Raw genomic sequence first — 71,861 nt, forward strand, 5'->3', positions numbered from 1 at the left:
TTATTCTCCAATGTTAAGGATTAAAACGAAGTGGGGCCCAAAGCACGTAACGGAACGTCTATAATACTGACGGAATGGGTAACATGAGACCGTTTTTAAAAGTGTGGGGGGTATTTTGAGACGTTTCAAAGCCCAGGTAGTAATATGAAACAAGTTTGAAAGCACAAGGGGCATGTACATAAATAAGCCAAAAATAATTGGACGCGTACTGAGTACTTTTTTATGAATGATAATGCATCAAAATGGCCAATTAGAAAGGTCGTTGTCCATGCAAATTAGTCAAATTAATAAATTAATTAATTACAAAGTAGAAACACGCTTTGCTAAACATTTCGAAAGTATTACCATTCAGACTCTTCTAGAAGCGAGACCTTGAATCTCAAATAACAAACTATACAAAAGTATTCTATATCAAACGTTTCTTCATTCTTCTTTATTAACAACTTTCATTATTTCAAGAAATCAGTGTGAGCAAATCAATAATAATAATTTACATCTACACTCCTTAGGTTTCAAAAACTTGCATTCGCATTTGTGTCTCCAATATGTAGCAAATATAAACTGCCCCCTTGTACAACGGTTTTTCTTCAATACTTTGATGTATCCATACATCAAAGCATCAGACATGTAATTTTCATTTTATGGAGGATTTGTTTTCTTCCATGTATGAGGTTATCGATTTGTGCATCAAAATAAGCTATGAACTTTTGAACAATCAGGTTGTTGATTTTGTTTAAAGACTTGGATTCTTGAATTTTCTTTTTACTTTTTTTTTTTTTCAATTTGAGATTTGTTTTGTTACTCGAGAACTCTAATCATGATGTCCAATTGGAGTTTTTGGGCTTGTTAATGGAGAACTGAGGTTGGCATCAAAAGAGAAAGATGAGTTTTTTAACTGAGAAACTCAGTGTTTCCAATTTCCTAGAATTGTTATTTGCACACAGGCGTTTAGGGGTTCAGCGTTTGCATTTCAAATATGCACACTACAAGGAAAAACCCTTTCGGCGACCACCATCTTTGGTCGCTAAAAGCTGATATTTCGTCGCCAAAAACCTTTAGCGACGAAATAATTTCGTCACTAGCTTTGTCGCCCAAAGCTCGTGGCTGAAAGTAAAAATGACAAAAGGCGACGAAAAATAATTTTCGTCGCCAAAATACTTTCGCGACTAATTGGTTTCGTCGCCTTAAAGTAAACAGTTGGTCGCCTATAAAGACAGGTTCCAGCGAAAATACCAAAATTTGCCGCGAACTGTGGAAGGATTGGGCGACCAAAGAGATTGGTTCGTCGCAAATAGTTTCTTGTGACTACGAGATTTGGTCGCTAAAGCTTACTTAAGGCTCGTTTGGGAGTGCTTCTTTCCGAAGTGCTTATGCTAGTAGCGCTTATGCCAGTAGCGCTTATGACTTAAGCGTTTCTACAAAGAAGCAGTTTGTCGTTTGGATGTCACATTTAAAAGTGCTTTTACACTACATAAAAGCGTTTTTGATATTTTGTTGAGTGTTTGGTTGGCACAATAAAAGCACTTTTAAAATTACTTTTAAAAAATTTAAAGAATCCCAAAATTATTATAATAAACATAGGAAATAAAAATTTACAGGATCCCAAAATAAAAACATAACTTTAAAAAGTATGAACTTCACCAAGTATAATTTTTAATCATTCTTTGAAACTAAAAAAGGAATTAACCAGACATAAGAAGATTTGCAATTCTCTCACGTTCGTCAGCCATCTCACGCCCATGTGTTAGATTTTGTTCTTCAACCATCTCTTCCCCTATAGTAACTCCCACCCCACCGGAGGGAAGTAGCTCATCATCATCATCATACGGTTGGAAGTAACTTCCCAGTATTTTAATCTCTCACAAAGCCATATATGTTTTCCATTAATGCATCTGTCTTTAAAATTTTCATTCAACTTCAATCAAAATATATGGAAAGTATATGTGCTAGGATTTGAAAGTAGTGAGCGAGGGAGTGACTGAGGCAACAAACAGACAAACTGACCATAAATTTAAGCAAAAGGGAAAACACCATAAGGGCATTTTCTAGTGCTAATTCAGAAACATTTTGTACATCTGTCTGTTTTTACTATAATGAAAAATAATTTTTGAAAAATCAAACTATCAATCACAAGCTAATGGTCAACGAAAAATTCAGGAACTTTTCAAGTTCAATTGCTGGGATTTATGAGAACACACAGAAAAGCCAATAAATTTGGAAACAACAAGAACCAACAGAATAGAAACATGAGATTTAAGCAAGACAAGTTAACAAGAATCGATGATTACCTCTCTTTCAGAATAAGCAGAAATATGCCAGATGAAAAGTCCACTAGGATTTGGAATTCCCCTGCAACATGAAGTCCAAAAAATCTAAAGAGTTGGTGTGTGCTGTGACTTCGTGGATGTGAAGGTAGAAGAAGAAGAAGAAGAAGGGTGTTGCTGAAGGGTGCTGAGGCTGAAGCTTTGCTGCCGACCAGAGCAAATTGTGTGAGAGATAGAAGATGGGTGATAGGTTTTGGCGTCTGATAGGTTTTGGAGTTTGGGCTTTTCGCGGGTAATTTTGGTTTTAATAGGAGAGAAAAAGAGAAAAAAGAAAGAAAGAAAGAAAGGGTGTTTTGGCATTTTAAAAAATTAAATATGGGTATTTTCGGCATTTTAAAAGTTTCATTAAAGGGAGCCAAGTGCTTCCCGTGTTTTTGTCCTGTAGCGCTTTTATGAAGAAGCACCTCTCAAGTGCTTCTTCCAAAACCACTCCAAGTGCTTTTGGATCTCACCCAAAGCGCTTTGGCAATTTTTGCCAAACACCATTTTTAAAAGACAGAAGCGGTTTCACCCATTTAGAAGCGCTTTTCGCTGCTCCAAAAGCACTTCCAAACGAACCCTTAGTTGGTCGCTAAAATATGTATATTTTAAGTATTTTAAATAATTTTATTTATATTCTGTTTTTTGATAACCTTTTGTTCATTAACATATTGTAATTTCGAAAAACAATAAATTTAGATAAATAGATCAATAGAAAATTACTTGAATAAAAGTTTCTCCCATTCAAAAGTAAATAAGCATACCAGTCATTCAAGTACACATAACATATCCAAAAATAGTAGACATAACATAACCGAGTGAAGAACTCTCCACTAAAAGACTGGAGGCCAAGCCCCATATATTCTTGCCCTTTGTAAACCCAAGTTCTGCAATCATTATTTCTCCACTCTATGCCCTTTGTATCCCCAAGTTTTGTAGTCATGATCTTTAACACTTGTGGTATAGGGGCTGTGATCTAATATCGAGGAATTCCCAAACACTGCCAATTGTTTGCTTGACCTTCTCAAACTCATCAATCATCTTCCTTTACAAAAGAAACAAAATAAGGAAATGTCAATGGTCAAGAAGATGCCAAAACCAAGAAATTTAAAATTTAATATATATATATATATACCAAACCTTAAATGGAACCAAGTGTAATGAGAAGAAGAGGTTCTTACCTCATATGGTCCTCTGTCCAAAACCCCAAACCAAATCCTTCCACCTCCTCAAATAAATCTGACATGGAAAAACAGGATACTACCCCAGTAAAGTAAAGACTCTTAAATGACATTGTTCTAAACACACTATAAGATAAAGAGAACTGAAGGGTAGATGGTCTGGGGTCAGAGAGTGGAAAATAACTCAAGCCATCAGAAATCTTTGGGGAAAGAGAGTGGGTATGCTTATATGAGTACATAGAGTTTACAGACCTTTTTCTCACAAAGGAAGCATCCTATATTCTATTCAATCTGTTTAGTGAACTAACAACAATAACAACAATAGTGCAGAAGTCCTTGGCAGAGCTATGCAGGTATTTTGGTTTAGGACCAGCTTTCATTTATAATATGATTCTTTCTAGTGTTAAAAATTAATAAAAAGACAAGGACAATGATATATCTAATTGCTCAAACAGAAAAATTATGTTGTGGACCAAAGGGGCAGCAGCAAAGGTAAAATGAAAACAAGCTGCAATACCCAAGCACCTTAAGACTTAATTGCACTTCCTACAAAGAAAGAACTCTAACTCACCTGCAATGCCAATGCCATATCATTTGAAAGTTAAAGCACAAAACACTACCTTATCAATCTAAATCACTATAATCGTTACTGTGATTACTAGATTGCCATCATTTTGTAATCAATCACAACCTAAACTGGAAGACCTCAGTGCCTAACAAGATTTCTTCTTCTTATTATAGTTCATCTTGCACATTTACAAACACATAAATAGGAGCAACATACTACGCTGAAATAAAGAGAAAAAGATCAACCTTGTTTATCTTCAACTACACACTGTTTAGCTAACAGTTTCAATTGGATAATGGGAACAAATTTTTAAGCAAAAATGAGGTATACCTCTTTCGTTAATGAATATAACTCCCAATTTCTTAAAAATCAGTTTAGAAATCACTCTCCTTCACTCCCTTTTCCAAATCAATATCCAAGAAATTAATATAGGTATTTGCAGTCATCAAATAAGTTCATGTGTATAACAGATTCCCAGAAACTTATTGCTTCAAATGAGAATTTGGTTTGGTTTTAAAAAGCAGAAAGCAATTCCTTATAGCTAAATCTTCTAGCCAAATCAAAATGGCTACTGCTACATCAAACCAGAGAAAAAGAGAAAATCCAAATCAAATAGGCAATGTATGTTTTTAAATAGCTCCTCAACCTGATTACCAATTCACAATCTCCATTAGACAAAAATGAGAGTAAAATTTCATCTCAGATGTTTGAAAATCAGATACAAAAGTCCAACTTCAAAATCCTAGTCATGTTAGACCCACTCTTTTCTTAGGCATTTTCCTACAAGCAGGAAACCAAAAAACATAAATGTCCAACTTCAAAATCCTAGTCATGTTAGAAAAACTCAACCAAAGGACATGCGTATAATGTATAACAGCAACCTTTAGAATACTCGCTTCTTCTCGGTTGAAATTTAAACATTGCCAAAAAGATCTTTTAAAATGGAAATGGGGGAATACAAAATTACATCAATAACATATACTTATTCACAGTATATAACCAAATATCTCTTGCAGACTAGAGACCTTATCAATTTAAGTGAATTCATTGAAGTCCTCCAATATATGAAAAGAGAAGGGAAAAAATTTATAATGCAGGGTCTTTAAAAATTAAGTTTCAAAAGAAAATGAGCCAAACAAGAAATAAATAAAATTGTGGCACAATTTTTTATTTCTAATAAAGAGATGGAAAACAAAGGATGCTAAAACCTGCCATCTACAACAATAGATTCACAGCCTAGCGTTGGTCTCTTGGTTGTCTGAAGGGGGCTTCAAGTCTTTAATAGCTACAATTATCCATAATGGAAAATTCTCAAATGGCAGTGCTAAATCAAGGTTGCTAATCTTTTATTTCTTCTCACAGTTTACATAAATGAAATATAACAAGTCCTTAAGATTTAAGTTCTCGAATGAAGGCTTAACAACGAAATCTGAAAAATGCTGAATCATTGCAAGGTCCAGCAAATAAACAAAACATCAATTACAAGACACCACCAGGCAACGCAAGCACAAGAAATCTTTATAATAAATAAAAATAAGGTAAATCTTAATATTTCCATGATTCCAAACTCGTAACTCAAAATATTTAGAGAAGTTTTCATACCTAACATAGAGGCAGCAGATGAGGAGTGGTTGAGGGGTCGTCGACCACCTCGTTACTAAGACAAAAACCAACTAAATTTTATTTTTACAGAATCAAAATCAAATAATTACAGAAAAAAGCTAAATAAAAAAATAATAAAAAAAATACATTTGAATCAGAGTTGGTATGTGGCTGAGCACATTGCAGAGAAGGATGATTTTGGGAAAGAGAGTGAGAAATAAGGGCCATGAGAAATCTGAAGGGGGATGAAGAGATAGTGGGTATATAAGTGTGTAAACACGAAAATCCTGCGACAAATGAGACAAGAACACGTGTACAAAATAATATTTGTATTGATTTATCAAGTGTGTAGGTTACAATCTCTGTGGGTATTCTTTTACAAAAATAAAAGAATTTCCTCTGATTCGATCTCCAAAGTGTTTAAAGAAAATTTGTGTTTGATACAAGGGTCGTAGAGACTTGATCTTGATCATACGGGCAGCACAAGGCTTGTTTGGTGATTGGATTTTTCTAGGGTGGAGGAACCGGCACGTATTTGTTGTGCTTGGTGGCTCTTCCGAAGTGAGATGAAGAATGCAAAGAGTTTTCTGTTTCTTCTGAGTGCTTGGGTGTGTCTAAGCCCTTTCTCCCAAGATCCTTTCTTCTGAATATGAGCTTGGTATTTATAGGCAAAGAATTGGACCTTGGTTTGGAATCCTCAATCTGAATCCCGTGATTTGTGGGATTAATTTCTTATTTGATTTAATTTGAGCTAATTGATTTAATTTAGCTCTTAATTAAGTCAAAATCCTTCATTTAGGGAAATTAACTCGTGATTTGGGAAGATGACCAAATAGGGATAATTTATTCCTTTTTGGCATATGATTTCATTTGATTGATGAAGCTCTTAGATGCTGACATGTGCATCTCCGGTTCACACTTTTGTCTACGTGAGTCATGTGCCACGTCTATTTGTGTGGGATCCACGAATTTTCCAGTTATCTTTGACTAGTCAAATTTTGAATTTTGACTATTAACTGTAAATTAGTGAATGTTTATTTCACTAAAATTTCCATGTCTACAAAGTGATTGGCCGGCATCGTTGGAAGATTTCATTGCTAGCATCTGTGGAGGACTAAGTTGAAGGCATCGACGGTGTGGAAGACGGAGAGAGTAGATACGAGAGAAGTAAATTGGGGGAAGTAACGGGTGAGGGAAATTTTTTTCATTTATATTCTCCCAGAATCAGCCACCAAGCTATTTGGTTGCGAACATGTCGAATAAGGAAACGACACAGTTTTAATACTTTATATTCTTTTTTACGGGAATTGCGACCAAAAAAATTGGTCGCCAAGTTTCAAGAAATATTGGGCGGCATCACACAAAATATTTTCGCGGCATCTCAAATTTAGAGACGACGCAAGCAACCTTAGAGATAACACAATTTGGTCGCCAAAAATTTTCAAGCTCAAAGGCGACCAATCTTGTGATTGGTCGCCAATTCCTCCCCTAGCGACCAAATCCTTTGGTCGCCATTCGGACATATTTTCTGGTCAATTCGTTGATAAATTTGACGAAATTATTGGCGACGAAATAAAAAACTTCGTCTCCCATAACCTTACTTGGCGACCAAATTTGGGTTGGTCGCAAAATATTTCGTCGCGAAAAAGGTTTTTTCTTGTAGTGGCAATTGCATGACCATGATGCAATTCTGGAGTGCCTGTACACAATTAGAATGAATATTAACATACATATAACATGTTTTTTTTTAAGAAGATTCCAAAAAGAAACATGTTACATTTTATTTCATACACTTTAAAAGTGCAAATATAGATTGAAGTAAAAATTAGGAAGTCATAATTTTATAATGGATATAGTGAGTAAAGGGTTCAATGAATTGATCCTTTAATACATGAATGGACGATTCAGATTGAAGCATGTCCATTTCATCGAATCGTTATTGTTAAATTCCAGTAAATTCCATTTATTGGTTAATTGAATATATATATATATATATATATATATATATATATATATATATATATATATATATATATATTCACTTAATGAACGGGGTATTTTACTCACTGAACGACGCAATTTTTGTTAGGTAAATTCACATTACTTTGAGTATTAAAAAAGTCACTTTTTTAATTATGAAAATAGAGGATTATTTTATGAAATTTTTTGTTACAATAAATATATTAACGATGAAGAAGCAAATCACAAAATAATTAATAGAACAAATCAAAGTTAATTCACTTTATTTTGAGTATTAAAAAAAGTCAATTATTAATACTAATCTAGTAAATTTGATTTCAGGGTTAGCGTTGAGATTTTAAGGGCCCTGTGCGAAACTTAAACTGTGACCTTCAGATAATCTTACAAGAAAATACTACAAAAATGTAGTCTACCTTCATATAATCAAATTTATAAGTTTTAATGTTTCAATTTGAGAATGTTAAATACAAATATGTTCAGTATAAAGACTAGATTTTTTCTTTTAGTACTCGTTAACTATATGAAGACTTTTTTTTTTTTTTTGGTTACATTGGGAGGAAAGAAACCCCTTGTTGTTTCGAACTTGGGTGTCAAGTAGGGGGGAAGGGGGAGGCCACCACTGTGGTACCTGCTCTCGACAACTATATGAAGACTTGTATAGAGTACAGTATAATGATCAAATATACATATATATACAGGGAGCTTCATTTGAAGGATCCCTCAAATAAGCTTATTTGAGGGACACCCTTGTAGGGCCCACTCCATATTGTTTCCAAGTGCTGTTTTTATGGTTGTTCTCCTTGGGAGGTGAATTAAGGATTTCATACCAATTCAGAGGAGTGAGATAAATATTTAAGATGTTTTATTTCTGGAAATCTGCTTTTAGAGGTTAAATTCTTGAGGTTTTGTGGATTGTTCCAAAGTTAGGTAGAATTGTGAACCTATAGGAATGTCCGGATTGAACCCGTGGGCCACTTTGTGGCTGCCCATTGAGTTCTAAAATACTCCCCACGTCGTCCCGAGCACAACGGTATGCTCGGATTAGCGTTTGGTTACCATTTGACTATCGAACGGATACTGCGCCTATTATGCGATATTCGGGTTCGATAGGTTCAGACCTTTCAACCAGTTCCATTTTCAATTATATTATTCCATGTACCTCTAGCATAGTGTAGGAACTTGTTGATCGAAAATCGGAGTCCCAGATACTCCGAATTAATGACTCTAGGGTTAGTTGAATCGATTGTCGTCCAAACGTGTGATTGGTTTAGATCCGACTGCTCGATCGAGACCAAATCCTCAAGACATGATTAGTAGACCTTGTCGGACATTTAGGAACTTCCTTAAAGGTTATGCACACACTTTAAGTCTCGGGAATTAGGATTTTGAGTTAATGTTCGTGGTTGGGTACTTTTATTGATTAAGTTCTGACATTCTTTGAAATAGGTACTCAGGCTCCACATACTCCACAGGTGGGACCCTCTCATGGTCGGGCAGCTCTGGACTTGTTGTGAGTGGAATTGCTTGCATAAATGTGATTTGATTGGAAATTGGTTTATTTTGGGTTAATGAGGTTATAGGATTTTATTATCAGGCTAGTCCCAGCTTTTACAATGTGATATGGGATTTTCAAGGATTATTATTATTATTAAAGTATATGAATTTGGGTTTCGGACTCTGGTGATTTTGAATTTGTTGACTTTGGGTATGTTATGGATTTTGGTTTTGGTGTATTAGTTTATGTGGTTATTAGATTTGATTATTAATATCTTTGAGATTTTAGGAATTGGTATATATATATATTGATGGGCTGTGGTTTTGGAATGTTAAATATAGTGTATTGGAATTTATTATCTTTGCCTTATGGGATTTTCGGAGGTTGTTATTTTTCCTAAGTATATGAATATAGTATTTTGGATATTATTGAAATCGAATGGGTTTATTCTAGTTTTGGTGTTTTTCTTGATTATGGTTTTTATGGTTTTCATAGGAATTATGGGTGTTATTTTATTATATATATATATATATATATATGTATATATATATATATGTATATATATATATATGTATATATTTATGTTATTTGGAAAATGGAATTATGGATTGCACCATTACATATACCTTCCCTTGGATACGAATGTTACCCACACGTGCGATGCATTGCCGGTGTGTAGGAGGATATCAGGCACCCTTGGCGGGGTGTGTCGTAGGCCCTTAGAGTAGCAGTCTGCGCACTTAAGACTTGTTGACTTGTTTCAGACACACGTGCGATGTGTTGCCGGCGCGTGTGCTACAGAGCAATAATCTCCCGGGTGGACTGCTCAATCCTAGTCACGTCACGGGGTTGATGCTATCCCGTGGTCTAGTCAAACAATCCACCGGTTGGATTGTTTCCCCGGTACTTAATGATGGTGTGGTGAATGTGTGTGCATGTGTATATGTATATCTATATATGTAATAACCCAGAAGAAGAAAAAAACGCAAAACTTCTTTTACTCTCTCCCTCTTTCTCTCCCCTGTCGCAAAACCCCCCCTCCCCCCCTTTCATTTTCTCCCAGCCACTCCCCCAAACCTTCATAACCACCGTTGCCGACCACTTCAACCCTTGAGACCGGACCCAAAACACTCGGCCCAGCTCCGCCATCACACCCCGACCCTACCCTGCTGCCGGTAGCTGCGAAATCAGCCGGAAATCGCGATGGAAACAGCCGGTTTTTGACATAAATTTCACTGGCGTCATTCTCCCTCCTCTAGCCACCAATCTTGACGTGTGAGGTATGCTTTCTCACCTATTTTCCATGCTCTAGCTGATGGTTGGGTAGGAATTGATCAATTTGTAGCCTAGGTAATTCGTTTTTGGAATCAAAGTTTGGCCGAATTTCGGGTTGAAATTCCGGCCACTTCCGGCCATTTTTCGGGGTAGGTCCAAGAACAAAAGTGGCTTCAATTGATGTTCTGAACCTAGGGTAGGAATCTTGGCCCTCAATTTTGAGGTTTTTTCGGCAGCCACTATTGCTTAGGATACCCATGTGTTGCCAGCTCGTGGCGGCACGTGGGCACTGTAGCAAAGGGGCATTGTGTCCCGATGTGATCCTCTAGTTGTCACGAGCGCTTAGGTGTGTTCGGATTCCAATTTGGATGTCGTTTGAACCTCGAATGGATTTTGCATATTGTGCGTTATTCGGGGTCGATATGTTCGAACCGTTGGATCGCTTCCAATTTAATATATGTTGATCTAGGCACTCTTAGGATCGTATAGGATTTCGAGGATCGTGAATCGGAGTCTCAGATATTCCGATTCAATATTTCAAAGTTTAATTAAATAATAACCGTCCGATCGGGCGATCGTGATTAATCCGACCATTCGATCGAGACCAAACTCTCAGGACATATTTCCTAAATATAATGGAATCTCTAGGAACTTTCGGATTGGAATTTTGAGGTCGTGGACCCCACGGGGTCCCGGGTTAACTTTTTGAGAATTTATCTCTTTTTGAGTCTCGGGTCTTTTCAGACCATTCTAATCATTGGGAATGCTTAAGTGGGCATAGGAATGATCTTAAACTTGGTACACGCACTTTTAGGAGTTGGGAGTCAGGGTTTCGGATTAAATATTTATGTTGAGTAATTTTATTGATTAAATATTCATATTGGTTTAAATAGGTACTCGAGCACTAGCTGACCCGCAGGAGGGACCCTCAAAAGTTCCAACTAGCTCGAACACTCAATGAGTGGATTTTTTGTTTTTATAAATGATTTGATGCAACTAAAGTTTGATTAATTGATCTTGCATGAGTTATTATGAATTTCACTTTCCAAGCATGATGGTTTAATCTCGATTATCTTTATTATATTTTGTTCATATTTAAGTTGAGCATGGCTTGGAAAGTAGGAAGGGTAATGGCAACAGGATTTAAGAATATTGAGAAATAGTTTTATAAACTTTAATCTTTTTCGGAAATATATATTTTATTTTAAACCACCCTAGGTACCTAGGAATTATAAATGTTGCCTCGAAATAAATGTTCCCTCGGATAAAAATTGTTGCCTTCGGTATAGTCTGTGCGTTTGACTTTGCCCCACGAGTCTTAGGGATATCCGGACCGTGTGGAGCGAGGAATGCGGATCATGTCGACTAAATTTCTCCAGAATCCAGCGAGATTGCGGCTCGGGTCGACTTTGTGTTACCGAGACTTGTGAGGATTTGTCACCAACGGTGAGATGAGGAATTGACGGTAATATGTGGGAATAAACGGAAATAAGGGAATTGACGATTAAATGACGGGTACACCTAGGTGGAAAGGATTTATTCTTTTATAATGTTTTCAAAAACGTCTTGATGTTTCAATTGAATGCATGACTACTAGTATGTATATATATATATATGCATGTCTTGGAAATTCTTGTACGAGTATATAAGGAATATAATCGAGATTTCTAAATGTTTTTACAGAGGGGTTAGTATGTTCTTATACTATTTTCTAAAACTTTATTTTTGTCCACTCGCATTTTTCTTAAATGTTTTGCGCCCCCAGGTAATAGACATGCACCAGAGCGCCACAACAGGGCTGTCACCACACTTCATCCATCTGTTCTGCTTTGTAGGATCACTTTGTAATTATACCATTTCATTGTAAATTTTGAATTAGAATTGCTCTGATGAATTGCCCTAGGATGTAAATCATAGCATACTGAACATTGGGATATATTTTTATATGCTTGTTTGACAGGTGGAAATTTTAGGAAATAAACTAATACAGAGGAGACTCTACCGAATTTTCGGCAGAAGTCAAACTTGTATTAAAATTTAGATTTTAATAGAAGGGCAATTTGGTCATTTGTGCCCGGCACCTGCTAGGTGTCGGGCACACACATGGTTTTGTTTCCAGGTTGAGGTTTCTTGAGCATGTGCATTGAGAGTACTCTACACAAGTATGAACATTTGAAATGAAGTCCGGAATTGAGATTGGATATTTAAAAATTATTTGGCATATTGTGTTTTTGCAATGGTATGGTTGCGGGAAAAAGGATTTTGGGTTTTGATGATTATATTTTGTATTAACGGGATATTTTTTGTGTGGGTTTGAATATACGGTTTTACAGTAAGGATTAAAAGAACAAGTTTACATCGTTTTTCAAGAATTTGAGAAGTATTAATTATATAGTTTCCCTTATCATATGTTATGACATGAACTTACTGAATTGAATTATTTTCAAGTATCGGATGGTATATATGTACGTATACAAAAGATTTTATTGCATGGCATTATTTTCTAAAACATAGGGGTTATTTATATTGAATATAATTAAAGCTTTGTTTTCGTCCACTCACATTTTTTGTTTTGCGCCCCCCAGGTTCTACATATCCGAGGTTGAGACCACCAAGTCGAGGCATCGCCGCAGTCCGCACTGTTAAAACCACTTTGCAAAACCTAAGGGAAGGTGTCGTATAGTAGTGTAGCTCGGAAGTCCGAGTGTCGTTTCCACAGAGAGCGGTGTAAAGAAAATAACAGAGATGAAAAAGAACAAGTGTGATTGAGAAGTAGATTTATGCAAGATTTGATTTAAAGAAAATTCAATTGACTAAAACACTAAGGCATTGGGGTTCCACTTTAACATAAACATGCAACTCTTAATAATTTGATCCACAAAATATTTTCCAATGTAGTTGTTCAAAATAATTACAGCTCTTTTTAATTTCCTTTAGAAGTATTCTAAGCATAACTTGTACCATTGGCAACAAATTATCAAAAAATAATCTTCGTCAAAATTCTATTAATCTTTAGTAATTCTCTTCTCTTTTAAAAGCATGAAAGTTTTTACTACACAATGAGAAAAACATGATTGAACCCATGAAATAGATTATCAAACATTCATCAATTAATTAAAAAAGAAAACTACAAATTCCATTTGAACAAAAACTATAAAATCACATTAAAGCTTAAGTTTGGATCAAACTAATGAAAATTACATACTCATATTAAAAGCTTTCCCCCTAGCCTTAGCTAGGGAGTTAGTTCCCCATAAAATAAAACTAAAACAGAAATTTAGAACTTAGAAGAATTGGAAGAAGGAGAGAGAGCTCAAGAGAAGATTGTGAGCTTGGTGTGTGGGTTTTTTTTTTTGAGCTTGAAGACTTCTCTATTTATAGGGCTAAAAGGGAGGAACATCATGATGAATTCCAACACCACCATTCCTATTCCAATACAATCCATAACTCCCACTTCATCTTGTCTAAGTTAGTGTGGTTGGAATCAATTCCATCCCATACTTCTATTGTTGAATTGTTTGCTTTCATCCCATACTTCTTAGTGGCTTTCATCCTCTTTTGGCATGGGTGTGGCACTTCATGCATTCTTTTCAATTCTTTAGCTGCTGCACCTCAAGCTTTCTTCACATGGGTTTTCAAAGGTGTTCAATTATGGTTGCCATTTTGCTGCCAACCCATGTGGGTTTTTTTTTGGTTGCTGGAAAAAACGATTCTTCTGAACCAGGCTTGGTGTAGGAAGGCCTGAGGTTTCAATATATATCCAATGGGGCTCAAATTTGGATATGTCATAATCGACACTCATTGGAACAACTTTTATGAAGAATGTATTCTCATCTGAGCAGTAGAAGTGAACGTTTTGGGCCTTGCAAGTTGACTTCCGGAAATGGACTGGAATTGGCTTCATTTCATTTCTTTCTTTTCTTTTTACTTCACATGCATGCACATTCTTTCTCCTTAATAGCTCCAACATGCACCTATATAAAATCATGATATTAGAATGTAACAATTATTGCCCAATTGATAAGAGTTTGGGTGCCACTTCAAGGAGAGATAACCAAATAGAGAATTCAAATGAATTAGCCTATCTTTCAATGAAGTGCAAATGGATTCTTAAAATGCAATGGAACATTCTGATTGGTGCAAACTTCATTAAAATAAAGTACTAACAAATATAGATTAGGGATAGAAATTGTAATAATTATGTGTTCATCACGCACTATAAGAATTCCTCATTTATCTTTCTCTACTTTCATTTTCCCCGAGTTGTAAACTTAATCTTTAGTTGCTCTGCTTACTCATTTTGAGCTTGGGTAGAAGGTGTGAAGCCCATTTGAGGGTTTGTTCTGGCACTTGTTTGCAGGTACTATAAATTGGGAAATGTTCCAGTTACAAGGGAGACTGCCAAAATTTCAATAGAAGTTGAAGCCTTTATCAGTTTAAATTAGGGCTAAAGAACGTTTCAGGAAAGTGGGTCCGACATCAGTTAGATCTGGATGGGAAGCAAGGTTCGTCACGGATTCCAAGGGGAAAGTCCAGGACGAGTCCTGTCAGACAAAGTCCAAAAAACTTCCAAATCACATCAAAAGCAGGAGATCAAATGACATGTAAGAGTAGGCTAAAGATAAGAAAAATCATAGCAAATGCAGAGCTCAAAAGAGAAGTACCAAAACACATAATGTATCAAATAGAAAACAATCCAAGGCATATTAATCAGATAACCAAAAGCATTGATTTGGTCCAAAATCTGACAAAAGTAACCATATCAAATCAAAACGAAATAGGTCAAAGCAAATAACCTACAACCTGAGCAACATAAAACCCCAATGACAACTAACCAGTAGATATGACTAGTCATAATCATACCAGACAAGGGATCAAAGCTCCAAAATGTTATAAAGCACAGATAATAGTGGCATGGGATAAAAGGATAGCATGATTATGAACCAACATTCACAAAGAGCATATCATGTGAAACTCGAGGCTTGGTACTAAAAACTTGAGTTAGAAAAAACTAGCTTATGCAAAAGCAATGTAAATGCTGCAACATGCAATCAACTCCATTAAGCTAGGATCATATTCATGATCAAAGTTCTTCGTCTACATCGATCATGGTCAAGTTCTTTGGCTTTTGGGGGCGTGAAGGTTGGGCAGCTGTGTTCATGATCAAAGTTCTGAGTCTACATTGATCTGGGAATAATAGAACAACATGATATCAGATACAAACTAAAAATTGAAGCATACACCAGTATAACACTTTGGGATAAACATCTTCGTAGGTATTTTACATCCTATAAAAAACATAAAATCTTATGTCTATGAGTTTTATAATACATTGATTTTTTTTATTATCTTTTCATCGCATCGACATCATCACTAATAGTGGACCTAATTTCATATTTGAGTTGCAATCTTGCTTAGAAGCTCTACAACCAAAGCCAAAACAATACCATTTCATATGCATATTACAAAGGACCTTGTGCAATTCTTGAATTTTGATCAGAGCTTGCGATTTGTGAATCTTGGTCGAAGATTGAGACTGCAACGAAGATTACGACTGAGATTTCTATTGCGATTTCCAGAATCCAAATAGTATTTTATGAGTTACGATTTGCGGATTGAGATGTACGATTTTTCATTTCTGATTCATAATGGAGTAGGAGCTTGGTCTAAATCCAATTAGAGTCTAAGCAATATGATCTGCGAGAATTTAGATGAAAATTTACTAATCAACTTGGTTGAGAGAGCTTCAAATAAATGCGAAGTTGACGTCTCAAAGTGACACTAATCACTAGCCGTAGGCGTGTGCCAGTTGGATTTTTTTTTTACTCAGTTTACCCGTGCGTGCGCCCCTTAACTTATATAATACTCTTTTTCCTTTTATATTTTATTTAATTAAATTTAAACATATTGTAAGTGTACTAATTTAGTCTTATTTAATAAAATATTTTCTCCTATACGGACGTCTGGATGTTATTATCGTGCGAACGTCATGTATTTTCTACTACCCCTCCTTGCTTTCCTCATTGTTTACAATGTCATCCGCACGATAATAAGGTGTAGACATCCAGATGAGAGAATAACTGTTTTGATAAAATATTTTTGGATTTAACATTTTCTTTAACTAAGGTTAATTTCAGGATTTTGAACGTTTCACTTTTAAGAGTTTTTGCCTTTATATTCACTTTTAAGAGTTTTTAGATATTCATTCAAAGATCATCTATGCAAAAGAATTACTTGAATCGGAAACAATTTGACCAATCAAGAAGATGATTGTTATTATAGTCTTTTGTGGAAGGCACCGTATTCGTTTATTTTGTTGGTCCCAATTAGATGTTGTAATGATTTTCAATCAGCATAATTTTTTACAAGGATGGTGTATGAATAAAGATGTGAAAAATATGGTTTGGATCATTGGAAAAAAAAAAATTGTAGGGGATCCTAAAAGGTGTCCTCAAATAATTATTTGAGGGATCCCTCAATAGAAGGGGAATGTATATATATGTTCTACTTCATTTACTACTATAGCAATTTTATTAAAATTGTTTCAGAAAACAAAATGCTATTAATTAATGCTATAGAAAGTACTTTGTGTAGTAGTGTACCTTCGTAGCCCTAAGGAGTTCATACTAATGCCCATGCAATACAAGAACTCATATAAATCTATTAGCCGTGTGGGGAACAATGAAGTAAGCTCTTCTTCCACTTCATGCTTTGTCTGCAAACGTTTTGATATCAAATTATTAAACATTCTTTTATATATAAATATATATAAATTTACAAAGTAATTTAAGGTGATATGCATACCGAAATTCTTTCATCGTCCTTGTCCACAAATTTATTAACATTCTCGAGTATGTCTCTTGAGTAATCAAACACTCCCAAGGCATTATTCTTATATGCACCTTCCCTTTTGGTTTTTTTTAAAAGAACTAACATAAAAGCCTTATATTTAGATTTTCCAATGATTGTGTTAATGTCAATATCATTATTCACCACATTTTGATACATATTTCTCCATGTATCTCTTCTCTCATATTGAAGATGCAACCAGGCGTCAAGAGGGAAAAAATATCTCTCATTAGATGATTGGAGCAGAGGATGATACCATAAGTCGTTAAAAGTCATCCTTCACGTATACAAGGAAGATTAATCCACAAGCAAAGATACTTTTATATAAATAATTATTATTATTTAAAAAAATAGTTAAAAGTTGATCAGATGGTTTTCTTACCCAAGGTGGTCGATCTTGCCATAGAAGTGCACTAACTCCACTATTGCAGCATTCTCCCCGAGCATTCTTGAAACCAAAGATTTGAATTCTTGTCTATAGCTTGGCAATTTAGTTTCAATACAAGGATTTGCAAGATAGGGGATCTTTGCTCTACCATGAATAATGACTATGTCACCATCGTTCAAGTTGCCAGAACGTATATCTTTCAACTCCAATTGGAATAGTAACTCAATAATATCCCTTTTGAAAAAGTAGAGTTAGTGCACTAGTAGAGGAATTCATAAACGCTGGAATTTAAAATGATGTAAACTAATGTTCTAAAATTTGTAAAATTTCTTATTTGGCTAATGGTTTTACACATGAAATTTACTATTTTATAACTTCTATTCTCTTAGAATTTTAGAAATGACAACTATTTAAAGTTGAGATTTCTGCAATTCAAATTTCATGTTTTTGTTACGTGGAATTTCTAAATTTCTATGTTTTTTTAATCCAAACACGGGAACTTATGTATGCCAATATAGAGATTCTGATTTGTGTCTCACTCCAAAGTTTATTTCCCACATCCAATCACACAGTTAGTAACATTTAGAAAGAAAGAAAAAAGTTGTAATGTAAGAAAAAAATTAAATTGTTTGCAAACTGACCGAATAATTTTGGAATACTCGTCCACAACACGACCATCCTCCCATCGCGAAGTAACGTCTGATCTTTTTAACATGTCCGCTAATGTGTAATGAGAAGCTGTTTTTCTAGCAAGACTTTCAGTGGCAACAACTTTAGCACCATTAGGTAAAGAAACAAGATTGGCAGATGAATCAGAGCTAGACAGCTTCGGGAAGGATTTTAAAAATTCTGGAATATCAACTGTAGATGAAGGAGCTGCTTCAACGAAATCATTCTCCATTTATGAATCTCTCTTTTCTCTCTTATAAGTTGTGCACACCTACAAAGTCTTATTTTATAATTTATATATTGGAGGTATAAACTTATTGAAAACAGGAAACAAATTAGAAATAGAAAAAAGAAAACAAATGCGAACAGGTTACCAGCGAGTCAGTGGTTATCGCTTTCTCTGTAATAAGGATAGTAGAATCGTTCTATGTTGTTAATGAGATAACTCTTAGTTCGTCTGTAAGGCCACTCTGATACGTAGCAATTCAAAACCATATAGTTGTAAACGAAACGAAAAGATGAGAGAGAGGTGAAGGGAGAATATAACTTTTCTCTTAATAGCATAAGAAATGAAAATTAAAAACATGAGAGAGAGAGATAGAGAGAGAGAGAGAGAGGTGAGAGGAGAATCTTAACGAGAAAGAATTACTCACTTGCCGAACGGGAACTGGAACGTGCACTACTACTGACAAGAAATAAGACGGGATGGAAGGGGGTTCTTCCGAGATCGGGTCTTGGACTATTTGGAAATTCAGAAATCTTTAGTGCAGAGAAACCGGAAAAGGATTTCTTAGTGGAGGTGGGAAACATGTGGGCCTTATCTCCTCTGACTTGAGTTGCTGGAGGTAGTTTCCTTTGTAAGCACCCCAAGAATAAACAATCATGTTAGACATAACCGTGATGTGGCGGACCGCTCTTCAATTTATGCCCTGTTTAATGGCATGATGGTTGGGGTGCACCTGGACTTTGCTAACCCAGAGCATCTCCAATAGTAGTAACAAATTGAACTTGTCAAATTAAAAATTTGTTGATGAATGTGGTAATTTAAAAAAATCTGTTTGCTACTTTAATAATATATATATATATATATATGCTCTAGTGATTCTTCAATTCAATTAATAAAGTGTGTATAAAAAAATGAAAACATGTGAAGAATGTCTATATATTTAGTATCTTAAAAGAAAAAGTGCATGTTTTTAGCATTTTCAATGTAGGTTTTGTTCTTCCAAAGTAAAATAAATGTTTTGAAAAATCAGAGCTATTGAAGAGACTGTTGAAGATGCTCTTAGGGTAGGGGCATCTACAATCATGCTCTTTATTTTTCAGTTAAAATTTAGTTGCAAGAGTCATAAATACTTTAATTCTTTCAGCTTTGGAATAAAGTGTAGACAAAAATATTCAGCATTAACAACAATCATGCCTTTCCCTTTACTTTTGTTGTTGTTGTTGTTGCCATTGCCTTGCCGTTAATTTTGCCTCTTGATGTTCCCCATTTTTTTTTAGGGTTTGCTATTGTGTATTTCCATTATGATCTTTGCTTTGTTTTTGTGTGCTATTTGATTCATGGCTCATGATAAGACATTCTATGTTGCTCGTACGGGGTCTACTTTGTTGGAACCTTATGTTCTTTTATCTGCTTATGACCCACCACAACGTAATGGTACAAATACATGGATAATTGATACTAGAGCTAGTGATCATATGACTTTTGAATCTCGCATGTTTGCTCTCTTGTCTTCTACACTCCGTCATCCCTACATCACTACTCTTTGTCTTTCCCACACCTTATCTCTCTCTCAAATGTCTTGCTTGTCCCTAACCTCAATTCCAATTTATTATCTGTTGCCAAATTTCTTCACTATCATACAATTGTTATGCTACTTTCTATCCTTATTATTGCTAGTTTCAGGATCTTAACACTCAAGAGATAATTGGCATGGTACACGAAGGGTGTGTTGTATTACTTAGCACTACAAGCTACAGCCTATTCTGATAACGTTAATCATACCTCCTGACATCGTCGCCTGGGACATTCGTCATTTGGTTACCTCAAGTATTTTTTTTTTTCTATCTTTACTTCTCCATCAAGTGGAGTTTGAGTTCAACTGTGAAACTTGTGTCTTGGCTAAAAGTCATTGTGTTGTTTATCTATTGAGTAATCATACAACTTCTTTTCCCTTAGATTTAATTCATTATGATGTTTGGGGTTCTGTTGAGGTTGCTTCGGGCACCCTTGGTGGGGTGTTTCGTAGGCCCTTGGCCGGCAGTCTGCGTGCGTATAACTTTTTATAGACGTATGAGTATTGAGGATTCTACTGTGCGGGCTGGTGAGCCTAGTCCCCCGGTTAGACGGCTCGTTCCCTAGCCACATGGTCAACTGAGGATTCTTCCATATGGTTTAGTCAAACAATTCCCGTGTTGGATTTTTTTCCCCTGGTACATGGTGATGGTGTGGGGTGTGTGTGTGTGTGTGTGTATATATATATATGTATATTTATATATGTGGGAAAATGTGTAGATCTGTTTCCGGGTTAGGGTTTCTCGAGCATGTGCATGGTGAGTGCTCTGCACAAGTGCGATCATTGTTATGATGTTTGGACAGTGTTGTTTTGCAATATACGCCTTGGATAAGGTATGGTTGTGGGAAATGGTTTTGAGTTATGAATCATGGGAAGAAAGGAATTTTTAAAATATTTAGTTATATGCCTTGTGGAAATTGAAGTTGAGAATGAATCTAAATTTAAACATTGGTTTTACTTGGACGATATATGTATATTTTCCGAATTGTGATACTCCTTTGGAATTGTGGAATCTTGTATAGTCTTAACTCATGTGTTTCGTAAGATTAATCGGACTTTCTCATGTTTGGGTAAACAGGCGCCTCGGAAAAAGGCATGTTCGTTGGGAAGGTTAGTTGTATCTGGTGTATGCTATCTTGTGGTTGCTTATGTACGTGGGACCATATTGTGAAATTATACCATATCTTGAGTATATAGATTGCAGCTTAGCTAGTTTCTAGTTGGTTATAAAAAAGTGGTAGCTACAATAGTTTTGTTTACTGTAAATTGTAACGGATAATTCACGTATACAGGTTGATAGAGAGTGACTATAGAAGTTTTGAATGTTCTGTGTGTGTGATGCTAATTATTGATATAAGAACTACGTGTGGCTTGATCCCTCACAAAGGGGTACGTAGGTAGCTTGGGGTTTAACCTAGGTGCAGCCGCAAAATAAACTGTTTGAGTTGTGCTTGTATTGTTCTAAGTGTGGAAATGAATTTTGGAAGGAGAAATGTCTTTTCTTATTACTGTTACGATATTTGATACAGGTGTATGGATTTACAAAAGAGTTCAAAAGCAAGAACGTTTTAGAAAATGTTTGGTTATGAGGCCGGAGGCCTGTTTGTTTGTTGTGTGTGATGTACTTTGTGCATGCTAGTTTGGTGATTTTAAACTGTGTTTTTGAAAGGTTAAAAATTTGGTAAAGTTCGTTTTTCAGGAGAGATTCTGCTGAAATTTCGGTAGAAGTCTCGGCCCTCATTTATTTTGTTTTAGTGGAAGAGAATATTTGTAATTAGTAAGTGGGCCCGACATCGATTAGATGTCGGAAAAATCACAGGATCCGTCTTTCTTGGCAGGTGCCTGCGGCATGTGACCTACTAAGGCAAAGGCCCATTGCATGAATGGCCACGAGCTGTTCTGTGGATGGTACACTTCAGTAGGCAGGCTAGGTATCGGCTTGTATCGTTGGCATCAATCACATCTTTTGACATACTCTGTGGAGTCGTGTCTCATGGTAGGCCAAAAATAGCATATGTTTAAAGCTTTTCTGAGCAAGTGATTTGACCCCAGAATGGTTGCCGCACTCGCCGTTATGGATTTTACAGAGCACTTCAAGAGTTTGCGGATACTTGATGCAGGTGAGATGAGGGCCGGAGTATGACCTTCGAACAAGCTTGTTGCCCCTCATATAGTATCTTGCAGCTTTCTGCTTGATTTTTCTGGCCTCAGACTTCTCCCTTGGAAAATTTTCGTTTACCAAGTAGTTGATGATGGGGCCTTGCCAATTGGGATCCTCATTGATTTGCATCAAGTTCGGCGACTCTGCTTCTTTGACTCGCCAACGCATTTGCACGTGTGTTTTCTGCCCGAGAAATTTGTTGGATAGTGAAGATAGGGAATGTCTTCAAAAGCTCTTAGATTTTGTCTAGGTACTAGATTATCCTTGTGTGCTTCGCCGTGTACTCCCTTGATGCTTGATTGGTGATTAGTTGGGAATTTGGTATGCCCATTTTAAAAAACCTCAAGCCCAAAAAAAACTCAAAAACACCCTTATTATTATTATTATTATTATTATTATTATTATTATTATTATTTTTTTTTGGATGAAAAAAAATGGTGGCAAGTGTGCAACCACTCCGAGCCGGGGAGGGGTTAAGGTTAAAGCTCTCCCCCTGGGGTTCTTTTACACATGCGGAGCATCGAACGCAGGACCTCACTGAGGAGCCTGCTCACATTCGGCCAAACATGGTGGACCCAGCCCCAACCACTGGACCAAACCCCATGGGTTTATTATTATTATTTTAAATGTGAGGTTTTATAAGTTTTTTTTTTCTCTCTCCTCCCTCTCTCTAGGCTCTCCCTCGCGTGACGCCTCTCTCTTTTCTTCCTCTCTCCATGCTCCCCCTCGCGTGACGCTTCTCTCTTTCCTTCCTCTCTCCATGCTCTTATTCTCTCTCCTCCCTCTCCCATCTCTTATTCTCTCTCTCTCTTCCCTCTCCTCCCTCTTTTGTCTCTTTCTCTCTCCTCCCTCTCTTGTCTCTATCTCTCCTCCCTTTCTCGTCTCTAACTCTCCTCCCTCTCTCCCTCTCTCCCTCTTTTGTCTCTTTCTCTCTCCTTCCTCTCTCGTCTCTTGTCTCTCTTGCTCTCTCTCTCTCTCTCTCTCCTCCCCCTCTCTCCTCGCTCTTCCTCCTCCCTTTCTCCTTTTCTTTTGTTAATTTCAATTTGGAAATCTAGGGTTTTTGATTTTCTAATTTTAATTTCAATTTTTTTAGATCTTAAAAATAGTTTGAAGTTCAATACCAACTAAGTTTTTAGATCTTAAAATCACTATTTGAATGAAAACTCATGTTTTTAAAAAAAGTCATAATTTTTGAATTTATTTTTTTGAGTGGGATACGAAACAGGGTCTAAGATGCTAGCAGAATAGGGCAGCAATTTTTTGTGTTTGGGTGGGCTTCTTGTTAAGATTGCATTAAGCTTAATGTTAAGATTGAGAGAAATACGAAAATCATCTACAATCATGCTCTCTATTATTTAGTTAAAATTTAATTAAAAAGCTATTTTAAAAATTCTTTATAAAATTTCTCTCTAAAATTTATCTAAAGAGTTAATTTAAGGAGCTCATTACCCTACGCATTAAACTTAACCAAACTAGAGCTAAGAGGTCCGAGGACTTAAGTTGAATCAGAACAGCTCACATTTCCACATTTGAACAAGCATTTTTTTTTTCCTTGGTTTGTCCGTTGAACAAGCTTTGTGCTAAGGAATATGCATGGGACCACCTTCCAACCAAAATCAAAAAGATAAGATTATAAAATAGGTCATTTTTCTCTAATTGGGACGGCTGGATTGTATTATTGTCGGATTCTTTACATGTAGCTCTTGTCTACTGGTCTGTTGAATTTTCTTTGTAATAATAGTTTGCATTGGGAGTTGTGCAACAGTATGCTTTTGTCATTCATATTTTATCTACATTCAATGTTGCGCTCTCTTTCTTTGCCCCAATTTATCTATGTTCATATTCTATTTTTTTTTTCTTTCTTTTAGTTTTTATTTTTCGTTTTTGCGATAATACCCACTTTAGTTTAATACGCCAAGTTTCGTTTCATATTAGGTATGAATTTTTTTTAGGATAAATTACTCAAATGGTCTTCAAATTTGTACGCGATTTACATTTTGGGGCCTCAATTAAATTATTCTTTCAAATGGTCCATGAACTCTATATTAATCGCTCCATTAGTCCTACTGTCTAATTTTCTATCAGATTTAACCAAATTTTAGGGTAAATAATGATCAATTTGCCCTCATATTTAACGAAAATATTGACATAATGTAACGATAGGACGGATCAAATAATATAGAGTTGATGGACCATTTGAACGAATAATTTAATTGAGGCTTCAAAATATAAATCGCGTACAAATTTGAGGACCATTTGAGTAATTTACCCTTTTTTTTATTTTCTCATTGTCCGAGGGTATTGGTGAAGTCTTCGATCGCTGCAACGACTTTTGGCCTGACTTTTGAGAGCCCCCTGTATATTATGTGGGGCCCACCTACGTGTGAACTGATCAATAATAATTCAACGTATTTGGTGTACCTGTACCTAAAAAGCATCCATGTGATGTCCGAGCAAGGTGCGTGAACCTTTACCTAAAAAATATTTATATGTCTTTGTTCGGCCTTGGCCTGTTTGTTTCTTAATGCAAAGTCCTCTTCACCCAAAAAAAAAAATATATATTATATGTAGAAGAATCGGATTCATCGCTGGCAGCAACTCTACTCTCAACCTACTTTCTTATTTTTTATTGGGAAAAGACTACGCGTGTTTAGCACTATACTTATTTTACTCAAACAGCCTTTGAAAGCTTCAAAGTTGTGTCTTTCTGACCAAAAACATTACTCTTTTTTTTATTTCCCAGGGTATACCCTGTGTGACTGCAGAGACTAAATCTCTCAAGGTATGGTCAGGCGCAAAGCTCTCCCAACAGAGTCTGCTCTATTCGCAAGTGTTTGGGATCGAACTCAGGACCTCTTGTTTAAAGGATCCAAGCCCCTTCCACTTGGACCAACTCATATCGGTAAAACATTACTCTTTGAACACCCTTCCTAGATCTGGATAAACTTTATTATCAAAATTACCATAACACACCGTGGTGTTAAATTGCTTGTCATGTCCAACGTACTTTGTTGTAAATTTTTAGGGTCTGATTGTAATTATACCTAACGTCCAGGGGTGCAAGTGAAATCCTTTACTTAAAGGAGGCGGTTAAAAGATAAAGAAATAAGAAGAATAACAAGTATTTTTTAGAGATATTTAGTCATACACCCATTCTTAGTACTAATAATATAGATAAATCCTATACTATTTAATTTCTATAAACAAACCCAAAAAAATTCAAAAAATGACAGCTGGTCCTATTGAATTTAATTTTAATTATTAAATTACTTTGATGCCCTATGGAGTGTTTTGGGGTTGGGTTTGTTTTAAGAAATCAATGACAGTTTTGTAATGTAAAAGAAGTTAAAAACCTCTTTGTTATGTTGTACATGAGCTTTAGGTGTGTTTATAAAATTCATTTTATATAGAGTTTTTTTTTTATAATTTGGACTCCTATATTGGGTATAATAGTGAATCTTTCTATTTTTTGGACGAAGTTCTAGTGTCTTAGATACAAAGGAGGGAGGGATGTCTCAATCTTTTTTTTTTGCGGTACAAGGACGATTTTCATTTTTCAAACTTTTTTAGGCTGATGTCAGCATTTAATTAACGGTCAAATAAGAGAAGGAGTTATGTGAAATATTTTCAAAACCTCAAGGAGCTATGTGAAAATGAAAAATATATCAGGAATTTTAAATAATACTTGCATAGAATAAAACATTCATAGCTCAACCCCACGACTGAAACACTTATTAGTAAGATAACCCCCCTTAGGATATCTTCTAACTTGCATTCGGGAGGAACCAAAAGTATCTGTATGAAGGTAGAATTTTCTTGCTGATTTCTTTTGTTCTAGTTCATATACAAGTTTAGTTGTTACTTTCATTAGTTTTTTTTCTTCTTCTTGTTGATCTATTTCATCATCGTTTCATCTTTTCTGTGCTCTTGGATTGAATCTCAGGTTCATACATCCTATACTAACTCATGAGAGGAACCAAAAGTATAATTTTCTTGCTGATTTCTTTCGTTCTGTGCAGGAAGGCGTCGGGGCAACGTATCCAAAATTATTTGTGTATATGCTCCATACCTACCAGCTTACTTACACTTTTTAATTGGTTGGCACACAAAGATGTTTGATCCGCCATTGCAGGAGAGGGTGGGAAGGAAAAGAGGGAAGCTTTCATTCATCCTGTTTGTTTATCATCATTTAATTTCTTACAGATACAAGGAATCAACCACCACAATGGCTTTTGGCTAGGTAAGTTCCAAGTCAACCATTTTCGTGTTAAAATGTTCTATGTAGATAGATATATATAACACAGTATTTTAGCAAAATCATTCTGTGTTAATTAGTTGCATGGTACGATAATAATACAGTAATTACTTGGGCTTAATTTGTAGCTGGTTTGTGAGTATAGAATATACCAATAAATGAGATGTAATGCTCTACTTCACTCAGAAAAAAAAATTTAAATAGAGCAACGCAATATGAAATTCAACACCCAAAACTAAAAATGATAGAAGTTACTAGAAAATGAAAGCAGTACTCAAATTTTTCCCCCCAGTTCACCCAAAAAAAAAATGCAGTACTCAAATTACAGTAGACCACTTGTTGTCACCAAAAGAGGTGTTTCTAAAATTTATAAACTCGCAAGTGCACAAATTCGAGGACAGGGATGCCGTTACCATCCCCGGCCCGGACTTGTCGGGGATTTTATGGTTTCGGGTATCCCCCGTACTTGTACCCGATTTGGCCCCAAATACTCCCCCCGTTAGGGTTGGGGACCCGATGAGGACTCGACTCAACGGGGATTTCTGCCATCCCTCAGATAGGTTGCTCTCCATGCTTTTCCTTTCTCTTGAGCAGATTTCCTTGAATTTGGCTGCACACATTTTCTTCTTATCTTCTACCTTCTTGCAACACATTGGTGGCAGACATTATCTACAAACAATCACTCATTAAATACAAAAACAATGAATACAAATACTCTAATAGATTTAAATAAAACAAAAAAGCACTAACAAATATAAATTTAAGGATAAAACTTGTATTAGTTTGTGCTCATCACTGCTCAACTAAACAAAGTCTTAAGCTGATAGATTTCCTAACAGTCTACAGGTCCAAATGTTGAAGCTCTGTTGTATGTGTTTGTGAGCATTGAATCTAGAGTATGAATTCAGAGAATACAAAATAATATGTTTACCAGATTTGGAGCTCTCTCTCAAATTGCAGCATTTATGTCAATGCCCTTTATAAGCATGTAATTGAATAACTCTAGGGGCACTTCTGGGAAGAAGTGAGCGAGCTTATTCTCTTTTTGCTCTGGTGTCTGCAAAAATTGAATACAAACATGTTTTAGAAAATAGTCTAAAACATCTTTCATTAAAAAAATCTAAAAAGGAAATTTAGGTCATGTTCATACCAAAAGCGCATCTTTTATTAGCTCTGGTTTCTGCAATAATTGAACAATAATAAACGTTAGAGTAGTTTAACATAAACTAAAAAGCACTTTTAGGTCATGCGTATACCACTCCATTCTTCTTTTGGTTCTCTTCGATGTAGTCATTGACATGTTTGTGTGCATGTCTGTAAAACACGAGTGCCCCTAGCGGATCTGGCTCGTATTCGACTCCAAATTTGGCTCGACATTTGTAGACGTCATAGAAACCAAAGGCCGTACCAACAGTGTTACCAATGTCAACGTTTCTTCTCGGTATAACCTTTTCGTAATCCTTTTTCCAACCTTTACACTCAATCTCAAGATGTATATAGGCATGGGTTACAAACTTGGCTTCTTCTCCACATGATAATAGTAGGGTATGCCACTCTAGTTGCTTAAAATAGAACCTGCACTTAATGAAAGAGAGTAAGAGATGAGAAAAGCCCACACATGAATATTGGCTTTCCAACTATAATGTTTTAGGTGAACCCAAATAATACTCAATCCTCATAACTAAACACAACTCCATTTGGGTCTGCATTTCTTTTTAGGTTGTATTTATTCATCTGTGGGTGTGTTAATTGGCCTTGTGATGCATAAAATAAGTTATCAGGAGCTTGCTTACCGATGCATGTGCTTTTTTATCATATCGAGAAAATGCTTCCATGCCGTGGGACGAGTAGCTTTCCATGGAAGAACCACTTCTGATGCCAATGTTAGAAATTGTTGACGAAAGCATGGCCTGTTCCGGTTGGATTCATGTGGGGTAACCAAAATCTCAACCTTCAGATTCTCAGCCTTAATGCCAATAACAAAGATATTTTCACCATTCAGGGGCCCACTTGTTATGCCTCTTGACTCCAACCGATAAACTTCCCGTATGAGACTTCTAAAAAGGGAATTAAGGTTAATAGCATTAAATAAAATAAAATAAAATTTCATATATAATAGAAAAGTTAATGGTAAATGCAACTGACCTAAGCATGATTTGACACCCTCGCTTGAACTGCTCCTTATCCCATTTATAAGGATTCTCCAAGAACTCTTTTAAGCTACGTCGACGTTCAGCGTAAAATTGTGGTGCAGGTGCTGGAGCAGCAGTTGTGTTGGCCACAGATGGACTTGCCACATAAGCAGCAGCTGTCTGTGCCGATGATGATGACCCTTCTTGTGCTGATACACCAGTGTGTGGAGGATTGGCACATGTCGATGATTTGTTTCTCGACCTCTTTTTGCCCATTAGTCTGAGGTAAAGGTATGTCGTATCACATTAGTACTAAAAATATAATAATTTAATAAGTAAACAAAATTAAAACATGCAAACATGTTCACCAATTTAGTTAAACCTGTCAAACAAAACAAGTGGTTTGCTTGAAAACTAAACCGTTCCATAAGAGTGAATCAAGATCTTCTAGTGGTTGTTTCTACCAAATTCACATCTTTATTAAGTTCTGTTTAGGCGTGATTAAGCTTTCTTGGAACTTCAATTTTTGCTCGCTGAACACCAATTCTACATGTTTCTAAACATATCTAACTATTCATCAGCTAATAACTTCATTTTATGTCCATAAATTCCTGAAGAAACCCCTTCATAATATGCATCCAAATCATATGTGCATTTAAGAAAATAGAGGAACCCAATCCAAGCGGTACCAAAACCAGCAAATCACATGTTACTTGACATATACAGTGGTTTTAAGAGCATGACCTCATGAAGTTGATTCACATCACATATGATGTCGTAACATGTCAAACCACTATTGATTTGGCTACATAATATTAATCATTTTAAAGATATAACAATGGCTTCATATACATACAATTCCTTGAAATAATTATACATTCCTAACCAAAGTGGGAGTCACGCACAAAAGGTAACTTTGACCTTCCTAAAATCATAATTAATCATTTTAAATAGGAAGAAGGAAAAGAAAAGCTAACTACTGTTTTGAAGTCTGGAAAAGGAAAAAAAATGTTTTGGAAGTCTTGGAAAAGGAAAAAAAAAAGTTTTGAAGTCTACCCAATCCATTGGCACCAAAAATGAACTCCTTTTCATATCATCATGATCAAATGTGAAAAAAGATCTCCAAATTTCTTCAGCAATCAAACAAAATCGGAACAAAGAAAGCATTATACCATTTAAGCTTAAATTAAAATCTAATGATTTCCTATTATGGGCTTCAGTGGGTTGATGAAGATGGATATATTATAAAGAGTATCATCAATGGCTCAAAAATCTAACCCATACGCATATAGTTTTTCAAGAAATGGAAAGACAACAAACCTGAATATAATCTGAACAAATTTGTACACTAATTTATTGAAAGCTTGCTTCAGGGAATTCCCATTGCCTAGCAATCATCAATTCCAATGCTACTGCTTAAATGGTAGCCTCATAAATTTTTCTATTAGTTTGGTATTCTCTTGCTCTGATATAATTTAACCAAACTGTTGTCTTGAACAAGACTTGCCTAGTGCTAGCGCGGCACAGCCTTGCAACCAAAATTTTAAAAGAGGGATTCACTATTATACCTAATATAGAAATAGACTTTAAAAATGCACTCAAAGCCCATTTTCAAGATAACGAAGAGGTTTTTAACTTCTTATAAAATACAAAAAATTTATCGATTTCTTAAAACAAGGCCAACCCCAAAACCTCATAAAAAAAAACCCTAGCCCGGCACAGCCTTGCAACCAAAATTTTAAAAGAGGGATTTACTATTATACCTAATATAGAAATAGACTTTAAAAATGCACTCAAAGCCCATTTACAAGATAAAAAAGAGGTTTTTAACTTCTTATAAAATACAAAAAATTTATCTATTTCTTAAAACAAGGCCAACCCAAAACCTCATAAAAAAAAAACCCAAAACATTCAATAAGACATCTGAATAGTTTAATAATTAAAATTAAATTTAATAGAACAAACTGTCATTTGTTGGGTTTTTTGGAGTTTGTTTATAGAAATTAAATGGTGTAGGGTTTATCTATATCATTTGTGGTAAGAATGGGTATATGACTAAATATCTCAATTTTAAAATTCAAAAAACTGGAAAACAGGAATGAAATCTCACATATCCTTGTTTGCATTGTTTAATGATTCATTTATTTAATAGTTGAGTTATTGGAAATATAATAAATTTTAAAAAAAGTGAGATTGTTAAGATGCTAACTGAATATGGCGGCCATTGTTTGTGATTGGCCAGGCTTCTTCATTCCTTGAACCATTTTTGAGTTCGCACAAAGAAGTTTGGGATAGTGAAGCGTGCGTCAAGCTTGGGTTACAGTTGGGAAAAATACTAGTTTTCTTCGAATTCGAGTTAAGAGTATTGAGGACCTATGAGCAAGCCCAATGGGGGCCGTAAATCAGGCTGCATCACAACAATCAAAATCAGCCACTCCAGCAAGAATTCATTTGCTCTCACAGCAGGACTCTCAGTCCCTTTCTCAGATGCTCCGATTTCAATTTCTTGCACTCAGAACTGTAGCAGAGAACTGTAGCAGCTCCACATAGAGAGAGAGAGAGAGAGAGAGAGAGAGAGAGAGAGAGAGAGAGAGAAGTGGAAGGAAGAAGAAAAGATGAGGGAGATGGAGGTAGGTGCTGTCCCTATAAAGGGGGAGGGATGAGAGGTAGTACTAGTATGGTTAGATGGGAGGGAGGGAGGTAGGTTTAGGGTTTAGGGTGATTTAATAATTGATGGGCTTAATATATTTTGAGCACATTGGGCTTTAAAACTTTGTTAAGGCGATTGGGCTAACATATTTGGAGGAGATTGGGCTTAAAATTGGACTTAATATATTTGCAGGCGATTGGGCTTAAAGTTGGGCTTAATATATTTGAAGGGGATTGGGCTTAATATATAGAAAAAAAGCCGGTTCGGTTTTTGTAGTTCATAATCGGACCCAGAACTGGTCCAAACCTTACCTCAGTGTAGGCCTACCCACGACTCTACATTGGCAAAATTCTATAGTGAGTGTGCCATATCCATGTAAACCTTTTATGTGAAAAAAATTTCATGTATAGTTTGTAGAAATTTAACTTGAGAGTGAAATTCACTGCATGAACTGAGAAACGATTGAGGAACGCTAGAAGTGCTGGAGAGACATTAAGAATGCCATAGACCAAATTTATGGAATTAAAAAAAATTGTGACAATAATAAATTCTTTACAAACCAATGATGTATGAACAAAAGTAATAAGTAATGGCAACTATCAAAGGGAGTTTTGTCTCTTTTAATTTTTGTCCTTTGACACATGGGTGTTACAAAAAGACATGGGATTTAGGCCCAGTTTGGAATTGCTGTCACTTTTAAAAAAATTACTTATGATGTGCTTTGAAAATAATTAGTTGTAAAGTAAAGTAGCTCCATGTTTGGTAAACAGTATTTTTAAAGTGCAGTTAGTACAAAAAAACAGTGTCAAAACCGTTTGGTAAATTTAAATATAAAATTGTTGTAACTGTGAATAATGACTAAAATAGACATGATGTTGAAAGTGTTATGTACTAATCATGTGATGGTAGTGGTGGTGATGGAGTGGTGGTGATGAAGATGGAGTTGGTGGTTTTGGTAGTGGTGGTGGTGGGGATGGTGATTGTGGAGGTGGTGGTGGTGGTGGTGGCAGTGGCAATGTCAGCATCATGGTGGTGGTGGTGGATGTGGAGGTTTTGGAGGTGGTGGTTGTGGTGGTGGTGATTGTGGTGGTGATGGTGGTGGCGGTGGCAGTGATTGTGGAGGTAATGAATGTGGTGGTGCAAGTAGTGGAATTGGATGTGGAAGTGAAGGTGATATCATTTTTCAAAATGAATGATAGTATTTTGAGAATTAAAAAAATTCATTAAAGATTCATCTATGATTCTTTAAAAAGCAATTTTGAAAAGCAACCCAGCTTTTAAAAGCTACTGTCAAAAGGCCACTACTTTTAAAATAATCGGATATTTTATTTTTATCAAACACCTTAAACTGCTTAACTTTAAAGTGAAGAAGGTTTTTGGGAAAAAAAGCAATCTCAAACAGGGCCTTCATATATTTTGACCAATGACGGGCTTAATATATTTTCGAGATATTGGGCTTTTAGTTTTTTAAAGGAGATTGGGCTTAATATACAAAAAATAGTTGGTTTAAATATATTAAAATTAGTTGGTTTAAAAATTTGTTTAATATATTTCATAACTGATATGGTTTTTATTTATTTTTTTAGGTAATTACTATGAGGTGTCCGGGCCAGCTTGCGTGCACCTCGACTAATCCCCACTCGCGGAATTGAGTCTGCCGCTGGCCACCAAGTGTTGCAACTGCTGGGATTCGAACTAGGGAGCAAACCCAGCTGAACCCCAGAGCCTTACCCAAATGGCGGACATACCACACCCAGCTAATTTTGAATTTCACATTCTACCCCCAAGATTTTGAGCTTAAAAAGGACTACTGTGTGATCCATCCCGGACCTAAGATGCATTTTCCCCCTTTTCGATTTGTTAACAAAATATTATATTTAGAATTATGGGATTCATCTCTTTGACAACCCACTTTATTTATTATTGGGTAAATTCTTCTTCACAGAACCGTTCAATCAGTTACAATTGGTTTTGTTTTCTTTGCAGTTTACCAACAACTTTTTAGACAAATGCCAGTCAAAGCAGCCATGCCAGGTCCCCCAGCCTTTGCTTATCATCAGCAGAAAGCAAACAACTGAAAATCACAACTAGAACATAAAGCAACATAATAACAGAAAATTAATTGATTCAGTTACGCACCAGAAATTAAAAATGAAAATAAAGAGAGAAAGGGTGTAAAAGAAGAGCAAAATAGAGGTGAAGTGGAGGGCAACCAAGAGGCTAATATCACAAAAGAATTGGTGATTCAAAAGAAAATTTCATGAAAAGTTTGTGGAGATTTACCTTGAGAGTGAAATTTACCGCATGAACTGAGAAACGATTGAGGAACGCAAGAAGTGCTGGAGAGATATTAAGACTGCCATAGACCAAATTTATGAAGCACAAAAAATTGTGACAATAAATTCATAACAAACCAATGATGTATAAACAAAAATAATAAGTAATGACAATTATCAAAGGGTGTTTTGTTTCTTTTAATTTTTTGTCCTTTGACACATAGAAAGAAGTGATGTGGACACCTGGTAGCACAGTAGAACCAAGATTAAAAAGTCGAACTGAATTCTTTGAGATAACACAGAACTGAAATGTCAAGAAAAATTCAAATGAAATTAAACAGAAAGAGCATAAGTAATAAAAAAAATGTATCTGAAATAATAAAAGAAACTGTATTAGGAACAAATATTAGAGCAGTTTTGAACAATTGATTTGAAGAACAAATCTAACTTGCTGAACTTGTGTCAAGTATCTCAGACTTGCAAGGAAAAATACAACAGCCCACAGATCTAAACTTAGATCTACAAGAAGAGAGAGAAGGAGAAAACTAATGCAAGAGAAGAAAACCAAACCAGAGAAAGAGAAAGAAAAAAGAAAAGGAAGAAAGAAAAGTGGGAGAGAGTTTGTGATGAAGTCCAGGGCCAATATGGAATTTAACCAATGTTTTCGGAGGAACTGTAACAATTAAGCCTAAATATATTACTATAATAGGAAGTGGGCAAAGCAAGCACGTGAAGCATTCAAAGCTTGAAAAGGACACTATTCGATCAAAAAAGAAAAAAAGCTTGAAAAGGACTACAGGTGACGTAGACGACTCCGATGGGATTCATCGCTGGGATCAATTCTACTCTCAACCTACTTGCTTGTTTTTTCTATTCTTGGATGTGCCTGACTTTTATCATTTTAAATAGGAAGAAAAAGAAAAACCATCGACCCAAATTTAGCAAGGAAGGCTAACCACCTTTTTTCAAGTCTACCCTATCCAATTTGCAACAAAAATAAACTCCTCATAATCATCATGACCAAATGTGAAAAAAGATCACCAAATTTTCTTCAGCAATCAAACAAAATCTGAACAAAAAAGAAAACTACCATTTAAGACAGTCAACCAAGGCCAGAAAAAAAACCAAATGAAAGATCCAAAACACCACACCACACTATTGAAATATTAAAACAAAATGGCAAACAAAGGCTCACCTGTGTCAGAAGAGACTCATGGACATTGGAGAAAGACGTAAACCGCAAAAACTAAACCCCAAGTTGAACCTCCACTCTGCAAATATAAACATAAATAAAAAATTCAGCTCTACAAATTATAAATTTGAAGAAGAAAAACTTAACAATTAAAACTAATACATGAGGTTTACCCGGGGTGAGTGCAGCTGTGAGCCTAAAGATTATAGGAAGGAGCGAATAGACTGAGAAGAATTTGATGAGTGAGAGACAGGGGTTGTCGGCTCTTAGTTAGGGTAATCACTACTGCAGAAGCCAAAATGGGAAATAGACAGTAGGTTTATTTCGGATGAAAAATAGAATGTTGTGTAGCTATACTTGCACACTAAACCCAACATTATGTAATTTGTGCAATATGCTTTCATATATATTTGAATTATAGTCTCTTCATTTCTCTTATCAATGTTAGAGCTTTTCTCTGTTGCTGAAAGTTAGATATTTGGGGCCAAAGGCTCAGATAGCACAAACTAACAGATGCTTATCAACTTCTATGTTCTATCCATGTCATTGAATGGAATTATGTTATTCTGAGAAAGTCAGAGAGACATCACATGGTAAATGTTAATGGCTTAAAAATCTATTAGGTCATATGCATACAGTTTCCTGGGAAGAAAAAAAGAGAACAAACCTGAATCTAATCTGCACAAACTTGTACACTAATCTATTGAAAGTACAAGCTACAGAGAATTTTCATTGCCTCCTTAATTAAAATATGCTGCACTCATCAGCTCCACTTCTACTTGTTAAATCATAGCTTCACGAATTTTTGTACTAGTTTGGTTGGTATTCTGTTGCTAATATAATTGAACCAAACTGCTGTCTTGAACAGGACCTGCCTGCTGCCTAGCACAGCACAGCCTTCATTGAGGCATTTTGACAAAGAACTGGTGAGCATTCCTTGTAAGATGGTAATACATCTTTGACTCATTAAAGTGATCTTCTAATCACTGAGGGATTGCTAGGACTCCAAGTTAATCAAGAACTCAATATACTTACTCGACCAGCAGCTTTGATAATATGTTAAACAGAATTCTAAAGCTTTTGGGATTCCTAACTCTATTAGGATTGAGACTCCAACATCTACTGCATTAAGGACATCTCCTAGAGTTCCTTGATGGGCAAAACTCTAAGAGATATATGCATATAAATAGAGAGCTCCCTCCAGAACCAACAACACACGTTTCAGCTATCAGATATTCAGCCCATCAGAATAAGCATACAGTGTTGGCTTCTTGGAGAAGATCTTTCTAATTCCTACGACTATTCTGGACAATGGCAGCTGAGAATCAAGGTTAGTATATTTGATTTTATAGCTTTAAAGAACTTACATTCCTGCCCAGCCACCCAAGGCTCAAGGCATTTTGACAAACACCTTATGGGCATTCCTGCCCTGCCACCCAAGGCTCCAGGGAGTCATGATCCGCGGCTGTCATGGGGTTTTCTAATTGACAGGGGGCCAAGCGACCCCTTTGCCCCAACGTGGATCTGCCCCTGGCTGCGGCAATAGTTGGCAAGTCGTTGGTCTCATAAAAGCAGTAATTAATTAACACAATACAGCATGGCTTGCAAATAAAGTTCTGCTTGTTTTAAGTCATTATAAATCAAGCAGAACTTGCTGCCCCTTTATCGTTCAAGCAGGTGATTTCTAATTGACAAAATTTTGATTTTTTATTTATTTTTTTCACTCACCCGACCAAACAGATTATAGAAAATTTGAAATTGTACCTCAAATCAATCAACAAGAAAGCATCAACGAATGAAAAACCAAAGAAGTTATAAAGACAGAGTAATGAATCTCACATCTCCAAAAGCAATAATATCAAGGCCACGGGCAAGTAGATCCGTGAAATCTTTCTTCAAAAGCTTCTGCCTTTCTTCCTCCGTATCACACTGATCCGACTTTTCGTCAATTGAACCACGACTCGCGATTAAATTCTGAGTCTGTAGTTTGCCAGTTTTATCTCATAGATTTGGTAGATTAAGATGAGTTTTTCATCGCTCTTTGAGTGGGGAAGTAGGAAGATTGAGGTAGAGAGAAATGAGAGAAGATGAGTAAGGGATGGAAATGTGAAGGCGCTACAAAACGTTTAGGGCTTAGGGTTTAGGGTTATCTCGTAGCTATTCAGGCTTATGAAGTACTTGGTGGAATTTTCTAGAATGCAAAGCGGGTGGATGTATTCCATAAACACTAGTCCAGTCATCCCTCGAAACCGGGCAAAAGGCCCCCTGGGCAAGCCCAATGCGACTCCAGCGGAAGAGATCAAGCCCGGGCAAGGCATGGGACCCATCAGCCTGGGCAAGCCCACGGGCAAATCCTGCCTGGGCTCAAGCCCGAAGGCGCTGATGTCAGCGAGCAAAAAAATTCAAAAAAAACCAAAAAATTATGGATGTTTTCCCCATAAATACATAACAATTTTATTCACTTTCTAAATTGTTTATATTTTGTTGCATAATCTTTTTTTTTTCTTGCCCTTGCCCTAGCCTTTTGGGATGGAACCAAAAAAGGCAAGGCTGCCACTATTCACGTCAATAGTGGCAGCCCTTGCCTTGCCTTTGCCTTGCTTTAGCCTTCATGGGTGGACTTGCTCTAAGAGCAACTCCAGCGAGGAGCCCAAGCCAAAAAGCGAGTTCTAGCGGGCCACTTTTGCCCGGATGTTGTCGTCTGGGCGCTCCGATTGCCTTCTCTCCTCCAATCCAACAGTTGGCTTTTTTTTTTTGCTATAAAATTATGAAAAAAAATTCAAATTTTTTTATAAAAAAATACCAAAAAATTCTGGATTTTTTTTTCTTCTATAAATACCTACAAATACTCTTCACTTTCAACACCAAATCCTCATACATTTTCTTCTACTTCTACTATTATTCACTTTTTACCCAACATTTTATTCACTTTCAAATTGTATTTTTATTTATCATGTTATGGCTTCTTCTATCGAAACCGGAGGGGTGTGGAGCACCATGGAAGATGTTTTGTTGTGAGAGTGTTGGGTCCAAATTAGTCATTGTCCCGTCACAGGCAATGAGATGAAATTCTGTCATATGTGGAGAAAAGATCGGGGTCAAATTGTACGGAGATGACATTGTCTAGTAGGTGGAAAATTCTCAATAAAGAGTTGGGGAAATGGAGAGACACCTTGGCAAAAGCGAGGGACAATCATAGAAGCAGGGAAAATCTTAGCAACAAGGTAAATTATTTGTAATTTTCGTTTTATTAATTTTAATTTCCTAATATATTTTTTTGTTAATGTTTCTTGCATTTTCAATATTTTGTTAATATTTCTTGCATTTCCAATATTTTGTTAATATTTCTTGCATAAACAATATTGTGTTAATATTTCTTACATTACCAATATTTTTTTAATGTTTCATGCATTTTCAATATTTTGTAAATGTTTCTTGCATTTCCAATTTTGTTTTTGTTTTTTTTGTTTTTATAGATTATGCAAGCACAAATGTGGTTTGGTGCTATTGGGCAAGGCAAAAAAACTTTCAACCATGACCAATGTTGGGAGGTGGTGAAGAATTGTTCGAGATTCCGAATTATTCCAACGGGTTCGACCGTTGTGTTGAACGAGAAGCCACTCCACAATTCACCGACATCGGATTCGCCTATGGATTCTGTGGGAACCAAATTAAATCAGAACCCTAATTCATTCCATTTGGGGATTATTTGACCTAATTGGGAATTTCTAAACCTAATTGGGAGTTACTCAATTTAATTGGGGGTTATCCAATTAAATGAGGAACAAAATCAGTTTGGAAATTAACCTACCTACCACCATTAGGGATTTGATTAAATTCCTAATTAATCAAATCCCTAAATACACCAAGCCCACTAACCTCACCTACCACAATTAGGGATTTGATTAATTCCCTAGTTAATCAAATCCCTAAATGTACCAACCTCACCAACCTCGTCAAGGCCCCCTATAAATACTTGGCCACGCACAAGGATGAGGTACGTCAGAATTTCTACTCAAACTCTAGAGAGCTCTTCCCTTCACAAATCCTAGCAACCTCTCCTTCTATCTCTCTCTCTCTCTCTCTCTCTCTCTCTCTCTCTCTCTCTCTCTCTCTCTCTCTCTCTCTCTCTCTCACTTTTTCATAAGGCTCCGGCCGCCCGGTTTTCTCCACACATATATATCTCCGTACCCTATTTAGCTATTGATTTTTCCCTAAATCAATTGAACTAACTTAGGCATCGGAGGGCCTTTGGCCAACACCCCCCGGGTGTGGTCCTCTTATCCAATTTATTTTGCAGGGAGAAAGAGGCGGCAAAGAAGAAAGGGGAATCTTTCAACCGAATATTCTCGTGGGAGGAAATTTGCTCCCACAAATTGGTGCTTTCATTGAGAGCACGAGTTATACTCAAAGAGTGCTCTAAATCCATTTTCCACACTTTTCCAATCCACCGAAGCCTTCCAAACAACCATGGTTGGAAGCAAGAAGACGAGAGGCAAAACCGCCGCGATGGCAAAATCCGCTCCGGCCACCGCCGTCATCCAAAGCCCCGTGGCCGGATCTAGCCACCCTCATGGCACCACCGCCGAGCATGGTGGAACCTCCCATCAAGGTGGGCTCATTACCACCGTCGACTTAGGCCCAATCTTGGAACAACTTCAAGCATTCCCTCCATTGCCTCCACGCTCGACACACGCTCCCGCGCACACCTCCCATGAAACCCTAGCCCGTATGTAGTTGGGCTCCACACACTTCTCTCCTCCCGATCCACGAAGTCAAGCAGACCTTAATCAGAGAGTTGACCAGCTAGCTCAGAAAGTTGACCAGCTCCTCAACCATATAAACTTGGCTCAAAACCTTGGCCTTGGACAACCGGGCGAAGAGAGAAGGATGGACGAACGTGCCGATAGGCAGCTCGATGGGTACCAAGCAGGTTGAGCAGGGGCAAGCAGGCAAGGAGAGGGACAACAACGTGATCAGTTTACCAACATGTCACAAGCATCCGCAAGCCACACTCAGAGCAACGTGCGTGAAAGGTTGGGCCCACAACTTGACATCCGCGCCCGACTGGGCCCGCAGGGAAATGTTCTTCAAAGGTTAGGCTCCCAAGGACGTCAACCTGACACCCATCGCAATGTGGATCGTGAAGAAAGGCGCTCCGCTGACCACTCACAGAGGAACATTCATGAAAGGCTAGGCTCCCAGGGACGTCAACCTGATAACCTTCGCAATGTGTATCACGAGGAAAGGCGCTCCATTGCTCAGTCTCGAAGAGTCGGTTCTCATCGACAAGTTACAGAAAACCCTTCGCAGGCGCAGTCCACCAAAATGCCGCCCAGGCAACACAGCCGAGAAAATCGAACCTTGCGAGTCAATTAGGAAGTTGATCAGCGTCGCCTAAATCGCGAGGGTCGGCAACGTAACCAACTAGCAATGCGTGCGGAAGACATTGAGAAGCTTGTGAATGACCGACGTCGAGACTTGAGGACCGGCGGGAACTTCGAAGATGCACTACGCAAGGAGATGGACCAGGCAAACTCTACGCCTTTCACTGCCGAGATTGAGCAGGCTGCTCCCCCGAAGCGATTCTCGAAGCCCTCTTTTACCCACTTCAAAGGGGACTCCGATCCCGAAAGCCACCTAAAATACTTCAAAAGTGTCATGATCCTTCACAAGACCGACGACGCATTGATGTGCAAGGTGTTTGTAATGACCTTGCGAGGAGCAGCCCAAGACTGGTTCCACACTCTACCATCCGGGTCAATCAGCAGCTTCAAGGAGCTGGCTTACGTCTTCACCAAAGAGTACACCTCTTACCGGATGATTAAGAAGAACCCGGATCACCTGTTCAACCTACGCAAGAAGTCTGACGAATCCCTTCGAGACTACATCAAGAGATTCAAAGCAGAGAAGGCCAACATTGTAGGGTGTGACGACCGAATTGCATCCTCTGCTTTCAAGAAAGGCCTTCCAGCTGAACACGACTTATACCGCGAGCTGACTATCACTCCCAGCCAACTCTGGCAGAGGTCTTCGCGACCGCGGAACGCTATGCGCTCTGGGATGATGATCGAATCGCCGCAAAGAAGTCTACTAAGCAGGAAGATCAGCCGTCTAAGCGGGCAGGCCAAAGAAGCGATGGGTTTAGCAACAAAAACAAGGACAAACGCAGGTCACACCCACAAGGGGACGCTACGGCAGGAGAGAACTACACAAAGTTCTCCATCCCCATACATCAAATCTTAGCCCAAGTGAAAGACAAACCTTGGGTAAAAAGACCACCACCATTGAAAGGAGATCCAGACAAGAGGGATACCAGGAAATACTGTGCCTTCCATGGGACGAACGGGCACACTACAAACAATTGCTTTGCCTGGAAGACGCATCTTGAAGAACTCGTGAGAGAAGGTCACTGCACGGAATTCATTGCAAAGCAGGCCATCCAGTAGATTGAAGATCGTGACACCGCCAAGGAACCACCTCAGAAAGTCATAAGAATTAACACAATCCTAGCCGACTCCAAGGAGTCTGGGTTGACAAGCAAAGAAAAGAAGAGGAAGATCAAACAGGCCACTATGATCTCCCAAATCACGACCGACCTTCTACCAGCAGAAGACGACCCTGTGATCGGCTTCCAGAAGAAAGACCTGATCGGTCTCGACATGCCACATAACGACGCCCTTGTCATTAGCATTCAAATCGCTCAGGCCATGGTCGATCGAATCCATGCAGACGAGGCAGCGCAGCTAATATCTTGCAACTGGCAGTCATTCAACATATGGGCTTGGAAGCAAAGATCAACAAATCAGCCAGATCGCTGACTGGCTTTAATGGTGCAACAACAGTTACCGTGGGCACGATAGACCTTGACGTCTACTCCTCACCTGTAATAAGCTCACAAACATTCATGGTCATTGATGAAGTCTCACCCTACAATGGCATCCTGGGCAGACCATGGATCGGCAAAATCAACGCCATCACCTCTGCCACACATCAAAAAATTCGCTACCCAATTCCTGGGGGCGTTGTCGGCCAGATCAACAGCGACCAGGCAATGGCGAGGAAATGTTCGGCTCAAGGGCTGAAGAAAAGCAAGATAACACAGTTCCTCCCTGTGAATCAGGCAGATCTGAAGGAAGTTGAACAAACGAATTTCGCTCCTTTATAGCAATTAAAGGGTCAGGACCAAGTCGAGGGAATCTATCCGGAGATCTCCCCAGAAGAAGGATGGAAACCCGAAGAGGACGTCGAGCTAATACCCTTGGATCCTGACCAGCCAGACAAAAAAGCGCGGATCGGCTCGCGCCTAAGCCCAGACGAGAAGGTGGAGCTGACCACCTTCCTCCAGAAAAACAAAGACATGTTCGCATGGTCGCCATCTGACATGCCCGGCATCGACCCGAACATTATCTGCCACCGGCTCCACGTCAACCCTGCTAGCAAGCCAGTGGCCCAGAAGAGACGCAACTTCGCTCCCGAGAGGGTCGCGATCATTGAAGCCGAGATCAACAAACTCCTAGCGGCCGACTTCATCGAAGAAGTCTCCTACTCAGAGTGGCTGGCCAACGTTGTGCTGGTAGCAAAACAAGAAAAGGGCAAATGGAGAGTTTGCGTCGATTACACCGACCTCAACAAGGCATGCCCTAAAGGCAACTTCCCATTGCCGAGAATTGACCAACTCGTGGATTCCACCTCCGGCAATGAGTTGCTCAGCTTCATGGACGCCTACTCCGGTTATAATCAAATCCTGATGCACGAGGATGATAGGGTAAAAACCTCTTTCATCATCAAGAGAGGGACCTACTTCTACAAGGTTATGCCTTTTGGTCTAAAGAATGCTGGAGCAACCTACCAGAGACTTGTGAATAAAATCTTCAAGGAACAGATCGGCAAAACTATGGAGGTCTACGTGGACGACATGCTGGTCAAAGCCCCCAAGTGTGCAGATCACATCAAAAACCTCGCTGAGGCATTCAGCCTGCTCCGCCAATATCGCATGAAGCTGAATCCAAGTAAATGCACATTTGGTGTATCGTTCGGCCGATTCCTGGGATACCTAATCACGCAACGAGGTATCGAGGCACATCCACGCCAAATTAAGGCTATTCTCGAGATGAAGTCACCTTCCACAATGAAGGAAATACAAAGTCTGACGGGCAGAGTAGCGACCCTCAACCGATTCCTCTCTAGATCTACCGACAAGTGCAGACCGTTCTTTAAAGCTTTGAAGAAAGGGCAAAGAGACAAGTGGGATGAGGAGTGCGAAATAGCTTTCCAAAATCTAAAGACTTACCTCACTTCACCTCCCCTGCTCTCAAAACCAGTTCCTGGTGAGGACTTGTTTATGTACCTGGCAGTGTCCAACTCGTCCGTCAGCTCGACTCTCATCCGAGAAGAACTGGGGGCCCAACATTCGGTATTCTACACGTCAAAAGCTCTCCTCGATCCAGAGACTTGCTATCTGAAATTGGAAAAGCTCATTTTGGCCCTTGTAGTTTCCGCAAGAAAGGTTCGACCTTACTATCAAGCTCATCGAGTCATCGTCATGACCGACTCTCCTTTGAGATCAATCCTCCATAGCCCTGATGCTTCTCAACGACTCATGAAGTGGGCTATAGAACTAAGCCAGTATGACCTCTTCTACCGGCCAAAAACTGCAATAAAAGCCCAGGCCTTAGCAGACTTCGTGGCAGAATTCACCCCATCAGCCGATGAAGAGAAACTGGTCAACAGTAAAAAGGAAAGGTCAAAAGCAGACGGTACCTCTGCCGAACCTAGCCAACCTATAGACATGTGGCAATTACGTGTAGACGGAGCGTCGAACCAAAAAGGAGCAGGAGCAGGTGTCGTCATCATCACCCCAGATGGAACCCTAGTGGAGTAAGCCATCACGCTTGGTTTCCCAGCCTCGAATAACGAGGCAGAATACGAGGCATTACTCGCTGGCCTGCGCTTGGCGAAGGAGCTAGCGATCAAGAAGCTAGCCATCTACTCGGATTCCCAGTTGATCACGAGTCAAGCGTAAGGTGAATACATGGCAAAGCACCCAAGGATGATCTTGTACCTTTACAAAGTCTAAGAACTATTAAAGGCGTTTCCAACCTTCACCATCCAACAGGTACCACGGGCAGAGAACGCGCATGCAGATGCACTGGCAAGCTTAGGATCAGCGCTGGATACCCAGTTCAGACGCTCCATCCCGGTCGAACACCTTGACCGGTCAAGCATCGAAGAAATAGAGCCAGTCAACACAATGCAGATCGACGAGGACCCCAGCTGGCAAGACCCCATCATCAACTACTTGATGAATGGAAACCTGCCAACGGACAAGGTCGAAGCCAGAAAGGTCCAGCAGAAGGCCACGAGATACTACATGCACGGCAACAAGCTCATCCGCAGATCATACCCCGACCCTCATCTCACCTGCATAAAGTACCCTCAAACACTTGAGGTTCTATGTAAAATTCACGATGGCGAGTGTGGCAATCACTCTGGGGGCAGATCACTCGCCCAGAAGGCTCTAAATATAGGTTACTTCTGGCCTACCATGCGCCACGACTCCACCGAATATGTCAAGAAATGTGATCACTGCCAGCGATACAAGCCAATTCCTAACTTGCCTGCCGAAGTCTACCATCCGCAAAACAGTCCATGGCCATTCATGCAATGGGCCATTGACCTAGTGGGTCCCTTGCCACCAGCGCATGCCAAGAAAGACATGATGATCGTTGCCACTAACTACTTTACTAAATGGATTGAGGCCGAAGCTCTAGCCTATACTAAAGAAGCCGATGTGGAACGATTCATTTGGAGAAACATCATCTGCCGGTTTGGCTGCCCACAGTCACTAGTAACCGACAATGGCTCAGAATTCATCGGCAAGCACATCACCGCCTTCTTCGCAAAATACAAGATCAAACAACACCTGTCCACCCCGAGGTATCCACAAGGAAATGGACAAGTCGAGACATCTAACAAAGTCATATTGGACTGCTTGAAGAAAAGGCTAGAAGGCGCCGAAGGGAAATGGGTGGATGAACTCCCCGGAGTACTATGGGCTTATCGTACCACCAAACGAAGATCGACTGGCGAGACTCCATTCTCCCTCGCCTATGGGACGGAAGCGATCATCCCTCCTCACATCACTGTCCCCTCTTTGAGCCTTGAGGTGGGTAGTGTTGATCAGAACTCCGAGTAGATGAGGCTCAACCTCGACTTGTTTGAGGGCGAACGAGAGAAGACTATTGTCCGAGTCGCTGCCTATCAACAACAGTTGAAGTCTTACTACGACAAAAGAGCTAAGATCAGACAGTTTCAACTAGGCGATCTCGTGTTAAGAAAAGCTTTCATCACTGCATCGAGGCAAGGGTCAAAAAAGATGAATCCTAACTGGAAAGGCCCTTATGTAATCAGCCGGATTGGAGGCAGAGGAAGCTACACACTGGACACCATGGAAGGGAAGAAAATTCCACGACAATGGAATGCCCACCATCTCCAAAAATATTATCCATGACGCTTCCTCTTGACTGCTCAGTCCCAAGCAGATGACTGAGCCATGCACATCTCTGAAGAAGAAAAGCAACCGTTAGAAGTTTCTGGTTTTTGTATTCAGTGGTCTCCATTCTCGAATAAAGGCACTGTAATCTTATGAATATCAATATAAGATTCAGTTTCCCATTCTAGAGTGTCTCATCTGCTTACTCATTCTAGAACATCTCCATATAAGTTGCCCATAAGCAGCGTCCTTCGGGAGACGCAGGGCGACGACCAGAAGCTTCCTTCGAGAGACGCAGCCCGCAAAGAAGCGTCCTAAGGGAGACGCAGGGTGCGCCAGGGATTTCCCAAAAGGAGGTCACCATGCTTCCTGAGGGAGGTATCCAGATTCCTATCCGTTTCCTAAGGGAGGCAGGATAGTCACATAAGTTGCCCATAAGCAGCGTCCTTCGGGAGACGCAGGGCGACAACCAGAATCATCCCTCGGGAGACGCAGCCCGCAAAAAAGCGTCCTAAGGGAGACGCAGGGTGCGCCAGGAATTTCTTAAAAGGAGGTCTCCATGCCTTCTGCGGGAAGTATCCAGGTTCCTATCCGTTTCCTAAGGGAGGCAGGATAGTCATATAGTTGTCCATAAGCAGCGTCCTTCGGGAGACGCAGGGCAACGACCAAAACATCCTACGGGATATGCAGAATACGCCCGGAGTCGCTCAAAGGGGACCCTGGCCCTCGCCAATTTCCTAAGGGAAAGCATTCTACGGGATATGCAGAATACGCCCGAAGTCCCTCAAGGGGAACCCTGGCCCTCGCCAATTTCCTAAGGGAAAGCATTCTACGGGATATGCAGAACACGCCCGGAGTCCCTCAAGGGGGACCCTGGCCCTCGCCAATTTCCTAAGGGAAAGCATCCTACGGGATATGCAGAACACGCCCGGAGTCCCTCAAGGGGGACCCTGGCCCTCGCCAACTTCCTAAAGGAAAAACATCCTACGGGATATGCAGAACACGCCCAAAGTCCCTCAAGGGTAACCTCGGCACTCAGAAATCTCCAAAGGGAGATGCGCCATCAAAATACAGGCTGATTACTCAAGCAGTCCACAAGTCGATACGCAAATTGAAGTTGGAAAAATAAACTGAAATTTCGATATCAAGTAGACCAACCGGCCAAGTTCAACAAAAGGAAGATGGTCGAATAAGACCAATTATTCTAAACAAGAAAGCAGATTACAAAAGCTGAAAAGAAATAAAGGCGTCTTCATCTACTCCGAGACGCCGGCAGGAGGTCCTTGATCTGTAGTCTCTTCTGCATCCGCATGACCAGCCATGCCTTTAGCAGCTCCACCTGCCTGCTCCGCGACATCTGCCATCATCTCATCCACTACGTCCTCCTCAGCCACATCCGCTCCAGCTACCTGCTCTTCAGTTCCTCCTTGCGCATGGGACGAGTCAGGGCAGAGCATCTCGATGTCTACATCTTCAATTGCATAAAGAGGAGCAGCCCCATCCACACAGTGCAGGTAGCCCAACTTGCACGCGTCTATGGTGGATTCAGACTTGGATTTTTCAGCAGATTCGTGGCGAGCACGAAATCTAGCCAGGAGCTTATCATAGCTATGGGAGATGTCGGCATTCTTGCGCTCAAGGCGGAAGAAGGCATCTTTTCGACTGACTGAATCAACAATAGAAGAGCTGAGCTCAAAATCCTTCTCAGCAAGGGAACTTTTCAACTCTGATATCATCGCCCTCAAATCAGACGTCTTCTTCTCATAACGGACCTGCTCAGCAGAAAGCTTACTAGCCAGCTCAACATTCTTCTTCTCCAGCTCGCTGAGCTGAGCGGAAGAGGGGGCAACGGCAAATGAGTTTCGGATAGTCTCGGCAGCAAAAATCAGTCCTTTTTTAAGCAAGTGAAGTGATGCTTCCCTTTGTTTTTCCAAGGAAAGACTCGAAAACCTGCCAAGATCACCGGCCTGACGGATGTGATCGACCAACTCAACACAAGAGGATGAGTTTGATAAGAAGTTCGTCTTGAGCAGATCAGACACGCATGCATCCCCTACAGGGTGGGACTTGTTCACCTTGGGATCAACCACCAACGCTGAAGGAGAACCCTTTGCAAAGGCTCTCTCATCCTCTTAGCTTCCGCCAACCTCGCCTGCAAAGGAGTCAATGATGCAGACTCAACTCCACGCTTAACTGCCCGTGCCTCAACAACTAGATCATGAGCGAGTCTCTGCATTCGATCCCCATCCTTGGACTGATGCGGACGACTCGAACTTTGAAAAGGGATATCTGCATCTCTTTGACGCTCAACAGAACGGGATCGGGCACAAACTATCTCACGGAGCAGATCATGATTCTCACCAACCTTCTTGCTATGTGCACCAACAAGATGCTTGATCCTGGCAGATGATGATGGAACAGACCCCACTCGAGTCTTCTCAGCAGAATGGGACTTTGGCTTCTTCCTCAACGGAGACACATCATTCGCCCACGAAGTTGCAACTCCATTTCTTAAAGACTTGACATCAGCCTTCCTTTTTTAGGGAAGTCCGGCAGAACACTTCTCCTGCCCAGCTGGCAGATCATCAAAGTCTAGACCATTCTGCTTCCATCTCTCAACATCCCGGGCTGGGGGCAGACCACCGACTTTCTCCGGATACTTGCCAAGCTGATGAGGCCCACAACGCATGAGGCCAAGCATGCTCCAGCCCAAACCTGCGATGATAGGCAGTAGCTGGTCTACCTGTGCGCACCTGCTCCACCACGGCTGCCGCCCACTACTAGCCGTCACCTGTCACGACGACAACTAGTCGGGCTTCCCCTAGATGATCCTCGAAGCAAAAATAAATAAATAAGAAAAATAAATATACGTGCTCGACTTACCTTGGGATGCACGGCGACTCCTCTCTTCGACAAGCAGTACAAATTCTCCAAGATCTCTCTCAAGCTAGAAAGTAGAGAAGTTAAGTTTGCGATGTGAAGAAGAGTGAAGAGAAGCCCTGCATTTATACATGTTGGGCATCCTAGGTCAAGAAGGAATCACAAGCCCATTCCTACTGGGAACCCAACTCCAAGAACAGTCAAAAGCCCACTCCAATTGGGAGCCCAAATCCAAGAAGGAAGCCCAGTTACAGCTGGACAGCCCAACAGATGATCTACATCTCCTACATGCCACCACGCGCCATGCAGAAGCTAGGGGGCATTTGTGGGAACCAAATTAAATCAGAACCCTAATTCATTCCATTTGGGGATTATTTGACCTAATTGGGAATTTCTAAACCTAATTGGGAGTTACTCAATTTAATTGGGGGTTATCCAATTAAATGAGGAACAAAATCAGTTTGGAAATTAACCTACCTACCACCATTAGGGATTTGATTAATTAATTAATCAAATCCCTAAATACACCAACCCCACTAACCTCACCTACCACAATTAGGGATTTGATTAATTCCCTAGTTAATCAAATCCCTAAATGTACCAACCTCACCAACCTCACCTACCTCACCAACCACACCAACCTCACCAACCTCATCAAGGCCCCCTATAAATACTTGGCCACGCACAAGGATGAGGTACGTCAGAATTTCTACTCAAACTCTAGAGAGCTCTTTCCTTCACAAATCCTAGCAACCTCTCTCTCTCTATCTCTCTCTCTCTCTCTCTCTCTCTCTCTCTCTCTCTCTCTCTCTCTCACTTTTTCATAAGGCTCCTGCCGCCTGGTTTTCTCCACACATATATATCTCCGTACCCTATTTAGCTATTGATTTTTCCCTAAATCAATTGAACTAACTTAGGCATCGGAGGGCCTTTGGCCAACACCCCCCGGGTGTGGTCCTCTTATCCAATTTATTTTGCAGGGAGAAAGAGGTGGCGAAGAAGAAAGGGGAATCTTTCAACCGAATATTCTCATGGGAGGAAATTTGCTCCCACAGATTCCCCGATGAGTCAAGACTCACCCATCCAAAAGGAGCCGAGGCCTATTAGGAGAAAGGCAGCGAAGGTGAAGAGAGAGAGAGAGTAATTCTAGCAGTAATACATCTAAATTTTTGGAAGAAATTGCAAGGGAAAGCGCCATGAGAATTGAAATAAACTTGAAAACCCAAGAAGACGAGAGGGCAATTCAAGTAGAATATGTAAAAGAAAGGGAGTATGTACGCAAAGAAAACATTGAGAAGAAGGATCGGGAAACCATAACCATGGATACAAGCCATATGTCCCTTGAAACAAAACAATTTTGGAAGCTAGAATGAAGGGATGTTATGAGAAGAAGACTTTTCCGTGACAATGGACCTAGCAACACGGATTTGTTAAATGATCAAAACCATTAAGTTAGTTTGCTTTTTTTTTTCTTTCAATGTTTTGTTTATAAAAATAGTTGTAATTCATGTATTTTATTTAATTAGTAGTAATTCTTAGTTACTTGTATTGGTTTTCTTTGAGTGAATAAAGCAAGCATTCAATAAAACTTCTTTTTGAAAATGGTACTTAGGTGACGAGGGGTAAATTTAACGAAACAAACAAGACACAACAACACAACAATCAAGAGAACACACAGAGCATGCCACAAAGTACCTGCAGCCCTAGAAGATTACTAGTGACAACCTAGGCACTCAGAAGGACCCGTCAATCTAGGCATTCCTTGTGCTAGCAACAACTATGGTGAAAGTGTGTGAAGTCATTATTATCAAGTAAACAGCAAACAGCAGATATAGATGACTAGTCAACCACCAAGAACACAAACCCAGAAAAATTTACAGATATGCAAAACAGAATTTGTTTACCCAGAAACCCACCATTGGGAAAAACTGGGAGTCATCAACCGACTAGGCAATCCACTAAGTAGAAAAAGATTCTTACAAAGGAATACAAGCAAGCTCAAGCAAAACCTAGATCTATTTAGGAAGATGAGCTATACCTCCTTTGTGCAATCTTCTTCTCCAACTTAGCAAAGCTCGAAGCTCAGTTCTTCATGTCAATGGCAGCTCCTTCTCCAGCTCGTTCATCCCATGGCACTAGCTTGCAAGCTCCATCTTAGACCGAAACCAAAATTTGGATTCAAGGGAGAATGACCAATTTCTTCAAGAAACTATACTCTTGAAGTGAATCTGACCTAGATCTAAATGAGAGAATGATTTAAATAGCTAGATGCAGATTCATATTTCCAAAGCAGTTTTTCAAAAAGAAATCAATTAGAAAAACTCATAGATGAAATATATGGTTCACTCTTGAGGAAGAAGAAGAGAAAGATGGCAAGCCAATCTTTCCAAAACTTCCAAACAAAAGAGACGGCAACCAAAAGAGGAATTCACTAGCCTTTACAGACAAAAGAATCCCTTAGGTCAGACTGACACATGGCAGCAGAGAGAGAAAAGAGAATAGGACAAAACAGATGGTTAACCAGTTGGAAATCCTACAGAGCAAGGATGACTAGTCATCATTTATGAAAACAGTTTAATGCATGATTTACCTTTGTCAATTTGCTTGAACCTCCATAGGATAGAAGATAGATAAGAACACCTAGAGATGCTATTCTTAATCTAAACTTTGAGCTTGATAAATACAATAAAAATCCTATTACAGAATTGTTAAGGGAAGCCAAAAGAATTAATCAAAATTCATACATTAACACTTTTTATTCAAAACATTCCATACATCAAACAAAACATAATTTAAAAAAACACCACAACGAAAGCATAACTAAACAAAAAACCACAACCAAAGCATAAATAATAAAAAACCACAACCAAAGCATAAATAAAAAAAACCACAACCAAAGCATAACTAAAAATAAAACATAACCTAAACATAATTAAAAATAAAACTTTTTCACTTCACTTCATTCACCGTCATTGCCTTTCACCGCCCATAAATGCTCCATCAAGTCAACTTGACGTCATTCATGAATATAAGATGATTACATTTCCGTATATCGATCAATCATACGGGTCATGAAACGGTCGTCCCTAACCAACGGTTCATGCTCCAATGGTTCTCCCCTTGGCCCCATGGGTCTTTTATAAATTCTTGTCAAGGCCGTGTTCATGGGATCCGGTTCGTACACCTCTACAGCATCGTAATCATACTCATCCTCCACAATCATGTTATGAAGGATGATGCAAGTCATCATTATGCTCCTCAGCACCTGTTGTTAATAATATGTTAACTCGCAATTGTACGGGGCAATTAGTAGTATAGCAAGACAAGTACGAGGTCGTACCCACGAAGACTGAGAAGTTCAAATTAGTTATGTACTTTAGATTACCAAATTCAAGAAGTTAGGAAGTTAAATCTAAAACAGAATTTAAAGCAAGAGTGAGTTTGAAAACAAATGCAGCAAGATTAAAATGAACTTTGAAGTGAGAATGCTTGTGATTATAGAAAGAAATGAACAAACTGAAATTGCAACGGAAAGCAAGTAAACAAAAGTAACAAAGGGTGGTTTTGAAAGTTAAAACACAGGTTTGGAGACTAGGGCATTCGATTCACCATAACAATTCAATTCTGGGTTATAAAGATTCAAGTAACAAGTCTAATTCAGATTCAAAGATTGATTCTAGCTAAAGTATGATTAGGCCATGGTGTTTGGTCCTAACCTTGTGTTCCTAATTCCCTAATTTGATCATTTGTTGTCTAACCTAAAATTAAGCATTAGGAACCCATTAAGCATAGAAGAACATTTTAAACAACCAAGTATGTATCTAATCCCTGTTGTCGAATGTCCATACATACTCTTCCTATTCATAGTTCAATTCGAATTAAAGCATGGTGTATACTCTTAATTCAAACCAAGATAGTTAACAAACAAGTTCTAATGGTGATCAATCATTCAAACAAGCATGTTAACTTATAAGCATAATGAATAAGAACATGAATCATGAATCAAACTTGAAACTCCAAACTTATAAACCCAGAATATTCATGTTAGGTTACATCGAAGCCCTAGTTATGGATTTAGCTACTCATAATGGAAAAGAGACTTGAACAGAAATGAGAAAACATAATGAATGCAATAAGAGTAGAAAAACCCTTTTTCTGAAGTTCTTGTGGTGTCCAAGGCTTCTCCAAGTGCTTCTCCACTTCTAATGCTTCTCCAAGAGCTTCCCCACTTCTAGAAAGATGTATGAAGGATATGGAGGTGATTTGGGATGAGTTTGAGTGAGTGGTGATGGCTAAGGAAGATGAAATTCGTAGGGAAATGGAATAGAAGTTTGCTGGAGTTGTTTTGGTGATTGTTGGAGTGTTTGGGATTGTGAGAGTGTTTGAGGATGGTTGGAGTGAATTGTGGGGGTTGTGAATCTCAGGATTTGTTGTGTCTTGAATGTGGAATGGATGTGGTATTTATAGGGAGAGGGGAGTGATAAATCTGAATTCAATATGGCTAATGCATACAACACTTGCATTATAAAAGATGAATTGGTTGATGCACTTCACTAATGCATACAACACTTGCATTATAAAATCTGAATTGGTTGATGCACTTCAGCAATAAATCCCACCAGCAGCCCTAGCTCATCTTCATGTCACCATGACCAAGCCTCCAACCAGCTACAATAGCTCATGCCTAGCTCACCATGACCAAGCTTCCAACCAGCTCATCCTGAGGTCAGCATGACCAGCAACTTCAAGGGCTTACAACTTGGGCTAGGCTGAATCAAATGAAGACTTTAAGATGTCCATTGTGAAGTTCAGAATGTGTATGATCCAACCACACAAGTATTGGCCCAATCCAAGCTCGGAGGAGGAAGTTAAGGCCGAAACAAATTGCTAACTCAGTTTGCTCGCTGACAAAATCCATCCTGAGCATGGTTCTGTGTTTGCTAGGTGACGGACTCCAGATTTATCCAATGGGGCTGAATTTTGGATATGTTATAGTACACACCCATTGGAACAACTTTCATGAAGACTGTTGCCTCATCCGAGCTATGTAGGTTGCTGAAACGAAGCTTGCAATATGACCTACGGAACTGGACTGGCAGGGGGCTGTAGCCAAAATGAGTTTGTCTTTAAGCTCTTCTTCTCTTCATCCAAATTAGGCCTTAACATGCATGAATTGCATGAATTATGCTCTCTTGCTCTTTTGGCCTACAAAACACACAAAGGGAGGCAAATAACTCAAAATTATAAGAAACTAAGCAAAAGAAGTAAGTAAATTGGGCATGTATATGTATGAAATTATGAGCTTAACACACCCCCAAACTTAGATTTTGCTAGTCCTCGAGCAAAACAAAAGAGAAACAAAGATAAAAACAAAACAAGAAGTTAACTAGACCACTTTCGTAGGTAACTCGATTGCATTGAGCGTATGCAACAAGCCTTTAAACCTCTAGGCATCCCTAGTAGGAGGAGTTGTGTCTCCTGAGGGTTTAACAGATACGATACCCACAAACGTTTTTCTAACTCTACAAAACAAAATGGTTAGAAAAACAACTTTGAAATCAACTAATGAAAATGAAAGAAAGTTTTAGTCATACCTTCAACACCATAGAGTTGCCAAGATAGGTCATCAATCAGTGTGTACAAGTGGAAGCTATAGCTCAAAGGCACACAGTTTCAAAGCAAGCACACTCAAACCTTGAATAGAGAACATGCTTCGACTCTAATTCTCACAGATAACACTCAATCACTCAGAACCTATGTTTTAATTCTCTCAAGAAAGCATAAGTGAGTGTATGAAATAGAAGCACAAATTTGGTTAGATCTCATGAAAGGAATTAAATACTAAGAATAGAGATACACACATACTTACCAGCACCCATGAATACATCCTCAAAGATCAGCTAGGTCTTTCACAATGTTGTAATGAAAGGCTAAGGTTTAGGGGAAATGGAAGAATTGGAAGGAAAAACAAATAACTTAAGAACATACCAAGGTTGCATGCTTCATTAATCTGCAAGGCATCATTGATTTAGATTGGCATGGCAGCAAACTTCATGGTATCACCTGGCATGGACTTTATTTTTCACACTTAGATCAAATCGAAACACTTTCATCTTCGTTGATTTGATCTGCATCTTCATTAACTTCATTGCCCAGATTCACACCAAATTTCATTTAGGTACACGGCAGCAACTTCCTTGCATCAAACTTTATCTTGGCACACCTTGGTATATTTCTAAGTTATAGGGTATGGCTACAAGAGGTTAAGTATCTCAGATTGAGATACAAAGGTAGGGAAAATGATGAGGGTGATAAAAGAAAAGGCTTTGAGTGTTTGGCTTCAAGAGGGCTAATGGAACACACATATGGGTAGGGTGAAAAGAAAGCATAAAGAATGGTTATACACACATAGCCTAGCATCACTTCAATGAGTTCATTCATGAATGAGAGCAAGCATATGATATCTGCAAAAGAGAATCATCCTTAGTATTCGATCAAAATGAAATGATGAGATCAATTAGAGTGAATTGAAGAAAATAAGTATGGATGAGAAATAGAACACTTTAAACCCTCTCAAGAAAGCAATTAGGCTCGATATAGCTCACTAGGGTAGTCTCCACTATTTTCCTTCAAGAATTTGAGCATGGTACTTTAGCCACCAGAATTCTAAGAGCCAAAGCTTTGTGAAGTGCAAAATTCTGATATGAAAACCTCAATGGCAGCTCCATAGCATCGATTGTATGACATTTAGAAAAAAAAATTAGTGACAAATGAACAAAAATTGAAACACAAATGAATGAAATTTGAAAACCTTCCCCCCAGACCTGAATTAAACATTGTCCTCAATGTGAAAGCATACAAAAGATGATTGAGAACAAACAAATGATAAAGGGAAAAGTTTAGAAGAAGGTTTAGGAAAAATATAAATAAATAAAAAAAAAGAATATATAAGCAACTCATGGATGACCAGTTAAGGGCCTCAGAAAACACAGCCAGGGGATCCGGGAAGGTTGGAGGGGTCACAATGGTCCCGCTTAAAACCCAAACTTCTTAGACACCGAAGGTGTCGCCTAAAGAACTCCTAGACACTGTATTGACGGAGGTGCTCACTGGGGTTACCAAAAGTTAGCTTATATGAAATTTTTTTTTTTTAATTTTTTTTTTTTAATTTTTATATTTATTTATTTATAAAAAGGAACAGAAACTTAAAAATAAAAACAAAACAAGTAAAGAGAAAGGATTGAAATGCTTCCCCTTGATGCGATTAGGTCGATTGCTACCAAGCACCTTCTTCTTGAACACATGGGTTGCCTCCCAAGAAGCGCCTTAGTTACTGTCTTGGCAAGACATTGTGCAATCAGCTAAGTTGATGGTACGAAGGGAAGTTGATCTACCACATGGCCAGTTTGGATGCCAGCTGAAACTCCCTCATAGAATGGCTTTAAACGTTGTCCATTTACTTTGAAAGTCGAGCCATCTTTAGGGTTTTGAATCTCCACAGCTCCATAGGGAGAAACATTGACCACGGTGAATGGGCCTTGCCATCTAGACTTCAATTTTCCTGGAAAGAGACGCAAACGTGAGTTAAACAAAAGAACTGACATACCTTTGGAGAACTCTTTCCGTTGAATGTTTCTGTCATGGTAACTCTTGGTTCGTTCTTTGTAAAGCTTTGCATTCTCATAAGACTCATGTCTAATTTCTTCCAATTCATTGAGCTGAAACTTTCTTGCATGGCCTGCCTTGTCTAGATCAAAATTTAACTTCTTGATGGCCCAAAAAGCATTGTGTTCAAGCTCCATTGGCAGGTGACAAGCTTTCCCAAACACAAGACGATAAGGGCTCATTCCAATGGGAGTCTTATATGCAGTCCTATAAGCCCATAATGAATCATTGAGCTTAGCTGCCCAATCTTTCCTTGTATTGTTCACCACCTTCTCCAGGATGTGCTTAATTTCTCTATTGCTTATTTCCACTTGACCAGAAGTTTGCGGATGATATGGTGTAGAGACTCGATGGGTGATGTTGTACTTCTTCATGAGTGCTTCGAATGGCTTGTTACAGAAGTGGCTGCCTCCATCACTAATGACAGCCCTTGGAGTACCAAACCTTGTGAAAATATTATCCTTCAAGAACTTCAGCACCACCTTATAATCATTGGTTTTGGTGGCTATGGCTTCCACCCATTTAGACACATAATCAACAGCAACAAGTATGTAAGTATAACCAAAGGAAGATGGGAATGGTCCCATGAAATCAATACCCCACACATCGAAGAGCTCCACAACAAGTATGTTATTCAATGGCATTTCATTCCTGCGACTTATGTTCCCCATCCTTTGGCACCTATCACACTTAACACAAAAATTAAATGCATCTTTAAATAGAGTGGGCCAAAAGAAACCAGATTGCAGAATTTTAAGTGCTGTTTTCTTAGCTCCAAAGTGACCTCCACAGGCCAATTCGTGGCTATGCCTAAGTATGCTTTCTTGCTCTTCTTCTGGAACACATCTTCTGATGAGTTGATCCGGGCAATGCTTGAATAAGAAAGGTTCATCCCATACATAATGTTTCACCATGGAAAAGAACTTCTTCTTATCCTGAGAAGTTAGATCATTTCTAAGAACACCACAAGCAAGATAATTAACAAAATCAGCATACCATGGCTCTTTGACTTGGGCAGCATATAGTTGTTCATCAGGGAAAGTCTCATTCAAGGGTAGCACAGCTCCTCCTTTTTCTTCAACCACAATTCTGCTCAAATGATCAGCTACCACATTCTCACATCCCTTCTTATCTCGAATCTCCAAATCGAATTCTTGCAGCAAGAGAATCCATCTAATCAAGCGTGGTTTGGCATCCTTCTTAGTGAGCAAGTATCTAAGGGCTGCATGGTCAGAATAAACAATTACTTTAGAACCAACAAGGTAAGAACGAAATTTTTCTAAAGCAAAAACCACAGCAAGCAACTCCTTCTCTGTTGTGGAGTAGTTGATTTGAGCATCATTCAAGGTCCGGCTAGCATAATGAATCACATGGGGCAGCTTGTTCTTCTTTTGACCTAAAACTGCACCAATAGCAAAGTCAGAGGCATCACACATTATTTCAAATGGTAAAGACCAATCCGGAGCTATGATAATAGGGGCTGAAGTTAGCTCCCTCTTCAAGGTAGAAAAAGCTTCCATGCAAGCTTCATTAAACTCAAAAACAGCATCCTTAGCAAGGAGATTACACAATGGCCTTGTAATGCTTGAGAAATTTTTGATGAACCTTCTATAGAATCCAGCATGACCTAGAAAGCTTCTAATTCCTTTAACAGAGGTAGGGGGTGGAAGATTTGAGATGAGATCGATCTTGGCTTTATCCACTTCGATTCCCTTGCTTGAAATCACATGGCCTAGCACAATGCCTTGTCTCACCATGAAGTGACACTTCTCCCAATTCAAAATCAGATTTGTTTCCTGGCATCTTTTAAGCACTAGAGACAAGTGGTGAAGACAATTATCAAAAGAGGAACCAAAAACTGAAAAATCATCCATAAATACCTCAATGAATCGTTCCACCATATCTGAAAAGATTGACATCATGCATCTTTGGAAAGTTGCTGGGGCATTGCACAAACCGAATGGCATCCTTCTATAAGCAAACGTACCAAATGGGCATGTGAATGTGGTTTTCTCTTGGTCTTCCGGAGCAATGGGAATTTGATTATAACCTGAAAAACCATCAAGAAAACAATAGTAAGCATGGCCAGATAAACGTTCAAGCATTTGATCAATAAAAGGTAAGGGAAAATGATCTTTTCTAGTGGATGTGTTCAACTTCCTGTAATCAATGCAAACTCTCCAACCAGTGACAGTTCGTGTAGGAACTAGCTCATTCTTCTCATTCTTCACAACGGTGATTCCGGACTTCTTTGGAACAACTTGCACAGGGCTCACCCACTTAGAATCTGAAATTGGGTAGATGATTCCTACATCGAGTAGCTTTAAAACTTCAGCTCTAACCACCTCTTTCATGTTGGGATTTAGCCTCCTTTGGGCATCACGAGATGGTTTGCTGTCTTCTTCCATTAAAATCCGGTGCATGCACATGCTTGGACTAATTCCTTTGATGTCTGCTATGGTCCACCCAATGGCTGTTTTATGCTCTTTTAGAACTTTAATTAAGCTCTCTTCTTCATGTGAGGAGAGACCTGCAGCAATTATAACAGGGAGAGTTTCGTTAGCACCCAAATATGTATATTTAAGATTATTGGGAAGAGGTTTAAGTTCTAGCTTTGGTGGGATGACAATGGATGGCTCCAATTTCGTGGATGATGGTCCAAGAGGCTCGATTGGTGGCCTAAAGGATGGTGGGTATGGCGGAAACACTTCTAAGGCAGCCACCACTTCTTGGAACTCCGGTTCACAAAGATCTTCCTCTTCTTGTGTTAAGACAGCTTCTAGAGCATCATTAGACTTTCTCTGCAAAATTTTGGAAGAAACCTCATGATCCACAACATCAATTGAAAAGCAAGAATCAAGAGAGATAGAAGGTTGAGATAGAGCATTAAGCATTTTAAATTCAACAGTTTCACCCAAAACAGTCATGGAGAGGGTGCTATCTTTCACTTTGATGATTGTGTCTGCAGTGGCCATGAATGGTCTGCCTAGGAGAATGGGATCAACACGATCTCCATTTGGATTGTCTTCCATGTCCATCACTACAAAATCAGCAGGGAGAATTAGTGTATTAACTTGAACTAGAATATCTTCTACAATACCTTTTGGATATTTTATAGAATGATCAGCTAGTTCAAGTCGCATTGAAGTCTTCTTCATCCCTTCTAAGCCAAGCTCTTGATAAACTGAATATGGCAAAACATTGATGCTTGCTCCCAAGTCCAACATGGCTCTTCCAACCTTCTTGCCTCCAATGTTAATGGGAATGTCAAAGCTGCCAGGATCATCTAGTTTTGGTGGAAGCTTCCTTTGCAATACAGCACTTACATTCTGGTCGAGCTTTACTCCTTCATTTGGAGCGAAATTGAGCTTGTGAGTTTTCAAGTCCTTGATGAATTTTCCATATGCAGGAATCTGTTCAATAAGATCAAGCAAAGGCAAATTGATATTAACTTTACTCAAAATATCATAAATCTCTTTAAAAGCCTTATCTTGCTTTGCTTTCTTAAGACGGCCTGGAAATGGAATCTGTGGAACATATGGAGCGGGTGGCACGTATCTATCTTCTTGAAGATGTGGTGGCACAAATTTGTCATCCCTTTTATGCAATTGGAATTGATCGGATTTCTGAGAATCTGATTTGGCCTTAGGAGCAGATTGAGAAGTTTTGAGTTGTTCTCCTTCCGTAGCCATGGTCTCCTCGTCTTTATCTTCTACAATCACAACATCATTTGAAAGATTAGAATCATCTTTATTATCAATGATCTTACCTGATCTGAGCACATGAATGGCCTTGGCTTCTGGGTTCTTTGGATTGATCTCAGTTTGGCTTGGCCATTTCCCAGGCACTCTTTGAGTTATTTCAGCAGCTATTTGGCCTAATTGGACTTCCAATTTGGAGATGGCAGCTTGTGTAGTTTGCTGAAAATTGGATTGGTTGATTGCCATCTGCTTCACTATATCTTCCAATGATGATGATGATTGTTGTGGCCTTTGGAATGAAGGGGGATTTGCTTGATTCTGGGTATTTCTCCATGAAAAGTTTGGATGATTCCTCCAACCTGGATTATAACTTTGAGAGTATGGATCATTTCTTGGACCTTGGTTGTAGGAATTTACCAACTTAGCTTGCTCTTGCACAAATTCTGGATATCCAGCCCCAAGTGGACAAGCTGTGGTAGCATGGTCATGAGATTCACAAATGCTACACACTTCCTTCGGAGGGCTTCTTGAGTTTAATGCAAGAAGAGCATCTAGCTTTTGTTCCAGTTTTGAAATCTGCACACTAGAAGCATCATTAGAACCACTAATAACACGTTTACCTCTTGTATCCGTATGTTGGGTCTCCATAGCTATCTCCTCAAAGAGTTCGTACGTTTCTTCTGGAGTTTTGGTTTTAAAAGAACCACCTGCAAAATTGGTGACTATATTATGACTAGAAGGGGTTAGTCCTTTATAAAACATACGCATTTGAAGCTTCAATGGAATCCCATGATGAGGACATTGGTTGAGCAACCCATTGAATTTCTCCCATGCTTCACAAAACGATTCATCATCTTGCTGTGCAAATAACAAGATCTTGTCCCTAAGCATGTCGGTCTTTTGTGTGGAGAAGTATTTTTCCAGGAACTTCTTTTGAATGGCAGACCATGTAGTGAGTGAACCAGGCTTCAAAGAATTCAACCAATACTTCGCCTTATCCTTTAAAGTGTATGGAAACACTCTCATTCGAAGTTGATCTTCTGTCACACCTGTCAAGGGAAAAGAACTCACAACATTAAAAATATCCTTTATATGAGTCAATGGATCTTCATTAGGTAAACCATAAAAGGAAGGCAGCATATTAAGATGAGAAGATTTAAGCTCATAATTTCGAGCTACAGTGGGCAGCAAAATGCTTGAAGGAGATGCTGGAATTGTTGGGATATCAAGTTCTCCCATGAACTCAATGGCAGCCATCATTTCTTCTTCTTCTTGGTCTGAACTTGTTTCCGAATTTGAAAGTGAAGAACCGGGAAGTTCAGTGTGGAGAGCAAGACTTGTAAATGTAGCAAGAGCTTGCTCTTTTGCAGTTGACAACTCCCTTTCTAGACGATTCTGAATTTCAGAGGTCACTCGTCTGGGTTGCAATGATGGTCCTGCGTTCAAAGATCTAGAACGTTGGAACGAAGACCTCACTTGTTCAAGTAATGGATTTTTAGACATAAACTACCTGAAACAAAAAATTAGATTAATTAGAAACACTAAAAAGAATAGGGTAACCTTGGGCACATAACCAGGGAAGAACTTTTGTTCAGTCCCCGGCAACGGCGCCAAAATTTGTTGTTAATAATATGTTAACTCGCAATTGTACGGGGCAATTAGTAGTATAGCAAGACAAGTACGAGGTCGTACCCACGAAGACTGAGAAGTTCAAATTAGTTATGTACTTTAGATTACCAAATTCAAGAAGTTAGGAAGTTAAATCTAAAACAGAATTTAAAGCAAGAGTGAGTTTGAAAACAAATGCAGCAAGATTAAAATGAACTTTGAAGTGAGAATGCTTGTGATTATAGAAAGAAATGAACAAACTGAAATTGCAACGGAAAGCAAGTAAACAAAAGTAACAAAGGGTGGTTTTGAAAGTTAAAACACAGGTTTGGAGACTAGGGCATTCGATTCACCATAACAATTCAATTCTGGGTTATAAAGATTCAAGTAACAAGTCTAATTCAGATTCAAAGATTGATTCTAGCTAAAGTATGATTAGGCCATGGTGTTTGGTCCTAACCTTGTGTTCCTAATTCCCTAATTTGATCATTTGTTGTCTAACCTAAAATTAAGCATTAGGAACCCATTAAGCATAGAAGAACATTTTAAACAACCAAGTATGTATCTAATCCCTGTTGTCGAATGTCCATACATACTCTTCCTATTCATAGTTCAATTCGAATTAAAGCATGGTGTATACTCTTAATTCAAACCAAGATAGTTAACAAACAAGTTCTAATGGTGATCAATCATTCAAACAAGCATGTTAACTTATAAGCATAATGAATAAGAACATGAATCATGAATCAAACTTGAAACTCCAAACTTATAAACCCAGAATATTCATGTTAGGTTACATCGAAGCCCTAGTTATGGATTTAGCTACTCATAATGGAAAAGAGACTTGAACAGAAATGAGAAAACATAATGAATGCAATAAGAGTAGAAAAACCCTTTTTCTGAAGTTCTTGTGGTGTCCAAGGCTTCTCCAAGTGCTTCTCCACTTCTAATGCTTCTCCAAGAGCTTCCCCACTTCTAGAAAGATGTATGAAGGATATGGAGGTGATTTGGGATGAGTTTGAGTGAGTGGTGATGGCTAAGGAAGATGAAATTCGTAGGGAAATGGAATAGAAGTTTGCTGGAGTTGTTTTGGTGATTGTTGGAGTGTTTGGGATTGTGAGAGTGTTTGAGGATGGTTGGAGTGAATTGTGGGGGTTGTGAATCTCAGGATTTGTTGTGTCTTGAATGTGGAATGGATGTGGTATTTATAGGGAGAGGGGAGTGATAAATCTGAATTCAATATGGCTAATGCATACAACACTTGCATTATAAAAGATGAATTGGTTGATGCACTTCACTAATGCATACAACACTTGCATTATAAAATCTGAATTGGTTGATGCACTTCAGCAATAAATCCCACCAGCAGCCCTAGCTCATCTTCATGTCACCATGACCAAGCCTCCAACCAGCTACAATAGCTCATGCCTAGCTCACCATGACCAAGCTTCCAACCAGCTCATCCTGAGGTCAGCATGACCAGCAACTTCAAGGGCTTACAACTTGGGCTAGGCTGAATCAAATGAAGACTTTAAGATGTCCATTGTGAAGTTCAGAATGTGTATGATCCAACCACACAAGTATTGGCCCAATCCAAGCTCGGAGGAGGAAGTTAAGGCCGAAACAAATTGCTAACTCAGTTTGCTCGCTGACAAAATCCATCCTGAGCATGGTTCTGTGTTTGCTAGGTGACGGACTCCAGATTTATCCAATGGGGCTGAATTTTGGATATGTTATAGTACACACCCATTGGAACAACTTTCATGAAGACTGTTGCCTCATCCGAGCTATGTAGGTTGCTGAAACGAAGCTTGCAATATGACCTACGGAACTGGACTGGCAGGGGGCTGTAGCCAAAATGAGTTTGTCTTTAAGCTCTTCTTCTCTTCATCCAAATTAGGCCTTAACATGCATGAATTGCATGAATTATGCTCTCTTGCTCTTTTGGCCTACAAAACACACAAAGGGAGGCAAATAACTCAAAATTATAAGAAACTAAGCAAAAGAAGTAAGTAAATTGGGCATGTATATGTATGAAATTATGAGCTTAACAGCACCTCCTCATCAAACATGCACGCTGCAATCCTAATAATAAGCCACCGGGCTTGGAGGATACCAAAACACATCTCCACATCTTTTTTGTAATAGGCAGCAAAAATTTTTGCTTCTCGAATAGGGGATGCGGAATAGATTTCACAAATGTGGTCCACCTCGGGTAGATGTCGTCTGCTAGATAATACTCATTCTAGTAGACGGTATTATTGTTTAAATAGGTGATATTCGGGGCTTTACCTCTCAAAACATCGTTGAACACGGGGATTAACCCAGCACGTTCAAGTCGTTTTGAGATCCGGCAACTCCGAAGAAGGCATGCCAAACCCATGTATCGAATCCAGCAACGGCTTCAAGGATGATATTTTTTTGCCCTTTCCTATTTCCACAATCTCCTTGCCAGGTAGTTGGGCAATTCTTCCATTGCCAGTGCATGCAGTCAATGCTACCAATAATTCCTGGAAATCCTCGAGCTTCGGCTTTTTGAAGAAGCTGTTGGAGGTCCCTGGGCATAGGTCTGTGCAGGTAATCCCTAGTGTACAGAGTTCCGACTGTATCACAAAATCTTACCAAGCTCTCCAAAGTACTGGACTTCCCCATCCAGGTAATCTCATCCACCTGATTAGCAGATGAACTATACGTCAGCATTCGTATTATAGCTATAAGCTTTTGCTCGGGAAGAAGTCCCAAAACCCCAACAGCATCACACTTTTGAACAAAGTATTCATTATAATTGCAAATATCATGCATGACTTTATTGAACAAATGGGGTTGCAGACTATATTGCCTTCGAAAATCAACATCAGAGTACAGAGAAGTTGGGATAAAATAATCTTCTAAAAGATTCTTACCTCGAGAATGCCTATGTCTGTCCACATTCAGGCCATGGCCGACTTGTGAACCACGGCGGCGGCCTTGGTTTTCTTTCTTCAAGCAAAGCCACTGCTATGACAACTTGTTGATCTAGTTCCCTCTGCACCCTTTTGCCTTCAGCTCGTCTACGCCATCTTTCTTTAGTTTCTCGCTCTTTCCCCTCCAAGACCCTGCTAATGTATGACATAATGGAGTATGAATTCTAAAATATGAGAAATGAAAATATAGAGAAGATCTGGTGTGTGAGGTATGAGATGAGCCTCTGGTTTTATAGAAAAATTTAGGCAGATAGAGATGACACGTGGCGCGATTTTAGAGGGTGAAAATATTATCTGAAATTTGAAATTCATCTGAAATTTATCTAAAATTTGAAATCGAAAATCTTATTTGAAAATTTTATCTGATTATGAGATATGAATTTTATAATAAATATTGACACGTACGAACCCAAAAATATTATATGAAAATATTATCCAAATTAATTGTTTAGGTAAACAAATTTATGAAAAAAAAGAAAAAAAAGAATAGTCTTTGCCCTTTGTCATGGCAACGGGTGGAAACACACATTGTTTTTTGCAAGGGCAGCCACTATTCAAGTGAATAGTAGCTGCCCTAGCCCCCCCTAGCCATGGGCAAAGGGCAAATGGGTGGAATTGCCCTAAGAGCACCTCCACCCCAAAAGACAAGGGCAAGGTTTGACACTATTCACATGAATAGTGGCAGCCTTCCACCTCAAAGGGCATGGGCAAGGGCAAGGGCAAGGGCAAACACTAATCACTTTACTTTATTTTCTTTTCTTTTTTTAATACTTAAACCATTAATTTTGATAAGCTTTTCAGATAATATTTTCGGTTGCCACGTGTCACTATTTATTATAAAATTCTCACCTAAAATTTCAAATAACATTTTCGGATAAAATTTTCGAATTAAATTTTCGGATAAGATTTCGGTTGCCACGTGTCCATCAAATTCTAGATAAGATTTTCGGATGAGATTCTCGGTTGCCGCGTGTCTTATTTCAGATAGGATTTTCGGATATTTATTATAATAAAAAATTATAATCTCATATTTCAGATAAGATTTTTACCTTCTGAAATTGCGCCACGTGTCCCATGTCAGATAAGATTTTCAGATATTCATTAAAAACTTATAATCTCATATTTCATCTTAATTGCATCACGTGTCCGATGTCAGATAAGATTTTCAGATATTTATTAAAAAATTATAATCTCAGATTTTAGATAAGAATTTCATCATCTAAAATTGCGCCACGTGTCATCTCTATCTTCTAAATCCCTCTGTAAAACTACACGTGTCATCTCTATCTTCAATGCAATTTGATCCAAACACCATGGACTTATTTGTGAGCATTTTCATGAGTGAATCAATTTGTTTACTTGCTGCCATAACATGATTAGAACAATTAGGGTGCATTCTAAAACCTCACCATCTTGTCTTAGGGTGCGTTCTAATCATGTTATGGCTACCCTTCCAGCTATAGCTACTACTCGACGAGTGGAACACTTTATTCAACTATGGCAACGTCCAATTCCAATGGCAAGTGGCTGGAAATTCGATTGGAAAATCGGCCAAAACCTAGGTTACAGTTCGAATTGTCTATGCTAGAAATCGATTAAATCCTACCCAACCATCAGCTAGAGCTCGAAGAGTAGGTGAGAAACCATACCTGGATCAATGAATTCCGTCGTTAGAGCCCAGACGCAGGCCAAACGTGGCCGGCCTGTTTCGCGCGAGGGAGAAGTCTGGGGAGAGGAGAGAGAGAGAGAGAGAGAAATCTGGTTTTTAAAAATAGTTTTTTCAAAAATTACGGTTATGGCACTAGCCTATTTTTTATCGTATCTTTTTCGTTACAACTCCGATTCGACCCCACTACGTGTCTACGGACTTGTCTCGACGTGCCCTACGCAACGGTCTAATTGAAATTTCCAAATTCTCTCCCAATCAAAAAGTCAACTTTTATACCAATAAAATATTCCGGGGTAAAATTGTTTTTTACATGAATAAATTAATAATTAAATATTAATTTAGGTTTGGGTTATTAAACAGTATAGGTCAAACCTCTTAAATATAGGTTATTTCGCAGCTGCACCTGGGTGATACCCTAGGCTACCTACGTACCCTTGGGTGAGGGATCAAACCACACATAGTTCATATCTCGACAAATCACGATTTCAGATGATATACGATTATTTAAAGCAGAACCAACGATAAATTTTAGATTCATCTACAACTTCAAATTCGACAAGACACATACTGAACACATTATCAATTCCTTCCCTTATGTCAGTTCAACCCCGCAACCATACCCTATCCAAGGCGTATGTTGTCGAACAACACTTTCCAATCCACAACTTAAACATTCAAACATGTACAAAGTACTTACGAAGCACAATCTCACGAATCTCAACCCAGAAACGAATCCACATATATATATATATATTATGTATGCCTATAAATGCATAAATATATATATAGATATATAGATATATAAATACACCCACCTCTCACCATCATCATGTACCATGGGACAACAATCCAATCCAGGGATCGTTTAACTAGACCATATGGAGGAATCCTCAACAACCATGTGGCCAGGGAACGAGCCATCCAACGGGGGAACTAACTCTCAGCCAACCCGTATAGCCGAATCCTCAAGACTCGTACGCTTGTGAGAAGTCCTACGATCGTAGACTACCCAGTCAAGGGTCTACGGTAACACCCCGTCAAGGGTGCCCGGGTTCCGACATATTCACGTATCCATATCCATGCATCCATTTCCATGTATCCAAGTATCCATATCAACTGTTTCCAAGTATCAGTATCCAAGGGGAGGTACGTATGATGATGCACATCATGTACTGGGGAAAACAATCCAACTGGAGATCGTTTGACTAGTCCACATGGAAGAATCCTCAATTGACCATATGGCTAGGGAACGAGCTATCCAATCGGGGAACTAACTCTCACCCAGCACGTACATCCGAATCCTCAAGACTCGTACGCCTATGACAAGTTCTACGCGCGTAGACTACCCAGTCAAGGGTCTACGAAACACCCTGTCAAGGGTGCCCGAGTTCCAACATATCCAAACCATATCCATAATTTACAAGTATCCATCAATTCCAGAATCCATAACCGAGGAAGCCCACAAGTCGGAAAATCCAACGCTCCGGGTGGGTATAGTGACCAGGGAAGGTACATATGATGGTAGAGTTTGTAACCCTTATATAAATATTATAAAAAATAATATTCCCTTCCTTCATTCAATTTTTCCAAAATACATATTCATAGTATAAATAATAAACTCTCAAGCATAACTTCCATAACTAGGGAGGTACATAATGTAGTGCTAATAGCACTTAAACTAACATAAACCACAACCAATCCATATTTGATAAACCCTTTCCAACAACCCCATGTACATCAACACATATCCAAATATAAATAACCATACTAAAAAATAGAACAAATTCATTCAGAATAGTCACATCCCGCAAATATACGAAAATAAATCCAATACTCTTGTTATCATATTATATTTCTACTTCAAAACATATAACAACTCAAAGTCAAAGGACTCAATATGCATATTTTTCTATCCTTGAAAATAATGTATATTATTTGAGAACAAAGTCCACTCACTTCTTAGTAATCATAGTCGAGCCCAAGGCTCACTTTCACAACCCACCAAATCAAGTATCCCATACTCATCTATTCCTTGATTTCCATTATCAAAATAATAACCAAGAATTCCATAAGATAATATAAACAAGCTCATACTCTCAATATAATCAAAATAACTCAAATAATGGTCAAGACTCGTTCACACGGTTGTGCTAGTAATTCGCAAAGGGTAAATTTACCTCGGAAGACTCACGGTTAGCCGAGGGTCAAACTTTCTACATTGGCTCAACCGGGCCCACGGGACCCACAATCTCCGTTTTACGATCCAAAAGTTCCTATGGGTTCCACAAGGTTTAGGAAACACGTCCTGCAAGTTTGGTATGGATCGAACGGTCGGATCGCTCGCAATTGCACGATCGGACGGTTATCGTTTAATGCAAACTTTAAGTTATTAAATCGGGACATCCGGGGCTCCGATTCACGATCCGCGAAATCCTACACGATTCTAGGAATGCCTAGATCAACATATATTGAAATGAAGTCGATCCAACAGTCCGAACATATCAAACCCGAATAACGACTCATCCTCCACAATCATGTTATGGAGGATGATGTAAGTCATCATAATGCTCTGCAGCACCTCCTCATCAAGCATCCGAGCAGCACCCCTAATAATTACCCAACGAGCTTGCAAGATACTGAAACACCTTTCCACGTCTTTCCTATAACCTTCTTGAAAGGCAGCAAAGCTTTTTTCCTTCTCGGATTGGGGATTCGGAATCGTTTTCACGAATGTCGTCCACCTAGGATATATTCCGTCGGCGAGGTAGTACGCACCCGAGTATATAGTATTGTTGATTCGGTACGTGATTTGGGGGGAATGACCTCGCAATACCTCATTCAACACCGGGGATTGACCAAGCACATTGTGGTCATTCTGAGATCCGGCAACTCCGAAGAAGGCATGCCAAACCTAAGTGTCGAATGAAGCTACGGCCTCCAGAATTATACTTTTTTGGCCCTTTCGATTCCCACAATTTCCTTGCGAAGCAGTTGGGCAATTCTTCCACTACTAGTGCATGCAATCGATGCTTCCAATCATTCCTGGGGAACCTCGAGCCTCAGCTTTTTGTACAAGCCTTCGGAGGTCCCTAGTCGTAGGTTTGCGAAGGTACTCCTTCTTGTAGAAATTTTCTACTGCATCACAAAATCTCACCAAGCACTCTACAAAAGTTGATTTTCCCACCTGTGCAATCTCATCCACCTGCTCTGTAGATGTCCCAAAAGCAAGCATCCGCAAAGCAACTGTAAGTTATTGCTCGGGAAGAAGACCCAAAAACCCAATAGCATCATACTTCTGAATGAAGTATGTGTCATAATTACAAATATCATGCATGTGTAACACCTCGACCCTAATTTATTTATCCAATTAAATTATTTAATTAATTTAATTATGAATTTATAATTTTTCCCTCAGGGTAGGGGTAAAATGGTCACTTTTAATTTGACAAGATTTTGGGGGCAGTGCGTGGTATTTTTACGTAGATCATACCGAGATGAGTTCGTAGACATGTAGTGGGCTTGGATCGGAGTTGTAACGAAAAAGTTACGATCAAAATACCCTCGGTGGCATAACCGTAATTCTCTCAAAGTTGGTTTGATAAAATCTTATTTTTCTTCTCTCTCTTTGTCTCGCACGATTTGCAAATAGACACCCCCCGGGCGCCTTTGGCTTGACACGGCAACAACTTCTCCAAGTCGCCACTGCCACCACACACCGCCAAACTAGGGGGCACCGGTCCCATTAGAATCGCCTCACTTCCCTTTTCGATTCCCAACCGGTCCCAGTCTCGATCCGCCGTCGTGGTCGCTGGAAACCGCCACGAAACAGGCCAGTTTCGACAGTTTTTGACAGATTTTCTCAAGCTTTGTTCGAATGATTTCGGACACCATTTTCTTCAAATTTGGAGTGCTTTTCTATCATTTGAATGGGATCTAGCTGCTGGTTGTGGTATTTAGGAGAAATTTCTGCGTTTTGGGGGTTAAATAAGCGATAGAAGTTTTGGCCAGTTTTGACCTCTGATTCCAGCCACTTCCGTCGACTTTTTAGGGTAGGTCAAAGAACAAAAGTTGCTCCCACTCTATCTGGTGATCGTATAGGTATAAGTCTTGACCAGCAATTTGGAATTTTTTCGGTCGCTAGAATTTGATTTAGACACCCACGCCCTGTCGGCGCGTGGGCCACTTTTTGGCCTGTCTCTTGGTCCTAAAATCATCCTCATGTCATCCCGAGCACAAAGCTATGCTCGGATATGAATTTGGTTATAGTTTGATCTTCAATCGGATATCGCATATTAGGACTCCAGAGGTGTTCGAACTCGATCCCATGAACATAACCTCCTCTGGAGTGTTTATTTAAAATAGGGCGTGAATAATCTCCATTTCAGGAGTTGGAACATTTAGAACACATATATCTGTCATGCTTTAGGCATGCCACAGATTAATTTTGACATGTCAATGGATCATCTTTCTGGGACGTAAATTCAGATAATTTGCTACGCACTAAGCGCGCACCATATTAATATTGACATGTTAATGGATTGTCCTTCGGGGACCTCAATCCATTCCATTTGCTACACATTAGGCGTGCATTTCATTAACACTGTCATACCCATGAGTTACTCTTCAGGAGCCTTTAATATATGCAGTGTATTGCAATTTTCAGAATTTGCATTAATCTTTTATACCTATTACATCTTTTATGCTTATTAGATAGTACAATCATGTGTTGATGAGACAACATCTTTCATGATAATTCATGTCGTTTTTAAAAAACAACCCCAATTCTCCCCCTAATGATGAGAAAATGGTCTCATCTAAATGATTTCATGAGTATTATAAGCATAGTCCTTTAGGAACAACAAAAAGCAGAAAATTCAAGTTCCCTCAATAGAATCACAAGGTAAGATACAATATATCATAGAACTTCTGGTTCTCGACAGCAAGTGATAAAAAAAAAAATGCTTTTCATAAGAAACAGCTGATGCTTAACACAAAACAAACTCACAACAACTTGTAAAAATTGTGAGGCTTAACAAGCTTCTTCTATCATGAGGATTAGAGAGGTTACATGAAGGACATGAAATATACTGGAGAGATACATGTTTTGATGGAAACGCACCATACTTCATATTCTAATGATATATCAACCATATTCTTGATCCATGAAGCATATGGATCTATGATCCCTCTCTTCTATCATATGTGGGAGAGGCATATATGTTCTGATGAACAATGTCCTTTCTCTCTTATCATAAATGGACCTAGAAGCTCAGTGAAAGATGCTAATCCATGATCAAACTACTGCCCTAACAAAGTAGTAGATCATGATCAAAGAGATTCTTGCTTCTGAAGGTCATGATCAAAGATATTCTTGCTTCCAAGGAAATCTTCAAGATTTCTAAGCATGCCAACCACTATTTGGGAGGAATCAGGTATGTACCTCATCCATCGTTCAATAACAAGAAGTATGATAAGGGGGTAATATAGCAAAAGTAGGAATATCCCACGTACAACCACACGTTAGCCTCAAATTTGTCATATTTCTTGTTGGCACTAAAAACTGAACAGATAGAGATGAGTGCAACTTACAAGAGATGTGGACGATCTAGGAGATCGATTGAGTTGTAAATGGAGATTCCTCCTGTCTTCAGATGCTGATCCTGAATAGAAGATAAGCGAAGCTCGTGAGGTCTATGGAACCGGTGTGGAACCAGCCTAAGACCCTCCGATGCTCAAGTAAGATTGTTTTTAAGAGCTCTTGCTGTTGACCATATAGAAGTATAAAAGTCAAGCTGAAAAGTCTTACCACTGTATTGTAGTGGAAGGGGCATATTTATAGAGGGCATTTAGTATGCTCTTAGTGCTCATTTTCGATGTGGGACTCGTGGGAGGGCCTTCTGAGGTCGACACGAGTCCTTAGATATTTTGGGTGGGTACTTCGAGGTTGATTCTCTACAATCGGTAAGGGATGCCGATTGTAGACGAGTTGGGCTCGTAATGGCTGTTTGCAGCTTTGAGACAATTCCATCGGTGGCCGATGCCGATTGTCCGAGGCCTTGGGTACTTGGGCGAGTTTATAAGGTCCACGTGTCGTTGTACGAGTGG

General features: G+C 38.9%; 3 protein-coding genes, 2 long non-coding RNA genes and 1 other non-coding gene across 13 annotated transcripts; 3 read left to right on the forward strand and 3 right to left on the reverse strand.

The window, feature by feature from the left end:
- Window positions 1-2,980: 2,980 nt before the first annotated feature.
- Window positions 2,981-5,925, reverse strand: LOC110774195 (uncharacterized). 4 transcript variants are annotated; one of them, XR_015834026.1, is made up of 4 exons: window positions 5,802-5,925; window positions 5,655-5,709; window positions 3,485-5,337; window positions 2,981-3,348 (listed from the first exon to the last, which is right to left on the reverse strand). It is a non-coding gene; the product is annotated as an uncharacterized LOC110774195 (long non-coding RNA). The 4 variants fall into 4 exon arrangements; XR_015834025.1 differs by having other exon boundaries at window positions 3,485-5,491; XR_015834024.1 differs by having other exon boundaries at window positions 3,485-5,709.
- A 7,652-nt stretch (window positions 5,926-13,577) lies between these two features.
- LOC110754855 (uncharacterized) lies at window positions 13,578-19,183 on the reverse strand. 5 transcript variants are annotated; one of them, XM_088247820.1, is made up of 7 exons: window positions 18,964-19,182; window positions 18,685-18,780; window positions 18,283-18,581; window positions 17,636-17,875; window positions 17,209-17,530; window positions 17,007-17,119; window positions 13,578-14,948 (listed from the first exon to the last, which is right to left on the reverse strand). In XM_088247820.1, exons 3-7 carry the CDS (start codon window positions 18,540-18,542, stop codon window positions 14,915-14,917), a joined length of 969 nt encoding a protein of 322 aa, XP_088103946.1. In that variant the 5' UTR covers window positions 18,543-18,581; window positions 18,685-18,780; window positions 18,964-19,182; the 3' UTR covers window positions 13,578-14,914. The 5 variants fall into 5 exon arrangements, with proteins under 5 accessions (XP_088103946.1, XP_021811667.2, XP_021811668.2 ...); XM_021955975.2 differs by lacking the exon at window positions 13,578-14,948 and adding an exon at window positions 14,968-15,591 and having other exon boundaries at window positions 18,964-19,180; XM_021955976.2 differs by lacking the exon at window positions 13,578-14,948 and having other exon boundaries at window positions 16,952-17,119; window positions 18,283-18,590; window positions 18,964-19,183.
- A 7,189-nt stretch (window positions 19,184-26,372) lies between these two features.
- LOC110746745 (uncharacterized) lies at window positions 26,373-28,933 on the reverse strand. Its single transcript, XM_021946986.2, has 6 exons — window positions 28,671-28,933; window positions 28,319-28,582; window positions 27,782-28,100; window positions 27,676-27,705; window positions 27,457-27,582; window positions 26,373-27,194 (listed from the first exon to the last, which is right to left on the reverse strand). The coding sequence occupies exons 1-5, from the start codon at window positions 28,931-28,933 to the stop codon at window positions 27,475-27,477; spliced, it is 984 nt and encodes a 327-aa protein (XP_021802678.1). The 3' UTR covers window positions 26,373-27,194; window positions 27,457-27,474.
- A 3,451-nt stretch (window positions 28,934-32,384) lies between these two features.
- On the forward strand, window positions 32,385-33,286 carry LOC148296516 (uncharacterized). The gene is made up of 2 exons (XR_015833682.1): window positions 32,385-32,477; window positions 32,894-33,286. It is a non-coding gene; the product is annotated as an uncharacterized LOC148296516 (long non-coding RNA).
- Window positions 33,287-40,208: 6,922 nt separating this feature from the next.
- Window positions 40,209-41,224, forward strand: LOC110746747 (uncharacterized). Its single transcript, XM_088248549.1, has 2 exons — window positions 40,209-40,740; window positions 40,803-41,224. The coding sequence occupies exons 1-2, from the start codon at window positions 40,209-40,211 to the stop codon at window positions 41,222-41,224; spliced, it is 954 nt and encodes a 317-aa protein (XP_088104675.1).
- A 19,076-nt stretch (window positions 41,225-60,300) lies between these two features.
- LOC148296517 (small nucleolar RNA R71) lies at window positions 60,301-60,407 on the forward strand. Its single transcript, XR_015834162.1, has one exon. It is a non-coding gene; the product is annotated as a small nucleolar RNA R71 (small nucleolar RNA).
- Window positions 60,408-71,861: the final 11,454 nt, after the last annotated feature.

The sequence above is a fragment of the Prunus avium genome, chromosome 2, assembly GCF_965620075.1.
Source record: "Prunus avium chromosome 2, drPruAviu1.hap1.1, whole genome shotgun sequence".
In the NCBI taxonomy this organism is placed as follows: Eukaryota; Viridiplantae; Streptophyta; class Magnoliopsida; order Rosales; family Rosaceae; genus Prunus; species Prunus avium.

Excerpts from the sequence above, each read along its gene's own strand:
- LOC110754855 (XM_021955976.2), bottom strand. The coding sequence starts at position 18,542 with ATGGAGAATGATTTCGTTGAAGCAGCTCCTTCATCTACAGTTGATATT. Across the intron at positions 17,531-17,635 it reads GGCAAGATCGACCACCTTGG|GATGACTTTTAACGACTTAT; the intron begins GTAAGAAAACCA and ends GTATACGTGAAG. Across the intron at positions 17,120-17,208 it reads AGGACGATGAAAGAATTTCG|ACAAAGCATGAAGTGGAAGA; the intron begins GTATGCATATCA and ends AAACGTTTGCAG.
- LOC110746745 (XM_021946986.2), bottom strand. The coding sequence starts at position 28,933 with ATGGGCAAAAAGAGGTCGAGAAACAAATCATCGACATGTGCCAATCCT. Across the intron at positions 28,583-28,670 it reads GGGTGTCAAATCATGCTTAG|AAGTCTCATACGGGAAGTTT; the intron begins GTCAGTTGCATT and ends TTCCCTTTTTAG. Across the intron at positions 28,101-28,318 it reads ATAAAAAAGCACATGCATCG|GTTCTATTTTAAGCAACTAG; the intron begins GTAAGCAAGCTC and ends CATTAAGTGCAG.
- LOC110746747 (XM_088248549.1), top strand. The coding sequence starts at position 40,209 with ATGCGTGCGGAAGACATTGAGAAGCTTGTGAATGACCGACGTCGAGAC. Across the intron at positions 40,741-40,802 it reads ATCCTCTGCTTTCAAGAAAG|AGGTCTTCGCGACCGCGGAA; the intron begins GCCTTCCAGCTG and ends CAACTCTGGCAG.